Genomic DNA, 66,387 nt, shown 5'->3' with positions numbered 1-66,387 from the left:
AAGTAAGTCAAACCCTTATATATATATATATATATATATGCATGCTTTTGGCAAGTGTATAAATTTGGTAGGTGATACGCCAAAAATGTATTGACTACTTTTGGCAAATTAATCAATTAATTAGCCAAGTGAATTAATTAGATTCAATTACATGCAATAAACGTGGTAGTACAAATGAATCACCAACTAAATTAAATGCAGCGGAAAATAAATTTGATGTAGATGATTTGTTTACGAATGGGGGAAATCACCGAGGTAAAACCCCATCGGGTGAATTTAAGGTCACTACTCCCGAGAATTTACTATTATCAAAATAAGTGGTTACAAGTAAAAGGAATCTCAGTACCTAATACTAACCTACAGTTGAACTTTTACCCCAATACGCAATTGGATTTGTAATGTAGCAACAATCTCTCCTTTTAATGCACGGCTCCCAGTACGTGACTAACTAATGATGCACGGATTCTAGTACGTAACTAACACACCAACTTGAGGAAGATGTTGGTTGCAAAGTTCTTCAGTTCATCCAACAATGAGGATCAATAGATAATTTGTTGTAGATGATTTGTCCTATTCCCTCTTGATGTTTATCTTTATCAGTAGAATCATCTGGAGTGTTGCTCTTGATGACAGATCAAACTTTCTGTCATCTGCTCTGCTTAGCCGAGGAGGCATTTCTCCTTGGACTACCTTCCCCAACCTTCATGGCCAGAATCCTTCCATACTCTACTAATTTGTATGTCTTAGCTAATATCTAACTGTCCTCGGACTGCTGAACGTCCTCGGATAAGGCCCGTGGCCCAATATACACCCTTGGGCCTTCCATCCCCACATTGGTAATTGCATAACTATCATTAATTAAGTCGATTATTATATAGTTATGGATAATTTAATTTAGAAAATAATAACTCCTCCACTAATTTTATCTTTTTCTTTCACTTTCCTACATCTAAGATTTTTTTATTTTTTTATTTTTTTTTACCTTTTTAATTTGGCACTTTTAGCCTCACCATATTTTGTAATCTAAATTCTTACTTGTAATTTTTAACTTTTTAATGATAATTTTGTTTATAAATGAAAATATCAAACAATCAAATCATACTCCCTTTACATAACATATAAAACCAACATTTTCAATACATTTGTTATATAATTTTGTTTGTTTTGTGCAAAATGACTGGAAATATTTGAATTTTTAGTTAACGAAATCTATGGATAGAATTTTTTTTTTTTTTTTTTAACAAAATTTTGTGCAAATGACCGCAAATGACCAACATTTCCTTTTTTTTTTTTTTTAATTAACGAAATCTATGGACAGATTTGGGTATTATTAATATTTGAAATGACTAGATTTAAATATCAATTGAAATTCATCACATCACAATTGTTTTTATTTGAGCAAAATCTACAAATAAACGGAAAATTATTGTGTATTCTCGGAGTACCATAAAAGTGTATTTTCTCCTCTCACATGAATAATAGGTTTCACAAATTAAATTTATGATTGGATCTACTATTCATGTAAGAGGGAGAAATATACATTTATGATACTGCGAAAGTATCTAATAATTTTTCTAAATAAACTCACAAAATGTGTCGTTAAATTTATAACATAATAATGATTCTATAAAAATTTATTAATTTTAAAATCTCTTATCAAAAGGCGCGTATTCATACAAAATCTTTTCATGGCCTAGCTATAAGCAAGGACGAAGATTTAGAATAATTGTAACTCCTAGGCCCTAGCTACTAGCTAGTGTGAAAGAGAGGGTTTTTGGCATTGTCAAAGATATGGGTTTCATCGATATCACGCCAAATAATACCATTTGTTTCTAGCTACCTTCCCCCATTTGTAAGACAAATTATATATCAAAACAACTAGCTAGTTGGTGGCACAAGTTTCACGCAACACGTTCTTCTCAAAACAAACAAACAAAAAGTTTCACGCTACTCATGCAAAACTTGAAAAGAAAACATAAAAATGATAGGATTTTGACTTGGGAAAACTTGGAAAGAGACTTGAGATAGATATATTGAGTTGAGACAATAAGAAAAATACTGTGAGCGGCCATTTCTTCAAAGTCCATTTAACGAATTTTGTTTGCAATATCTACTAATAAGTCTCAGTTTTTATATCAAAAAAAGAGAAAGAGAAATTGGCTAGTAATTGTATTGATCAAAACATATATGCACCTAATACAAAGTATCACAACGAGGAAAAGAAAGAAATCAACGGAAGAAGAAGAATAGAAACTGAAAAAGCCAGGTGAAATCAAAAGTGAACCTCTTTTTTTAGGCTAAGAAAGAAAGAAAAGGAAGAAGATACAAAAGAGGCTTCCTCCATCACAATATTGTTTTTAACTTTAGCACTGAACTATAAGTCAATATATCCATAAATTAAGCAAAATTAGATACAAAACCGACTTACTAAACAATGGGCACCTCTGTTTGCTTGTCTGGGGGTCCCTTTTTTGAAAAAGACTGAATTATGAAAAGTGACTTTGTTTATTAACTCAATCATCAACTTGTCAACGATTGTAAAAAAAAATTCATCTCCCTAGTTTTACTTCATTGGAATATTGCATTTCTGATTGAAGTGAGTTTACTCATGACTTCAAGTCTTGTACCTACTAGTTCATTTTCAAGGTAGGGGGGGCTGGATCCTGAAAATTTATAAGTGTTGTACTTGTACAAGTCATTTTTTTTTATTTGAGAAACACACACACACGTATATAGGGGAAAAGAGATGAGATAAGAAAATACACTCACACGCCAACATAAAAACTGCTAACAAGTCATTTGATATCTCAGCACACAAAAATTTAAAAATGTTGTACATACGAGTCTTAGTGTTAATTAAGGGTAGCTTCCCACTAAGGCCATTCTACCCTACACGGGCGTCCCAAATACATTTAATTTTTCTCCCCAAAAATATGGCTCTTTCTTTTTTCCAAAATATTATTTTATTTTTTTATTACAATAAAAATACCTTAATATTACAAAATAATTCAATATATTCTAGAAGAGTATTTTATTCTAAAAATTAAGGCATCTATATATAAAAAATTAGTAGTATTCATAGTTTTATCATTCTCATGTCAGCTCACAACATGTTAAACTTTCATTCTTAATTAAATAGCATATTTTCTTTCTTTTTATTTAATTTCATCCTTTTTTGTACTAGGGAGTTTTTTTTTTTTTAACTGAATCACTTGTTTCCCTGAATAATAAGAATAATAATTACTATAATAATTTTTATTATTAAACTGTGGATTATTTATTGTTGATTTTTATTCATTACTTTTTAAACTTATTACTATATTCGATAAATTTGGTAATTTATAAAAATGAACAACTTAAATTTTTTAGTAAATAAATAAGAAAATAAAATTTAAGTAAAAAAAATAATAGAAAAATACACAAAGTCAAATCTTAGGTACACTTTTTGTACTACTACCTGAAATATAGGCGCATAATAAATTACTAACCTCATCACATACGCTGTGTATGTATGATGTGGCTCTTTTTTTATTTTGAGTTTAATGTAATTTTTCAATTTAAATTTATCTACTATTAGTGAGGATACACAGAAATTTTTTTTAAGAAACTAAAATTTAAGATTTAAAATGGAGTAAACTGTTGGGTTTAATGTGCGCTAGTTTTTAGGAAAAAAAAATGTATTAAATGTGAGTGAGATATATTAAAATAGAGAGTGTGCTAATTTTTAGGAAAAAAAATTTTCTGGTACTTTTTTTTTTTTTTTTTACTTTTGTTGAAATACAATTTTAACCCTATTTTTTTATTTTTTAAGAATAAGGATTATCTAATTAGATTAGATGTATTTTTGACATTTTTTGAAATCATAACTAATTTTCTGAATCCTCTTGATATATAGAGATAAATCAATAATAACTTCACAATAAATTATAAATTATTGTGAAATTTATTATGTTTGAAGCATTGCTTTTCTAAAATTAAAAATAAATAAATAAAAATTGCAAAGCTACAATGTTTTTTTTTTTTTTTTTCTTTACAAGATAGAAATTTTACTCTAACCTAATCTAATTGTATATGTATACGAAGTTCCCTCCTAGAGAGTTGAACCCTAGCCCTTAACCCCTACTCCTCACAGCACTTATACTTATGGAGTGACCACTGCACCAAGAGAGTGCAGTGCAAAGCTACAATGTATTAAATAACCTAAAAATAGACAGGAAAAGTCAATATCCCAAATGTCTACATCATTCAATTATAAGTATTAAGTAGTATTTGGTGGGAGATTATCGATAAGTTTTTAATAAAGTAATTAAAGCAGAAAAAGAATACTAGCATAATCTAATTGTATATGAGTGCAAGACTCCCTCCTGTTTTTAATAAAGTAATTAAAGCGAAAAAGAATACTAGCATAATCTAATTGTATATGTGTGCAAAACTCCCTCCTAGAGACTTGAACTCCAGCCCTTACCCCCCACACCTTATAGTACTTGTATTTATGGAGTGACCACCATACCAAGGGTGTGCAGTGCAAAGCTATAATGTATACGAAGCTCCCTCCTAGAGAGTTGAACCCTAGCCCTTAACCCCTACTCCTCACAGCATTTATACTTATGGAGTGACCACTGCACCAAGGGAGTGCAGTGCAAAGCTACAATGTATTAAATAACCTAAAAATAGACAGGAAAAGTCAATATCCCAAATGTCTACATCATTCAATTATAAGTATTAAGTAGTATTTGGTGGGAGATTATCGATAAGTTTTTAATAAAGTAATTAAAGCAGAAAAAGTATACTAGCATAATCTAATTGTATATGAGTGCAAAACTCCCTCCTGTTTTTAATAAAGTAATTAAAGCAGAAAAAGAATACTAGCATAATCTAATTGTATATGTGTGCAAAACTCACTCCTGGAGACTTGAACTCCAGCCCTTACCCCCCACACCTTATAGTACTTGTATTTATGGAGTGACCACCGTACTAAGGGTGTGTAGTGCAAAGCTATAATGTATTAAATAACCTAAAAATAGACAAAAAAAAGTCAATATCCTAAATGTTTACATCATTCAGTTATAAGTATTAAGTAGTATTTGGTGGGAGATTATCGATAAGTTTTTAATTAAGTAATTAAAGCAAAAGAAGAATTTTACCTTTTTTTCTTTTTTTTTTTAATAAGAATCCAAACCCAAAGGCCAAGCTTTATTTCATAATAACTCAAAAGGATTACAAAGAGTCTCGAGTTACTATTTTTTAGGTTATTTAATACATTATAGCTTTGCACCGCGCACCTTTGGTACGGTAGTCACTCCATAAGTATAAATATTGTAAGGTGTGGAGGGTAAGGGTTGAGATTCAAGTTTCCAGAAGGGAGTTTTGCACACATATACAATTAGATTATTCTAGAATTCTTTTTCTGCTTTAATTACTTTATTAAAAACTTATCGATAATCTCCCACCAAATACTACTTAATACTTATAATTGAATGATGTAGACATTTGAGATATTGACTTTTTCTATCTATTTTTAGGTTATTTAATAGATTGTAGCTTTGCACTGCGCTTCCTTGGTGCAGTGGTCACTCCATAAGTATAAGTACTGTGAAGAGTGAGGATTAAGGACTAGGGTTCAAGTCTCTAGAAGAGAGCTTCGTATACATATACAATTAGATTAGGTTAAAGTAGAATTTCTATCTTGTATAAAAATAAATAAACATTGTAGCTTTGCAATTTTTATTTATTTATTTTTAATTTTAGAAAAGCAATGCTACAAATATAATAAATTTCACAATAATTTATAATTTATTGTGAAGTTATTATTGATTTATCTTTATATATCAAGAGGATTCAGAAAATTAGTTATGATTTCAAAAAAAGTCAAAAATACATCTAATCTAATTAGATAATCCTTATTCTTAAAAAATAAAAAAAATAGGGTTAAAATTGTATTTCAACAAAAGTAAAAAAAAAAAAAGTACCCGAGAAACTTTTTTCCTAAAAATTAGCACACTCTCTATTTAAATATATCTCACGCACATTTAATACATTTTTTTTTCCTAAAATCTAGCACACGTTAAACCCAACAGTTTACTCCATTTCAAATCCTAAATTTTAGTTTCTTAAAAAAAAATTTTGTGTAACCTCACTAATAGTATAATTATTCAAATTGAAAAATTACATTAAACTCAAAATAAATAAATAAAAGAGCCACATAACACATACACAGCGTGTGTGATGAGGTTAGTAATTTATTATACGCCTATATTTCAGGTAATAGTACAAAAAGTGTACCTAAGATTTGACTTTGTGTATTTTTCTATTATTTTTTTTACTTAAATTTTAGTGTTTTTTTTTTTTTTTTTCAATTTGCAACTTACACATATGTATTTTTATATCATAGTTTTGATTAAATAAATTCATCTTACTTATTGTTATTTGTTTCTAAATTTGCATCTATGGATACTATGTCAAAGGAAGTTAAAGAAGTAAAAAAAGGGACACCCATTTAAGTTCTTGGTTTCTCTTAGAAAAGTTTTTTTATTTATTTATTTATTTTTATTCTCAACTTTTGTATATTTTTATGTGGTTTAGGTTTTGGTTATTCTGTATTTTTAGTTTGTAAGTGTTTTGATTTTTTCAATTAACTATCACTACTGTGGGGGTTAAAAACAAAATTGAACCAAGAAAACGAGCAACCAAATTGTCAATACATTTTACTTGACAAAAATCCAAACATTTTCTTCCTTGCTGTTGCTAATGAATTTGTTAATGATAAAGATATTCGTCAATAGCCAGCCTGCTAAGGTCTGAAGTGGCTGGCGCCATTTTCTCTTACTAAGATGGTGGGAATTCAATGCTCATTTATTATAAATTGAGTGTGCTATTATTGAATACAAGTTGTAGTTACCTATTTTTTATATTCATTGCATTGGTCAACTTAAAATTACAATAGTACCGAATTATATAGCACACTGCTTTGGATCTAGCAAAAAAAATCTACAAATTATATTCATGTCGAGTAAGTGTACGTTGAGTTATTCAAGCTTGACAAATGAGAAATTATGAATTATGGTTGGAGCATGAAGACCGCTAACTGAATCATGGACTTTCGCTTCATAATCAATTAATCCTACAACTTATTCAGCATCACAAAATGGAATATTTGTACTAAAAAATTCAATCATGCTCACAAAAGTAACTAGTGGAAATTAAGGTCTTTGATGATGCTGTTATATTCATGTTATTAATTTCTTTCCTAGATTTTTCTTCTTCTTCTTCTTCTTCTTTTTCTTTTTTTTTTTTTTTTTTTTGAGAAACATAAAATCCACAAGCTTTCGTATTTTTTCAATTAAATGTCACTTGAAGTTGCTATTCATCTCCATTATTCATCTACAGTATTTTGGGCAATAATAGAGTAGAGAAAAAAAAGGAAACTATTGATAAAACTTTGTGTTTCATGTACCTTTTTTTTTTTTTTTTTTTTTTTTTTTTTTTTTTTTTTTTTTTTTTTTTTTGAGAAAGACATATTTCATGTACCTAAGTATTCTATTTTGATTTTCTAGAATTCTTTTTTTCTTTTTTTTTTGGGAATATTTTTTTTTTGAAAAATAATTGCAACATGCTGCTAACCCCGTAACTCGAACCCTTTCCCCCCTTAGACCCCCAAGCACTTTGTGTATGGGGAGGTGCCAATTCAGTTATAAGGCCTTTGGCTTGGGAATACTCTATCAGTTAATCATTGTCTCACTATAAACAACGATTTCTTTTTTAACCCACTCTGTTTAGTGGTTTCCATATTGATTTATGAAATGATTTTCAAGTGAAATGCAGAATTTAGTCAATGGGTCTCTACTATTATCTGCTATATTACTTCACATAATAATGAAAATGAATAATGGAGATGGACAAAAGCTTTATAATGAAACAATTTCATAAATTTAGGACTTAAATTAACAAAATTTAAAATTTTTGACCTAATTTGAAACATGGTATTAACATTGGTCTTTTTTATGAAATTTACCTTGTTTATTCTTAAACATTGTCCATTTTTAGATAATATTAATTGAAAATTATGTTCCCTAAATTTTTTTAATTTAGGGAATAAAATGAAACTTTAAAAATTAATATTGGTAATTCTTTTTGTTATCCTTTTTTTTTTTTTAAATACATCAAAACATGCTTTACAAATCCTTTTGTTGTTTTTATAGAACATGGAAAATAATAATAATAATAAGTGCACTTTTCTTGCTTGTTAAATGTGTTTATGTACACTTTTCTTGCTGTTGAAAAATTGACTTCTTATGAAAACCAAAAGGAAATGGCCAAAAGGCTTGCATCTCAATTTGTTGGCACATCATGATATTTCCAAAGGAGACATCCATAGTTTAATCTCTCATTCCTCAACTATCAAAATTTATATGTATACTAATGAAAATCTCATGCGTTACACAGCTTTAGTCATAAATTTTCTTTATATATATATATATATATAGAGAGAGAGAGAGAGAGAGAGAGAGAGAGAGAGAGAGAGAGAGAGAGAGAGAGAGAGAGAGAGAGAGAGAGAGAGAGAGAGAGAGAGAGAGAGAGAAATAATAACTAAATGACTTATTATTACATAATTTTAGAACTCATTTCCAAGTAAATGAATTATTATTATATAAAATGCATAATTTTGTATATTTGTCCTTGTATATAACATCACTTATTACATAATTTTAGAACCCATTTCCAAGTAAATGAATTATTATTATATAAAATGCATAATTTTGTATATTTGTCCTTGTATATAACATCACTAATTAAAATGATCAAAAAAAAATTTTCTAATTTTTTTTTAATAAAAAAATCATTATTTATTAATGAAAAGGGTGATTTGAACTCAATCATTTAAATCTTTACTTATACTTGCATATAAAAAGTTATCCAAAAAAAAAAAAAAAATGATTCCAAACTTAAGATTAAAAAATCAATTGTATTTGTACACTTAAAAGAAATTTCATTTTTTAGTCTTATTTTAGAATTTAAATCATTGGTTTTAGTGTTGATTTTATTCAAATGGTTAACACCCTAACTTATACAACTTGAGTAATGTCTCCAATTGTATTGTGTTTTAGCCTTTAAGAACATAAATATTAGCAGAGCCCAAAATAATAATTACCCCCACATTAATTAGGTATTCCTACCTAATGTCAACCACACTAAATGATGAATAACTGGCCTAAACAATAGAGATACTCCAAAAATCTCTCTTCATGATCAAATGATGGCAGAAGAAGTGTCTAAAAGGACAAGCATCTTCTGTCATCTAGCTAGAAAATGCACAACTAGAAAGGAGGAAGGAGGGGGAGATAAAAGAAGGAGTTAGCCCATAAAGGAGAGGATCTAGAAAAAGAGAGAGGAGGAAAAAAAAAAAAAAAAAAAGAGAAAAATACACTTTGTAATAGTCTCAGTTTTATGCTTTGTGCCTCAGGACGATATTTCTTTTCAATTAGATTCAAATAGTATCTTTATCTCGCCCTTCAATTAACTGTCCAACTTTCCCGTTGTGGATTGTCCATACCTTCTTTACAAATATTTGTGTTGCTCAAGAATACTTTGGTTCAATTTTGTTTTTAACCCCCACAGTAGTGATAGTTAATTGAAAAAATCAAAACACTTACAAACTAAAAACATAGAATAACCAAAACCTAAACCACAAAAAAAAAAAAAAAAATACAAAAGTTGAGAATAAAAAAAAAAACTTATCTAAGAGAAACCAAGAACTTAAATGGGTGTCCCTTGTTTTACTTCTTTATAGTAAACTTCCTTTGACATAGTATCCATACATGCAAATTTAGAAACAAATAACAATAAGTAAGATGAATTTATTTAATCAAAACTATGATATAAAAATACATATGCGTAAGTTGCAACTTGAAAAAAAAAAAAAAAAAAAAAAAAAAAAACTAAAATGTGGGGTGCAAAATGGATTCTATGGAAAGAACATTAATGAATATATATATAAGTTTTGAAATTTTGATAATAGATTTTTAGTTGGAGTAAGATTTAAATTTTTCTAAAACTTAGATACATGTTGCATGTTTTGTTAAAACATTTACTATTGCTTTATCTAAAGAAACTGATAAGAACAAGTAAGTTGTTGTCTCTATCAACTGAAATTTAGATACATATTGCATGTTTTATTAAAATATTTATTGTTACTTTATCTAAAAAAATTGATAAGAACAAATAAGTTATTGTCTCTATCAACTGAAATTTAAATGCACGTTGCATGTTTTGTTAAATTTTTTTTTTTTTTTTTTATATAAAGTGCACGTTGAATTTTTTTTTTTTTTATCTAAAAAAAAAAATGATAAGAATAAATATGTTGTTGTCTCTATCTAAAAAAAATTATTCAAAATATTTTTGTAATTTGATAAAGCCACTTGGCACAATCACAGTTTAGAAAAAATTATTGTAATTTAGTGGAGGGTTTAAATATATAATAAAATTTTAAATTAAATAACAATGTACAATAGAATAATGAGATGGGAAATTATGAGAATTCCAAAATATACAATACTTTGATGAAGCTACTTGGTTTTATGCATCTCATTTGTATTTTTTTTTATATATTTTTTATTTTTTATAATTCAATAGTTGGGAGAGAAAGATTTAAACTTTAGATGTTTCCAAAATATTTTAAAAATGTCAACTAATTTAATTACAAGTCTCTTGGCCGCGTTTGTATAATTAACTTCTTTTTTTTTTTTTTTGGGTGAGAATCATCTACTAATTAACTACGTATTATTATTATTATTATTATTATTATTATTATTATTATTATTATTATTATTATTATTATTTGAACCAATCAATTTTCATTAATTTAGAATACTAGAATCCAAATAAAAAACATCCACCACAGTTAAGCTACGTATTATTTAAACTACTTGATGTTTGACAATGTTGGTGTTAGTTACCTAAAGTCTAAATCAACGCCCTTAATTTATATTTTCTGAATCATAGCCATAGCGCTCATCATGTTAAACTGTCAATGGAACTAAAATTGAACAATTATTGAATTGACTACCTTATTCGGGACTTATTCAATAATTTGATTTTACTTAGAAAGGAAAAGCTTTTCCACCTTATTATGGCAGAACATCATACTATTTTTCAACCAGGAAGTTGCATTGTTAGGGTAAACACTTATTTTTGTCTCTGAAAAATATAAGTTTCAACTTGGTCCTTAAAAGTTTAAAATGTTGCAATCAAATATATATATATATAATCTAACAAGTTGAAATTATGTAATATCTGCCGTCAATCTATTGGGACACTACCAACCAAAATAGTGCCAAAAAAATTCAAGTTCTTAATCAAGAAGATCACTTTAACATTTAGCATGACCCTTCTTATAAGATGGCTTTGACAAATTAAATGTGGAATATTTCATGTTGGACACAATTATTTTGTCAACTTACTGTCACATCTAACTATAACAGATGGTAATTTTATAAAATTATTAGGGGAATTGGTTAAAACTTAAAACCTGTTGAACTCCAAGAACCAAAATCATAATTATTATTTTTAATTATTACTTGTGGTGGGGCAGTCAACAATTGCTTTTGGTTTGTGAAACTGTGATGAGATCGAATCTGTGAATGTGTTTTGTCTTTGTAAGTGAATTACAACATTTCTCAAAAAATTCAGAAATGATAAGATCAGATAAGATATGTCTTTGAAGAGTTCCAACATTTGGTATCTTAATCTTAACCATGATGTATTTGACACAGTCCCAGATGAAATACTTAAAAAATAGAGGTAAGGGCGTTTTGGATCTGTGACCAGATCAAATATGGGGTATCATTTATTTAATGTTAAATAATTCGAAACCCTGTGAATTTTTGTTAAGATCCAACTTCCAAAGTTCCAACCATTGGTAAACAATACCAACTGGTAGAAGAATTCAAAATTGTTAAAGAAAGTGAAATATAAAAGAAAGGACATTGAAACCGCACCAAAATGACGAAATTTCGTGACTAGAAAGCATATTCCATTAAATTTCTTCCTTGGACTCCCAATTAATTTTTCTGGTGGATTAGAAAGAATGCCATGTACTTTATTGACTGCCCACTTTTCTATTTATTTTGCTACAACTTTGTGGCATTCAGCAGCCACAGAATGCCATGCGTTGTCTCCGCGCTTACTATTCTTTTTCTTTCTTTCTTTCTAAAGAAAAAATTATTTATTAGTATTTGTCAAAAAAAAATAAATAAATAAAGAAACATTTCTTAGAACAGCACAAGCACGTGTGCGTTTGGAAAGTAATGAAAATTATAAATTATTTTACTATTTAACTTATTTTTGTCACTATTCATAGACCTACTGTACTTTTTAATACTATTTATGAGTCTTACTGTACTATTTTAACTAACTTTTACCTTTATTTACGGTATTTTCAGCTAGGGATGGCAATAGGGCGAGGCGAGGCCGAAGGATGGGATCTTCGTCCCCGCCCCACATGGTTTTGTCTTGCTCCATCCCTGCCCCGCCCCGCCCCGCATGACGGGGAATACTTTCTCACCCCATCCCCGCTTCTTGGGGCCCCGCAAAGTCCCGCCCTGCCCTGCCCCATAAAACTCTACTTTTTGTTAATTTGCTCTACAACTAGTACAATTTTTTTAATAAAACTTATTTCATTAATAAAAATATACTTGAAATTACAAATTTATCCCATCAAATCAAATCAATTTTTAGAAAAAATTGAATAATATATCCAAATGTTTAACAAGACAATCATAAAAATAAAATAAAAATCTCATATTATAATACATAACAAAACAAAGACAGAGAATCGCATTGGGTAGAATAAAATATGCTAATATTAATATGTTTGTTTAAATAGTAGGGTTTTAGGGTATGAAAAATTTAAAATTATAACCCTTAGTAATGCAGGGCGGGGTGAGGCGGGTCTAAAAAGTCTAAACCCATCTCCGCCCCATCCCGTGGTGCGGGGCTAAAATCTTGCCCCATCCCCGCCCCACTACCTTTGCGGGATGGAGAAAACCCACGTGGGGCGAAGCGGGGAGGGGCGGGGAAAAATTGTCATCCCTACTTTTAGCAATAAGTTTTTAATTTCAACAAAATAAGCGATATCTAAACAGACTCTACAAGCATACAATTGGGCATGTCAAACTCAAAGAATGTTAATATTAAAGACCCTCCTTGAAATTAGAAATGTCTCACACCAAGCCTTTTCAAAGTTAGACAAAAATCACCATCGCGCATCCTTGGTGCAGTGGTCACTCTACAGGTATAAGTGTTTGTAGGGTGTGAAGAATAAGGGCTGAAGTTTAAGACTTCATGAGAGAGTTTCATACATATATACATTTTTAAGTTAGACTAGAATAGAATTTCTTTCTTGTAAATAAATAATTAAAAAACTAAACAAAAACCCAACCCCCCTGTTTAGAGCAACAAAGTTTAGGTAAGAGTTGCCAAGGCCAAGGCCAGCTCCTCTAGCCCATGTTATCTAAAACTATCTTAGCAACCTCCCAATGCACGGACCATCATTCTTTTTCCACTCCTTCATCCATTTTTTTTATTTTTTTATTTTTTATTTATTACATCTCCCTCCACAATACCTTGGTGATAATTGTTACTCAGCTTTACTTTTAGTTTAAGAGCCACAACTTCTGCTAACTCAGCAGATACCACCACCAAGTTTGAATTGGTTAACCATGATGGTTTCTCTCAATAACTGCAACACCACAAGTGTTGTCATTCTTCTAAACTACGTATATCAAAATTACTATATTTTATACTACTAAGAGGGAAAGGGATGGAGGGGCAGCCATGTTTCAAGTCTCGGCTTCTTAACATTGGGTCTTAAATGAAAGAAAAAGACGCTATTGAAGAAATAAAATAAAATAAAAACAAGGATAGCTGGAATTTTCCTTAATTAAGCTTTTGGAAAAATCTTTTAGTTTAGGGGATGTAAATGGTATGTTAATTGACTAGTTATATAGTAGTATTTTAACCCCTTTTTTTTTTCTAATATTTAATCATTGCAATGATAGGAATCTTAAGGTTCAACTGACTTGCTGAGGTTGCGAGCTATCAGGGAAGATGTAATGACAGTAAGAGCAAACTTGGTTACAATATCATTATCCTCTTTGCCATTTCTACCAATATGTAAAATCTCATTGCTGTTCCTAGCTTAGGAAAAATAGCCAACAAAAGAAAATTCATATTGGCTTATTCCAAACTTATTTAGGAAGTATTCTAGAGATGAAAAACTTTCAGAGGCAGACGATGAGAAAGAAGTGAGAACTTATTCAATTTATGCTATCAGAAAGTAACAAATTCCAGCCTTGGCATACACTACAGAGTTAATATATAACTGACTCATGGCTCGTGATCCAGTCACTTTAGACAAAATTTGTGGTTCAATGTTGGCGTATTGTGCATAATATAACACAATATATTATAAAAAAAATAAAAAATCATTGCATTATAATTGGACCTATACATGATTGGAACATATTGCTTAGAACTTGCTGAACTTCTCCCGAGCTATGCTCACTCCGCACAAGATCCACCAACAAAGGAAAGAATTGCGAAACGTGCCTCCTAAATGAATCCCTTTCCAAACCATTCAATACGCACAATGCTGATACTACTATAGAAGTCCTGGCCCCCAATTCCTCCTTTTTCGCTGAACCTAATGGAACAACACACTGTGGCACCGGCCGGTTTCCTGAGTTTTGCTGGGCTGATTGAGAATCAGTACAGTTCAGGTATATCTGCAATATTGTTTGACATACTGCCACAAGCTGTGCTTCAATGTTCATCTCCTCAGACAAAGATGGATCATCCATAAGTAGCCTTTGGAGGAAGTTGAGGTGATTCTGGTAAGACTCATTTTCAAAATGAACCAGGGGTGGTTCAGAAAGGTCCAGGATAGAGCACACTATTGGCAGTTTTTCCTGCAGGTTTTTTTCAGAGTTCAGTTGGTGGGCATGCGATGAAATAAAAGAAAAAACTTCAAGAAGGATCTTGATGTTGTCCGCTGACAAGTATTGTAGGTCTGTTTTGCAAAGATCATTCGCAACCTGAAATGAAAAGAGTAAAAAATAAATAAATAAATAATTTGTCACATTCTAATTTAGAGAAAAATGCACTGAAATTTAAACTTTGCAGTATAGTTCACAGGCAAAGCTTCTAGAACAATGTGTTCATCGTAATTCGACATTTGATGAAGATATTATCTACTAAACAAGAACACTTCTTGTGAATAACGAATGTTACTATCATGTTGGAATCACATCAGTTATGGCATGTGTATAAAGGATGCCATTCTACTAAGATAAATAGGAAATAACCATTTACACATACTTTGATCGAATTTTACAACAATTTAAACTATTCAATAGATTAAGGAATAAGTATATGAGAGGACATAACATGAAGACACAAAAAACACCCTCAATTCTTGTAAGAAAAGCAAAAAAAGCTAAGCTCAGTATCAGTATTTAATACTATATTTTAGATCATGACAATCACAAATTAGACATGTATGTTATCCACGTGTGTGTGTGTGTGTGTCTACATATAGAGATGAGGGAGGAACCTGTATGATGAGCAGCTGCATTGCGATATGACTCTTCATTCTTGAAATTACATATTGTGCAGTATGCAGATTGTCATCCTCAAGATCATCATGTGTCAACATATGATCAGATGACGTTTCCAGATCAGTATAAGATTGACCACTTCCAAGCACCTCGATGTTATCCATGGATCTCAAGACCTTCATAAATGCAGGCACTGTTGATGTGGCTGCTTCCTTCAAAGCCAGAAAAATATTTCTCCATTCATCTTGTGAAAGCTTGCTGCCCAAATCGCTGGCCAACCGCATCAAAGCTGCAACCCCTGTGCTAGCAGGACCTTGAATAGGACTTCTTATAAACCCTGTTAGTACTAATACCACACCTGGTAGTTGAGACCTCACTACATCAAAAAAGGTGACAAAAAGATCCACTAGACACTGTGCTGCCACTGCAGAAGTTTCAGAGTCCCATGTACTCCCTTCAGAATGCAAAGGTCTTGAAGTTGGTGTTGGATACTCTTCATCTTCAATTTCCATCTCTTTCTGGTCAGATACACAATTAAATATCGGGAAAACAACAGAATTGAAGACACCAGTCCAAAAAGGGAGTGAGAAAAGATGTCCGTGATCCTTCAGAATGTTAAATAGCACTTCTAAAGAACTCTTTCTGATGGCTGATCTGGGATCAGATGTTAGTTTTGACAACCCTGAAACAACATCAGAGTATGTTATATTTAAAATGGAGAAGTTGCTAGCTGCATTGGAACACAATCATTCCTGACCCCCCATCCCGAACGAAAAATTATCTTATGAGATGATCTTATAAGACATCCCTCTCACAATATATGCCGCTCCCACATGTGAGAGAGATGTCTCATAGGATACCTTCTCATCAAATCTGTCTTCATATAATAAAGGACTAAATATGTTGGATAAGACAATTGTAGGAGTTATTTACCTACTGCTCAAACTGCAATGAAATTACTATACCACTTCTTGCTTACAACTGAGAGAGTAAGGTAGGACTATGGTGGTAATTAAGCAAAGGAAAAGAAAAGGGAAAAAAAAGAACAAGGGATTGGGGGGGGGGGGGGGGGGGGAGGGGGTGTTGTGAAGCAAAAGGGGCCTTGCTTGAATAATAGCGCACACGCATAAGATAACACGCTCATCTATAGTTCATCAGCACATATAATATATATGCAGATGGAGACCAATGATGTTTGCAGGTAATGTGAAAGTCGATGCCATAATGGACTTGGTTTGTGTTATGACCCAGGTGTTGGATAAATTATTTGAAATTAGTTTAGTGATAGAATAAATCTTCCTAGATAGATTAGCATTGTTATTTATTTGTATTCAGTCGAATTCCTATGTTTTAGGATAGGATTAGTTCCTTTGTTTTAGGATTTGTTGATGAGGTTATCTCATCTTTGGCTATTTATGTACGTTAAATGCATTAATGAGAATTAAGCAGAAATTTAACCAAAAATGTCTATTTCCTCTCTCAAGTTCAGGATATTGGTCATCTCAAATTGACTACGTTATCTTTCAATTATCTCAGTTCACAACATTTCGTATCAAAGCCAACAAATCCATCCAGTTTCTTTTGGGAAAAAAAAAAAAAAAAAATTCAATCGTATTCTCATCCTTCACTATCACACTATCCTCCCATCTACAACCCAAGGCAAACAACAGCCACCATACTTCCAGGCAGCCACTGCAACACCCAACCAAAAAAAAAAAGTCACATATACCTATCAATAGTGTCAATCCCAGCAAACAAAGAATGGAGAACATGTCGGAGATTGTCAACCGAATGTTAGATATTACCAAGGACATGTCCAAAAGCATAGCAAGGATGGAAGCAAAGATGCAAGATACGTGGGATCAAATGATAGAGGTCTTAGATAAACAATCCAATGTAATTTTGGAAATCAAAGAACAATCAAAAGTTCAAGGATCACACGAAATTTCAAAGAATCAAAAGAGTAACATGTTGGAGGATGCACCTGCTATACAAATCGCCTTTAAAGATCAAAGGATTAATGCAGTGGAAAAGATAGATCAAAGGGATCTTGTGATTTCAAATAAGCCTAGTCTAATTTCACACATTGAATTTGTCATTCCCAATGAGTTCAAGGATGTGAAAATCAAAGTTATTCTATTCGCAAAAATGGTTAAAGAATTGGTGCAGGTATGCATGGTCCAAATTCTTATCCTTCAACTCTTTAGAATTTGAGGTCAAGTTCTCTCCAGTTGGAATGATATGATGTGAGCAAGTATTAGTTTCCATGTTTCGGAATCTTGAGGACAAGATTCATCTTGAAGGGGAAGGGAATGTTATGATCCAGGTGTTGGATAAATTATTTGAATTTAGTTTAGTGATAGAATAAATCTTCCTAAATAGATTAGTATTGTTATTTATTTGTATTCAATTGAATTCCTATGTTTTTAGATAGGATTAGTTCTTTTGTTTTAGGATTTGTTGATGAGGTTATCTCATTTTTGGCTATTTATGTACATTAAATGCATTAATAAGAATTAAGCAGAAAATTAACCAAAAATGTCTATTTCTTGACGCAGGACAACCAAAACAAAACTAAAACAACAATAAAATAAAGAATGATGTAGGAGATGCAAGAAAATTATTATTTAATATTATTTATGTTCACAAGTCAATTATATTTTTATGTTTTAGGTCCTAGTAGTTTATTGGGCTATTAGTATTTTAATTTGGGAAGCAAGGTCATTTTTGTAATAAGGCAATTAGGGTTTCCTAACCAATTAGAACTAGGGTTTAGCAATCCTTTATAAGCAACCTATCGTACTCCTTGAGGAATTAGTTGATATTTTGATTAATGAAAAAAAAATAGCCGTTTGGTCTTTCTTTTTCTTCCTTTTGATTTTTTTTTTTTTTTTTTTAATGTGAAATACAATAAAGTATAAAACTAAAATCTGCCAGTACACAGTACACAGTAGCACCAAAAAACTAACGACACTAGAAACAGAGGAAACAACTAAAAGAGAAAGAAACAGTAACAGTCACGATGCGGCGCTGGACTCATCAACTAAGAGGTGGCGTGGCTCATCGGCGTTCACTGTCAGCGGTGCTGTTGGTGATGATTTCGGCGGTGCGAAGACAGGGAGACTGCGGCGGCACAAAACATGGAGGAGTGGCAGCTGCTAGTCGCAGGTCTTGCATCGGTGGTGGTCGAAGTCCTCAGCGGCGGTGGTTGAGGGTGATAATGGGTTTCGGTGGCTGGTGGCTGATGGGTCTTGCAGTGGTGAGTGTTGATTTGTGGGTTTCGGTAGCCAGTGGCTAATGGGTCTTGCGTGATTTTTTTTCTTCTTTTTTTTGGGTTTTGGATTGACTTGCGATGATGCTTCAAACAGATCGGTGTTTGCTCTGTACCAAAAATGACGCAGGACAACCAGAACAAAACTAAAACAACAAAAAAATAAAAGATATAATCAAGGAGTCAGCATCTAGGCCTTGCTTTGAGTCAGCACCAAGCAGGGAAACTACTAGGAGTCAACACTTAGGGTATACCTGAAGTCAGCACCAGACCAAAGAAAGACCAAACGGCCATACTTTTTCATTCATCAAAATATCAACCAACTCCTCAAAGAGTACAATATGTTGCTTATAAAGGATTGCTAAACCCTAGTTCTAATTGGCTAGGAAACCCTAATTGCCTTATTACAAAAATAACCTTGCTTCCCAAATTAAAATACTAATAGTCCAATAAACTATTAGGACCTAAAACATAAAAAAACAATTGACTTGCGAACATAAATAATATTAAATAATAATTTTCTTGCATCTCCCGCATCATTTCCTCTCTCAAATTCAGGAGATTGGTCATCTCGAATTGACTATACTATCTTTCAATTATCTCAATTCACAATAGTTTGCTAATTGTAACTATAAAATCAGTGTCATTTCCCCTTCGGGATTAAAAGAAGAGCTGACTAATATATATAGACAGACAGAGACACAAATATAGACATATACAATGCACATTTATAAACGCACAAATCAAATTGATTTTATCAACTGGGTTGTGCCATCCATCATGCCTGATTTGCAGCAGCTGTAGTATTTATTGAGAATTTAGCTAGGAACACAAGTTACCTGTTAGCAAGGGGACCCAAAAGGATGAATGATCATCTTTCTCTATGGAAGTTTGTAAATCTGAAGCATCCACACCTGCAACTGGATTAGATGAACCATAAACCTTGCTCTTCTCATTGCAAGCAAGTCCTCCATCAGCAAGCTTCACAGCACAGAAGCGGAGAAATGCAATGGCATTGAGACTAACATCACTATTAAATCTGCTGTTTGTGAAGGTTATGAGGCACTTGACACAATCAGTGAAAGTCACTGTCTCCGTCTCAGTTATATAAGGGAAATATTCTCGCACTATCTTTTCCATGGTCTCAAAGGCCAACAAGACTATATTCTTCCGCTCATCAGCTGCAGCAGCTGTAAAAACCTGAGAAGCAAAAAGCACCACATGAGAAGCAAGACATTTAAAAGGCAGAGTTGCCCACTTGTCAAGCATTTTTGGAAGGATGAAAAATTTGCTTATTTGAATGTCCTTTCCCCTTTACAAAAAAAATGGGATATGTGGATAGACCAACGTATTTTCAATGTAATAGGTAGATTCAATGAGTCAACATATGACATGGCTAAGTCCGACCATCCTCATCATTACAGCAATATACAAGATGATTTCACAAGGATTACTAGGTGAAAATTTCTGGTGTAACAAAAATTTCAATGAATTTTTATGTATAAAAACAGGTTCAAACTATCTATAAAACCAGAAATTGAGAATCAAATTCTAACATACCATAAAAACACTCTTCCAGCCAGATTTCACATTATTGACACGGCTGAGGACCATTTGTGAAATGCACCGGACTATTAATTCCCTAATTTCTGCAGAGCTGCTTTTTCGCATAACAATCACAAATGGTCGAAGAAATTCATTCTGGAAGTTGTAATTTGCCAATTCCTCGCGCTCTAAGAATTTCATAGCAAGCTGCCTCAAGGAATCCATGACAAATATTGCAACTGATAGATTTTCTGACAGTCCAACTGAAACGAAGAAATCAGAGAGAACATTCCACATGCGAGACCATACTAATCTAATACGGTTCATGTTGTAATGCCTGCAAAAGAAACAATGCTTTGATCATAAAATTCATTCCCACTACATTTTTGTTCAAACAAAGTTACATCACTCCTAATCGGGAGATTTCAATATCAATGGATGAAAAGGACCCCACCCCTCTCCCTGAGAGTTTGGGATGAATGGGGAATTCCATAAACACACCAATGGGGAAAAAAATAGAGGCTTCCCTGGAACTCCTACAACAGGCCATCTGCAATTTAATTTTTTTTTTTTTTTTTTTTTTTTTTTTTTTTGCTGAGAGCAATTTGATTGATTCAAACTTAAATAGGTACATCAAAATTACATTTGAAACATGGATCTGTTATTATTATTTATTCATGCCACATTAAAGCCTCTAAAAAATTGACAAATTTGCAGAACAATTCTTAATGAAAAGGGGAGTATCTTACGCTATCTCAACTAGTTTTGTGAGGCTGAAGACACGAGGGTCTGTTGGAGACTGCAACTCAGACATAGAAACTTTGCATAGGGCCTTAACAAAAGCAACTATTGCTTCACTGTTCAGCCTTTGGCTATGAGCAAATACATGATTCAACCCAAAGTTCCCAATCTGGTCCAGCAAATTCAAGTTTAAAATGAAGTTATTAATCTGTTCTGGAGTTACCAGTCCAGCAGTATTGACTCCAACACTGGTGCTGTCATATGAGCCCCCACGAACAACGGCCACCACAGCTGGATTCTGTAAAGTTCCTTTCTTCTTTAAATTTGGAAAACCCATGGCTTTTGGAGTCCTTTCCTCTGTTTCAACATTAGATGCAGTCAAAAAGGATGCATCAGGCGGTGCACCCTCTCCCAATAGTTGCAGATGCTCAATTCGGGAAAGGCATGTCAATATGTGTTCCCACGCTTCCTGAAGATAATTACCATCTTCAATGGCAATTGATATTATTGCCTGTCCAAAGAAAATATGTTGGTAAAAGAGACAAAAGAACATTGCAGGGCAAACAAATGTAATAGATTATGATGCACTAATCTTCACTTCTACACGAAATGGAATCTGATTGGAATGATCATAATGCAATATTTCACTCTTTTTAACAACCTTATATATGGCTTAGGATTGGGAAAGAAAAAGCATAAAAATATGGTGCACAATGATCCAATCAGCTCCTCCATTACATGCAAACGTTTTAATGCATTTTGAATCTATTCCTGCAGTGAAGCATCTTTAAGAAATTGTAAAGAAAAATCTTTCAAAATTATTGCTTAGTTACCTTCACAGCATCAACATTCTTTTGTTTCATATCTGCAGCACAATGGAGATAAGTAAACTTAGCTACAGATGTCACAAAAGCATCCCTCTGAGTCTGCATGCCCATCACAGCAGTGACATGCACAGCATATCGAAAGCCCTGTACGCATTGAGAAGTAGCAAGCCTGTCATCACTTTGGTCAAGAGTCACACTGAATGCAGCCAACATAGGACCCCAGCAAACCTCAACCATAAACCTCAAGATTGCTACATCAGTGACAGCATGATAAACTGACCTGCAACAACAGACGATAAAGAATAGCTAATAAGAACAGGGCTCAAACTCAAGGACAATGAAACAGGCTTAAAAAATACAAAAGGTAAGTGTCACACATTCATCGGAGAAATGACCTCAATTATCAACCTAACATATCAAAATCTATCCAACTCTAATAGGTCATAAAATACCTAGGCAGAAACATTATATGCCCAAACCACTACCCTGTCCCATTTTCTGTGCCCCATCAATGCTCTAGTCATAGCAAGACCGTCCTCATGAATGACTTACAAGTTCCACAAATACAATCCAAAAAGAGTCACATCATTAATTGTATTGTATTTTAGCTTACTCTGATTTTCCAGATTTTGCCTTAAATTGCTCCTGGATGTGCCTTATAAGAAGTCCATTTGCACCCAATGCTTTTTCTTCAGTATGCTTCCAAGTGACTAGATTGAGTATACCATCAAAGCCCAATATATTAAAACTGTTAGCCTGTTTGCTCTGTGGTGCAGTAGACTCAGCACTCATCTTAATTTCATTTTTAACAATTTGATCATAAAGGGTGCCGAGAAACTCCTCAGGCAAATCCTTGCCATCATCTATTCCACGGTTGTTTCGAAAAAAATCAGCCTTCGTCATCTGGTTAGCCAAACAATCCAGAATGGAAATCAGATGAGAATCATAATTAGTTCTACATTGATAATCAATCAAAAGATACAACAACAATAACAACAAACAACTTTAGTCCCAAAATTTTGGAGTCTGATATGGTTCCTCAACACATTAGTTAGGGTCCACCCTCAAAAAAAAAAAAAAAAAAAAATTAGTTAGGATCGACTGCATGTAATTTTTTACTCCATTCTATTCTATCTAAAGTAGTAGGGGATGCCCCAATGAGTATCCGTAGTGTATCCATTCATAATAAAGTGACTAAATTTTATGTTGGCCTTCAACCTACCGCAACCCTCTGACTTTTCTCGAGCTTGGGACCACTTGTGAACAAAATATATGACACTAAACATAGACGCAGAACAAGTTATAATTAAACAAAAGATAATTTTCCAAAATTAGCTTATCTTACAAAATTGGGTTCAGAAATTTTTTTTCAAACTTTCTTCTTATATAGATGTTCATGTTCTAAAGTATTTTGACCCATACTTTACAATCTTCCAAAAAGATAACAAATGATATATTGAGAGATCTTTTACTATGCCTTTAACATAAGCCACTATTTTAAATTAGGGTTTTTTTTTTTTTTTTAATTCAGTTATTACAAGTGGGATAGGGGGGATTTGAACCTTGGTTCTTCTTATAAATGAGACCAGGTTATACTATTAAGCTACAAGGCTCTTGAGCCATTATTTATTAATTAAATACAGAGCTACATGCATATTAAGAGTAATGCTACAGACATAAACTATTTTACAACATTTTTACAAATTGCTGATGTTGTTTAAATATTTTTCAAATAATTATTGGTAAGTAAAAATGTGATGTTAAAGGTGGCCCATATTAGAACTAGCAAGTATTTGCCACATCAATAGTTTGTAAAAGTGTTATAAAATAGTTTGTGGCTATAGCTTTACTCACAAATTAATATTCATCCCAAAATTGACCTACATAAATCAGCAGCAAAGGCTAAAATATAGGTGGTCTGGAATAAGAAAAATCATTAAAGGTTGCAAACATACCTTATCTTTTACCATGCTATTATGGGCATCTGTGTTGAGCAATATCACGGAATAGGCAAGAACATAAGCAGTATCTGCGCTAGTAAATGAGTTCGGGTTGCATTTACAATATCGCTCAGCAAACTTCTCCATGATGCGGTCAATCTTCTGTGCTTCTCCAGGTAACCTGAAGCCCCGTAGGAAAAACCTTATTGCTTCGCCAAAATCCATCTCTTTGAAATTAAATGAATCTACATAAGCATGCATGACCTTTAGAGGAAATTCCTCCCTTTCACCCAAATAGTCACCAATGATGGTTTCATTTAGGCCAGAAGTTTTCTTCAGGAAAGAAGCCACATCTTCTGGAGAACCACCAATTTTCTGGGTGCCTATCAGAAACTCAATTCCCTTGGAAGGTTTTCTATTAAACAGAGTGATACCTTTCTGCATTTAACCAAGAAAAATGTCACTAAAGAATGAACCACAGTAATTCCTGCTAAAATAGATGACAGCATTAATTGATGTAGAAGGGAACAAGCGATAGAACAAAAATCAATCAAGACAAAGGATAAATCATAATAACAGGTGCATACTCGTGTATATTAAAAATGAAGTGCCATTAAAACATAATGGCAATACTCAACCTGGAGTTCAATTTTATAAGCTCGACGTTGTTCAAGGGTAGCAGCATCTGAATGTTCAGAATTTACTTCAGGATGTAGTTCATTGTCAGAAACAATTCCATCTTCTCCATTGAGAGTCAAATGATTCTCTGTAGTATCACTGTCAGTGCTCTTAGGCAGATATGAATCTCCTAGACTGAGCTGTTGGTCCATCCAAGCTCCCATTGACTTAATGATGCTAACCAAGCACTTAACTGATTCATGCCGAAAAGTGATATCTTGTATTGGAGACAAACTTGTGGTTGAACCAGAAGGAGGTCCTAGAGCAGTTTTCAAAAGGCCGTTGACAACCCTGAAAACATCTGATGGAATTATAAGGGTTTTAATATATTTTACTAAAACACAACATGAATTGTCAAATATAATAGATCTGCCATATTTATACATGAGAGAGAGAGAGAGACTCCACACCACTGATGAGTTCTAACCACGAGATATAACAAGAAATGATTAAATAGTGCCAATATAAAGAAACCAAATTTAGCCTAAACAATATGAACATTTCAAAACTCTCTTTGCACTAATGATGGATGAGCTCACTAGATCAATTCAATATGACATCTTAATGAGGTAATATTATCATAGGGAACTCGAAAGGTTGTTAACAAGCAGTCCACATTTATGAAATCTAAATAGTTATCTGCCACTACATTTATGAAACAAAAGAAACAGTTACAAAATTGACACCTCAATATATCACCTAAAGGTGAAGGCAGCAATAACTTCAAGAGAGTCAAAATGGAAGAGACCTGTGATAATGAATGCAGAATGTTTGTATACACTCCCTACAAAAACTACAGATATCATTTTCAAAATCTTAAAGAATTGACTACTGAGATCTTCTGCAAAGTACCTAATTTTAATTGCAATAGTAACAGCAAGGAGAGATGTAAGAGATGTGTAAATACCTTTCAAAAATGTTTGGAGCATCCACATCACAGTCATAGTTCACAAAAATGTCTACAATAATCTGTGGATCCTGAGAGATCTTCTCCAATAAGTTAAGGACAGTCATTTTCTGCAAGAAACTTGGCTGGAGCACGTTCTCCAGCACACGGAGGACAAGCATGGGAAAAAATATCCCAATTTCTGCTTTCAATCCTGATCTAAATTTTGATAACAAGCTCATAAAAATACAACATTGAAGCTGGAAAATGGCCATTACTGATAATGCACTGTTCTTTAACAAAGATAAGCAAAGATACTGCTTGATAGCACTGAGAAACCTGCACCAAGTAAAAAATATATAAATATTTCTTTTTCATAATAGGACAGAACAAATTCTCAGAAACACCTATAAAATGAACTACAAAGCAAGTACAAACATGAAGAATCCATAAGACTACAATGCGTTAAGTCATCGAAAATTATATTGCAAAAAAGAACAGTAACATGGTATATATCATAAATTTATAATTTACATTGCATGCATTGAAGATCTGATTTTGCACTAAAACACATGCTATATATATTATGTGAACACACTCCATCTCTTATTCATCATACTATGTATCAAATTGAAATTAGAGTCAAGAGCTTTCTCATGAGTAATCATTATACTTAATTGTATTTCTGCTCTAAATAAAATATTACATAACTATCTAAAACTTCCGGCTCATTTATAGCAACATATTATTCTGATTCTAACCTTGCATACTGAGGAAAAGTGAGATTAGCACAAGGATATTAATTGTATTATGCCAGAAACGATGATATCACACTTCCCAAAACATAATCTTGTGGAATAAATTGTAAAGTCGGTTCTATTGGAGCTCGTAGATGAGAACAGCAACATAGTATATATCATAAATTTATCATACACAATGTATGCGTTGAAAATCTGAGTCTGCACTAAAGACTAAAATACATGCTATATTATGTGAACACATTCAATATATTATGTATCACATTATGTACCAAAAATTGAAAATTAAAGTTAAAAAGGTTTCTCATGTGTAATCACCATACTTAATAGCAATTCTGCTCTAAATTCAAATCTTACATACAAACTCATAAAAAATGGGTTCATTTGGAGCTCAAAAATGAAACTTGCCTCTCATTGGTGCGCCACACCGGACCGGCATTTTCCATGACAACCTTGAGAAGCTCCAAGGACAAAACTTTACCCCTCATTAGGATTTGATCATCAGGATGGTCATGCGACGAAAACTTCATTGACAATTTACACAGATTCTTAAAAAGCAAAAACCCATCTTCCCTAATCTTACTATCAGCTTCACCACCATCATTCATTTCAGCCTCACCCTCCTCAACCTTATCGCCATTATCATCATTGTCATCGTCTCCTTTCTTAATTGAACCTACGCCATTGCCATTTTGCGAAGGCAATTGGTTACGAACACGAGCATGATCACCAGCTCCTTCACTAGCATCCATGACCTCGTTGATGAAATTCTGACAAAACTGAATAGAACTCCCTTCATTCAAATTCTTATCAGTGAATTCCAACAATTCAGCAACGGAGACTTTCGGCACAGCTCGATCCTCCAAATCCACAGAATCATGCTCGACGCGCGTGAAAACGATGACCATAATCTGAGCGAGAACAGACTTGGCACAGATCTGATTGGTGCCATTCAATCCACCGAGATAGACATTGTAGCAAGTCCGCACTACATGAATCAAACAATCACCACGGATCAACACGGTGGGAGATCGAACCGCGGAGAGAAGAACCCGAAGCACGGCGAGCTCGATTTGTTCCTCTCCGAGCCCCCCGGACTTACACACCAAATCGACAATCTTGTAAACAATATTGGAATTGGAATTGGAATTGGAATCGGAATTGGAGTTGGGATCGGGGCGATCGATCTCGGCCTTGACGAGGTTGAGGGAGAACAATTTGAAGACGCAATCGAGAGCGGGCTCGACGACTTTGGCGTAGCCGGATTCGAGAGCGAGAACGACAGGTTGGAGGACGGAATCGGCATCGGAGGAAGAGAGGCCGAAGAGAGGAGAGTGGTCGAGATTGGCGGAGTCGGAGATGGATTCGAGCTTGTCCAAGACGGATTTGCAGGCGGAGACGAGCTGAGAGTGCTTGCGCCACGCCGCGTTTTTGATGATCTTGTCTAACGACGGCCCTATCACACGGCCGCTGCGGGATGGACCGCCTAGGGTTTGGGAAGCTGACATTTTTTTATTTGTTTGTTTGGGATCTCAGACTCAGGAAATTTGAATGAACGAGACTGAGAATGAGAATGAGAATGTGAATGTGAATGTGAATGTGAATGTCATCACATTCTTGATGGTGATTCTGTCTTTCTGTCTGTACGTTTTATTTCTTCTTCTTCATCTACTTCTTCAACTCATTTTCCTTTCTTTGATTCTTCTTTCGTTTGCTTATATGTTTGGCGGTCTAGGACTAGCACTTAGAACCCGAAAATTGCGTTAATTTATTATCAGACCAGATATATATATGCAATGAAAATGAGGGATAATTTTGTTTATCAAAAAAAAAAAAATTGTTTATTTAGCAAATGAGTTTAAACTTTAAATATAATTATGTGTTTGTGAAATTGGGATTCAATTTATATAATATAATATTTTTATATTTATATTGTATAAAAAATATTCTTAATTATATAAACTTAGAATTGGATGGTATGAATGTGTAAATAAGTCCATTTCATTTTAAATTACTATTTATAGTTTATTGATAATATCAACCGACTATTTTTAATAAAAATATTCATATATTTAGATAGAGATAAAAAAATCTAATTATGATTTTATTATATATGAGAAAATAATAAATTAATTAACTCGTAAACAAGTTTAAGTTTATTTTTTTTTCCGAGCTTGTTCGAAAATAATCCGAGTGGAATGTCAAAAGACCAATGGTTAACACACCACATCATGAGTGTTGTAGAATCAAGACTCTCAAAATAAACGTACGGTCTGCGATGCAAAGCTAAGCTTGTATTCAAAAACACCCTCCAATCATGAATGTGATTGGATCCGGTGGACTGTCATCTATGCATCAAATCACCTCCCAATCTGACCAAAATGACTTGGTAACTATAGCATTTACCCCACTGGTGGTTAGCAGTTCAATGACAATGACATATAGCAGACTTAGACTATGCCATAAAAAACAACATCCATTCCAGAATGGTAGCTACTTTACTAAAGATGGCGACCATTCCCATCACGTCTTTCAAAAAAATACCATTTTGACACATTAAAAATCAATTTTATCATTTTAACACATTATTTTACAACATACCATTTATCAAATATTCTATACTTCAATTCTATACATTATTTTAATGTATTTTTTTTTTTTTTTTTTTTGGCTTCTCAAAAAAAAAAAAAAAATACATTAAAATAATATTTACTATATATTAAAATAATATATTACCTTCTCTCTATCCCTATCACTATCTTCATCATCATCACCAACGGCCACCACTAGCACAAACACCGACGGCCACCACCGGCAACAACGCCGACGGCCACCAACGCCACCTCAAAAAAAAAAAAAAAAAAAAAAAACACAACCAGAGAGACCAAACCAACACAAACCCACATCCCAAACCCATCACCGGCACAAACCCACATCCACCAACGCCACCTAAAAAAAAAAAAAAAAAAAACACAACCAAAGAGACCAAACCGGCACAAACCCACATCCATCACCAGCACAAACCCACACCACCACCGGACATCCACCACCGGCACAAACTCACATCCACCAATGCCACCTCAAAAAAAAAAAAAAAAAAAACACAACCAGAGAGACCAAACCAAACAAACCCACATCCATCACCGGCACAAACCCACATCCACCAAATCAATCAAACCCACATACCAAATCCATCGAATCAATTATAAAATTCAACAAACCGCATCCCATCCACCAAATCAAACAAACCCACATCCCAAACCGCCTCCGTCGCCGTCGCTGATGGAAGTTTCACTTCCGGCCACCATGTCCTTCACACTGGAGTTCCTCTTCATCGCAAAGTGGGTCGTGATCAGTGGCGAGCCGGGCGGTCTTTGTCTCTCGGCGTGACAAGATTGGCGATGGCGAGATCGACGTGGTGAGATTGGCGATGGCAAGAGGGCCAGAACAAAGAGAGCAAGAGATGTAGACGGAGAGAGAAAACAGTGAGAAGAGAGAGAAAACATTGAATTAAATATTGAGAGGAGAGAGAAAATGTTGAATAAAAAATTATTTTCTGGAAATGGCATTTGTGTACGTACCGTCTCATATTTGAGACGATACTGTAGCATGTTCTAAAATTATAGAACATTTAACACACCAAACATTAAAATAAACCCATTTATGAGATGTTCCAAATCTCATAATTTTTGCCACATATGAACAATACCGTTCCATTTTGGAACGGTTCGGACAAGAATGCTAAAAAAAAAAAAAAAAATTTATTTATTTCTCTCTCATCCTTTTTGACTTTCTCTCTTCTCTCTCTTTCTTGGTGTTTGGTGGGAGGAATTAATATATTATTTTAATGTGTAGTAAATATTATTTTAATGTATAGAATTGAATGATAAAACATCTGATAAATGGGATGTTATAAAATGATGTGGAAAAATAATAAAATAAGCTTTTGGTGTGTCAAAATGACATTTTTTATAAAACATCTGCTGAGGATACTAATGTCACAAACAAAACAACACACTAAACTACCATTTTTTTTTTCTTATAAAGACAAACTTGTATTTGTTCTTTTAACTCAAATCCAAAAGATACGGAATTGGAACTAAGAAAGGGCGTATGATATTGCGGCATAGGTATCAACATTTCACATTCCAATTCCTATCAAATCAAACTTATCTATTGCAGAAACATTAGATTCAACACCTAGTCCTCATATCTTTGTCATCACTTTCATTCTTACATACAGAATCGCCTAGAGCCATCTTTCATTGAGTGTTAAGGATGGATATTTTTTATTCAAATTCATAACCATTCCATGCGTTTAAATGACAGAAAATAGATGCTCTGTGACCAATCCAAGGAAGGGAGACTTACTTATTGCATTCATAACATTATAAAATGGTAGATAGTATACTAAAGATGGAACCTTCATAATCAAATCAACTGCTCTTGACAACAGAAAAAAACATTCTAAAAAAATATATGGATGAACTAATTTTTAGAAATAGCCGGTCAAAACTGCGAATTCTCAGTTTGATATAGCAGCAGCAGATTCCAAAGGAGACTGATCCTTTATTAATGCTTCCCAGTCAAGTTGCCTCAGCATTTTGAACCTCTCATCCAATGTCACAAACCCAGCTTCTGGAGCAAAAACACCACAGGTTTCAGCTCTATGGAGTAAAAGAACACTTGCACCCATATCCGGGCCATGGAGTTTTCCTGTTAGCAACACTCGCAGAGGCATGAAGAGTGATTTCCCCTGTGATAAGGATGAAAGTAGACAGATTTTCAGTTCATGGCCAGATACTGTAAGTAGAATAAATATATCACTCTCTAATTAAAGACCACCTTGCGCTTTAGCGATTTGCCAAAGTTCTTCACCCACTTCTGCCAGCCAGCATGCCCTTCTTCAAGAGCACCAAGGAGTTCACCACTGTCATAGGCAGCTATGAGGTCGGCTGAAAATTCAGAAAGCTTATCTTCTAAGACAGGTTTAGCTTCAGGACTGCAGAGAGCAAAAGAATTTGTAATTGGATATGGTTGTGTTCTTAGGGGCCAAACCTATTTTGAACCATTTTTTTTATTACAGTTAACATTCTCCCAAATGGTACTTATAGCAATAATTAAGTGAAATAAAATCCAGTAGAAAAGCATATTTATAGATGACAAAATGTGTATTCAACTAAGAAAATACGAAAGAGATTATCAGGCCGAAAAAAAGATGACATATGACAACAGAATTAAGTGCAAGGTATATAACCTGTTTAAAGTACCAAGTAAAGGATAAGATATCAAGTTTGAGAGTGCTTTGTCTGCATCTGTTATCAAGTCAATCCCATCCTTGAGCAGCTGAACCGCTTCCTATTATACAAAATTATATTTCAACTATTACAACATGCTTGCTTTGCTTGATTATAGAATATTAAGACATCATAAAACCAAAATGAAATAAATTATCTACAGTAACCTGTCTTTCTGCAGCAGACCACATAATCCCATAATTTAAATAACAGTATAATCCACAACAATGCCAAGGATTACAAGATCACCTTAAATCTAAACAGAAAAAAGAAATTCTCTAACTTGAAGTTTATAATTATAATTCAATGCAATCAAAAGATTTTAATACTAAAGAGTCTTACTAGGATAAATGTCCCCTCCGACTCTGTGAGGATACCAGTGCTTTTCCAGTGCTCACCAACAAGCTTGGTCAACTCCTCTGATGGTAGTGCTCCTAAATGCTGACCATTCATCCACCTTTAATTTGAACATATACGAGAACCTATTAGGCAGCTACTATACACAATAATAACTTGCATACTATTAGACAGTTAACCTCCAATACATCCACAATTTAGAAATAGTCTCGCTCATTCAAAAATATGATAAACCATCTTTTGTTTTTAGTGACAGGCAGCCCAAATTATTGAGAAACAATCAAAATCAAATCATGGAAATCAAAATTTGAAATTTGGAATATTACACAATATATGCAACCATCAGAAAATGTAAACAAACATGCCATTGAATAACTTTTTTTTTGATAAATCCATTGCATAACATTTTTTAAACTCTACATCTTCAAGTCAAAGGGACTGCTTGCTGGGTGTAACAAACAAATAGGTTTTCTCAGCATATGGTAACCGAAAAGCCATATTTACCTTAACTTAGTAGAATCAAAGATAGCACCACCTTTGTTGACACGACCAATTGAGAATTTTTCAACTGTAATTGCAAAAATATATTCAGGTAAGAAATTGATCAAAAGAAAAATAAATGCACACACAAATTTTATATTTTTTTTATCCACATGAGCCTATTAGCATGGTGAGAGAGAGAGAGAGAGAGAGAGAGAGAGAGAAAGAGGATTCAAAATCACTAACCAAGTTGCTCAAGGGTGAAAAATTCATTTTCAGTGCCATCTCCCCAACCTAAAAGTGCCAAGTAGTTCACCATTGCTTGGGGTAGATATCCCATCTCCCTGAACTGTTAGATGGTAGTAAAATTGGAAATGTTTATCCTTATAAAAATATAGGCTAACAAGAAAAGGCTAATGACCAAAAAGGAGAGCACAAGAACAACTCATAATCCAACTTCTGCATGAAGTACAAATTCAAGCAATAAAGATTAATTACCTGACCCACAGAAGTTGCACCATGCCGTTTTGACAGCTTACTCCGATCAGGTGCAAGAATTAAGGAAACATGTGCAAAAGAAGGCATTGAGAATCCCAAAGCCTGTAGTAGAATAATGAATAGAGACCAAAATCAGTTTCTCTCTGTTGCTAAAAAAAAAAAAGAAAAAAAAAAAAAGAAAAAAAAACAAGGAAAAGCAGGAAAAAGATTAAGATTTTTAACAGTACCTTATATATCAGTGCTTGCCTTAAAGTATTTGGTAAATGTTCCTCTGCCCTGAAAATGCAAGTTTTGAAAGAATAAGATGTCTTAACATAACATGGACCACAACCAGGGTAAAGAAAAATTAAAAATTAGAGATGGTAAACTTGCTACGTTTACAAACAGGTAAATAGCAAATTTCCCTTAATTTTAAGGAGGTTGGACATAATACCTTATAACATGTGATATAGCCATGGTAGCATCATCAACTGTGACACAAAAATTGTAAACCGGTTGCCCATTGCTCCTCATTATTACAAAATCTCCAAGTGTGTCCAAGTTCCAACTAACCTTCATTTCACTATCAAACAAAGTTAACATCCTACACAACTTGATTTAACATTATGTTATTAGCTACATCCACTAGATTATTTACTTAAAGTTGATGGTTGGCAAAGCAAAAGCCCATCTGATAATTTGAAAAGCCCCAAAGAAAATGAAAAATGAAAAATAAAATAAAATTGTAACATAAGAAGACTACAGGGAGCCCAAAAAATGTAAAGAACTAACTTCGCCTCGAATAAGGTCATTAATTTTCAAACTCCCATCCTTTGGCACACGAAACCGATATGTATAAGGGGTTCCCTTTGCCAGCTCCTCTTGTACTTCTTCATCAGTTGCAGTTGCCCACTTTCCAGTGTATACAGGAGGCAGCTGCTTTAGTTTTGCAATCTCCTTCATTTTTTCCAGTTCCTGATGAAAATAATGATAAGAACATATAAGTAGAAAATACATTTTCACAAAACCCCCTAAACTTTGACCAGAAAGATAAGCTGAGATAGAAGATGGAAACTACTAAAAACCGAAAAACATGCATTCCAAAACGCAAAAAGATTGTGCTAATGAGGCTTGTAGTCCAAATAAATGACTACCTGACAATTAAAACCAAAAGGTACTAGTTTTGCTGAAACAGCATGGTGAAGGGGGGAAAAAAAGATTTATGCTCTCAACCAATGTGAGTGAAGGAGAGAGAGAGCTAAGAATGAAAATAAAGATTTTAGCCATGCTATACATTATAGAAAATATGAGTAACTTATCAACAGTAAGTCTTTATTAAAGCCAATTACAAGTTCATTTTTTCATCAAAAACAACTTTTCATTACTCCATTGTCATAACTCGTAAGTAATACCAACACAAGCTTCAAAGTTTAATGCCGATTACCTCGTTGGAACAAAAGCAACGATAAACATAACCAGAGTCTAAAAGTTTCTCAGCATGTTGCTTGTACAGAGAGTTTCTTTCGGATTGTCGGTATGGACCATAGTCTCCACCAACACCAGGACCTACAAAGTATAAAACACAATATTACTAAGAGTTTATATCTTAATCAATTGATTCACCTTTTGCTCAGAAGTATAAGGACATCAATGTGCTACTACATATAATTTAATATAGGAAGCAGGCAAGTCAAAAACACAGATAGGATTGTATAAAAACCAAATGAAAACAAGCAATGCTAATTATGAGTAGACAAAGACAATTATCACTCAACTCCAACTCTATCTCAGTATCCAACTGTCTATCATAGCTAAGAATGTGTGCAAGATAAACAAATAAATACAATTAAGTCTTGTGATACAAAAAATTTCACCTTAGTTCATAATAAAAGTAGCATAGCATAGGTGAAACAAGCAAATAAGTGTTAAACAAGTTAACAAATTGATTGTATTGCTGCTACACAATATAAAAAGTAGCATAGAATTGGGAATGCTTAACAGTAACTGAAAATCGGATCCCAAAGTGAGAAGAAAAGAATAATAAAAGGGAAAAGGGAAAAGGGGAAGGGGGTGGGTACCTTCATCCCAGTGAAGACCTAGCCAAGAGAGATCTCGCAAGAGGGCATCCTCAGATTCTTTAGTGGACCTCTCCAGGTCAGTGTCTTCAATTCTCAACACAAATTTGCCACCTTTGGACCTTGCGAACAAATAATTGAAGAGCGCAGTTCGAGCTCCACCCACGTGGAGGTTCCCTGTTGGCGAAGGAGCGAAACGCACGCGGACTGCTTTATCCTCTGCAGTGGCCGAGATTGAGAAACTCCTGCTGCTACTGCGAAAGCGTTTGTTAAAAAAGAGACAGGATTGGCGGAAAATGGAAGGAGAAGCAACCTCAGGGATTATACTAATCCTCATCCTCATCCACGACGGCGTTGTTCCTATTAAGGTCGTTGCCATTCTTCTCAATCTCAAACCCAAATTCAATTCTGTGAATCTGTGTCTATAGTTTAGCGTTTTTGCCGTTAGCTTCACCCAACAGCGCTTTATCTTATTCTTATGTTACTCTCTCTCTCACTAACTCACGCTGTCTGTCACGTGCTACTTTAAAACACATCAATGGCAAAACAGAAGAAAGAGAAATAACAGTTGGTGTGTTAACTCTTAAAAAAAATCCATATCACATCCGATCTTCAGTCCAAACTGCCACAGTCCACCAAAGGATGAGGGCGGTGTTGTTGATCGGAGAAAGAGGCAGATAAGAGAGAGAAAAAGAGGAACACAGGGAGAGAGAAAACTTAATATGTCATGGACGTTTTTTAACCCTTGGATTTTATGTGTGATACGTGTCAGTCATCTAAACTAAAATAGGAGTAAACAAGTGCAATGCACATATCAGTTTATTAGAGCAGTTTGTAGACGTTGGCTTTCTAACTAATATTTCAAAACAAAAGAAGACTAGCTCCATTTGAAAGTAAAATAAATAAATAAAGGAATTTAAATATAAGAATGCCTTTACAGCAACAATCTCATATAGTATATAACAACACCCAGATTCAAAATCAATCTGGCCATGTATTTATTTAAAATCAATCTCTCCCATTTGGTTGCAAAACACTTTTTTTTTTTAATTGACATAAATAAAGTTTGTAGTGGTTTTAGGCTTTTAGAATTTTATAGAGCAAACACTATTTAGAAATCCAACTCAACCATTTTTTAAAAGTGAAATAATTATATTAAGAGTCTGTTTGAATACTGTTTATTGTTGAAAATTGAAAACTTATTATTGAAAACACTATAATAAAATAAGTTTAAATATATAAATAATACTGTGGACCAGTTTTAAAGTAAAGTTTATCTATCACTATATATTTACGAGTCTTATAAACAGTGCAATGAACCTAAGAAAAAAAAAGTCATACCCGGACGTGGGTTGTTTTCGGTGCAATCAAACTCAGCTTAAAAAGATAAGAATAAATAAATAGAGAGAGACAACAGAGTGGAGGGTATATGTCTCAAGCTAATTAGTTTATTCAGTTAATGGAATGAGGCACTTCCCATTACTCCCACTCGTAACTTGTTCCTGGTTTTATCATCTCACTCACTTCTGATCCTTTCCCCTTTCTCTCCAAACTCCAAACCCTACAGCTACAACCTCCATCACCAATGGCCTCTCAGTCTCACCCTCATCTCAATGGTGACTCCAATACCCACATCCCAAAAAAGCCAAAGCTTTCATCTTTATCCTCTTCTTTCATCACAGAAGCTGAAATCCAATCAGAATTCAGCCACCACGACTCCACCATAGCTCGCATCAACAATGGCTCCTTTGGCTGTTGCCCTTCCTCCATTTCCAACTCCCAGCAACACCTCCAACTCCACTTCCTTAGCCAACCCGATCACTTCTACTTCTCCCACCTCAAACCCGGCATTCTCCGCTCCCGCACCCTCCTCCAAAGCCTTATCAATGCCCAACACCTCGACGAAATCTCCATCGTCGATAATGCCACCACTGCAGCTGCTATCGTCCTCCAAAACATCGCCTGGAGCTTTGCCGAAGGAAAATTCAATCAAGGAGATGTTGCCATTATGCTTCACTATGCTTATGGTGCTGTAAAGAAGTCCATTGAGGCCTATCTCACCCGTGCCGGCGGGCATGTTATTGAGGTACATTTGCCTTTTCCTGTAAATTCTAATGAAGAGATTGTGTTTGAATTTAGGAAGGCTTTAGAGAAAGGAAAAGAGAATGGTAGGAAAGTGAGGTTAGCTGTGATTGATCATATAACTTCAATGCCTACTTTAGTTATACCTGTTAAGGAATTGGTTAGGATTTGTAGGGAGGAAGGTGTGGATCAAGTTTTTGTGGATGCAACTCATGGGATTGGGTGTACTGATGTTGATATGCAAGACATTGGTGCTGATTTTTACACTAGTAATTTGCATAAGTGGTTCTTTTGCCCGCCTTCCATTGCATTTTTGTATTGTAGGAAGTCGTCCCAGTGCTTAGACCTGCACCATCCGGTCGTGACTCATGAGTATGGAAATGGGTTGGCCGTGGAAAGTGCTTGGATTGGGGCTAGGGACTATAGTGCTCAGTTGGTGGTTCCCAAGGTGTTTGAGTTTGTTGATAGGTTCGAGGGTGGTATTGAGGGGATCAAGAAGAGGAATCATGAGAATGTTGTGAAGATGGGACAGATGTTGGCAAAAGTGTGGGGTACGAATCTTGGATGCCCTCCAGAGATGTGTGCCAGCATGATCATGGTTGGGTTGCCGGCTTGTTTAGGGATTTCAAGTGATTTGGATACTTTGAAGTTGAGAACACATTTGAGGGAGAAGTTTGGTGTGGAAGTGCCTATTTATTACAGGGCACCGAAAGATGGGGAGGTTGATTTGGTAACTGGCTATGCAAGGATTTCTTATCAAGTCTACAACAAAGTTGATGATTATCACAAGTTCCGGGATGCAATTAATGAGCTTGTTGGCGATGGGTTCACTTGCACTCTTCTTCGTGGTTGAAGAGGTATGTTTTCCTTTCATCTACTTTTAATGATTTTATAAGCTATTTGTCAGTCCTACAAGGTACAATTTCATTTCCTTGTGTCTAGTACTCTGTTTCATCTGCTCTTTTGTGAAGTAGTCTAGTTATTATTCTGCCGAATGAGTGTGATTTCAAAGTTGTATAATTTATTTGAAACTATGGAGATGATAAGGTTGTCTTGTCATTTAGAACTCTGACTCATCTATTAATCCTGTAAGTATCACTCTTCACCCTTTACTCTTCAGGTGTTTTCCAGAACTTATTGAAGTCTTCAACCTGAGTAAAAGGAAGCATTCATAATTTTTCCATAGAAACAATTTTTTTGGGTGTTTAAAAGTGGCAACATTAAAAGGTGATAACAGTAGTTTAGAGCCTTTAACTATGAAATGCAACTCGATGAAATAAGTAGCACAATGAACAACAAATTTCATTGTGTTGTTTAAACTTTAAATTGGAAATTGAGTCATTTTTATTTTTATCCCTGGGAAAAACCAAAGGGATTTTCTTTTTGCTTTTTGTCTCAACTTTTTTGCAAATAGTCTAACTTTTAGCCTTTTTTTTTTTTTTTTTTTAATTATAAATAAACTAACTTTTAGCTTTTTGTAATACATTTAACATAAAAGTTACCAAAAAACATATCTATGATAAACACTATCCAAAAAGACTACCAAAAATAGGCAAAAGCCAAACGCTCAGTGATTATTTATCCTTAAATCACTTTATTCATAACTTGCATCTTTTCGGTCTCCTTATCTTTAAAATCTTTCATGGGCTTTTTTAAATTTGTGAACAATCCGCTTGTTCTGTATCATGTCTCTTACTTGATATTAGTGGTTGGCTTAGTGGTTCCTAAGGTCTCATGATATCCATAATCTAATATCTTTCCTTTAGCACTACTAATATCTTTCCAACTTGATGTTAGATTATGGTGTCACCAAATATTGTAAGTCTTTATTTATAGGTAACATAAAATATTATTTTAAATCATAGCCAACCCAAGTACATTGGGAATTTACTGTAGGGGCAAAAATCAGGAACCAAATTACTATGATCAAGTAAACAAGAAGGGAAAAAGATTACAAATGAGACAAACCCAAACTCCATTCAAGGAGAGTATGAAAGAAAAAAAAGACTTAAGCTCTAGCATAGACTATTTGCATCCCTCGATTCTAGCATTCTTTTCTCGCCAAGTACACCACATCAAGCATTGTCGCACAAGCCTCCAAATAACTATATTGCAATGTCACCTGAACTTACCCTGCCAAGACTTGAACAACTCAATAGCCTTATTCCAAACAAACAAAACACCAAATACCACAGTTCATATTCTATGGAGTAATGAAGAAGAAGATGATCCACCGACTCCCCACAATCAAGAACAATAATACAACTTTTCCAAAGGTTATCCATTGTTAAAATCTTACCTAAAGAAGCAGATCATGAAAAGAAAGCTACCCTTGGAGGAACCCTCGATTGCCATACCATTTTCGAAGGGAAAGATATGTTAGTAGGAGGGTATAAAGAAAGATAAAATCCTCAAACCTCAAAACCTCTATTCATTGCTAGCTTCCAACAAACTTTGTCAGGACCAAGACCCCGCACAAATGAAGAGTAGACAATGTAAAGTCCATAAACAAAACCAACGATTCCAGCTCCCAATCATGCACTGAACGACAAAATTGAACATCCCAATGAATCCTCCCAACAGAAAAGCACATAACCTCTGCAAGTCTGCAACACCAAATATTGAAAGTCTGAAAACTCATAACCAATTCCTTCTTTATTATCTTATTTTGGTTGGTGTTTTTAAATTTCTTAATTAATTTTAAACTTAGTATCAGTTTTGCTGTTCTTATTTTAAAAAGCTACCATCAGTTTCTTGGTTCAGTTTAAGAAATCGTGTTTTGTCATTCCTGTCAGCTGAATTTAAAACTTTTTCAATGTTGTGATGAAAAAAAAAAAAGGATCAATTTAATTGACAGCGGTTCAAGTTTATTTCATATTTTCATGTGCTAATAGTAAAAGTGTTTGTCTTATATTTCTGGTAACTGATAGTATGACTTGGAATATTTCATGCGTGTTTGTATCTGTGAACAGAGGTAGTTCTATTAGTACCTGTTATTATTCATGGGTATGAAACCAATGAATAATTGAATCATAGAACTCTTGTTAGCCACTTCAAACATGAGGCATAGTAGTGATATTAATGCCTTTATGAGATAAGTGGTTTTCCCTAGAAATGTCGTGTGTTGGCATGGAGCTACTGAGATGAAAGGAGGAAGCCTTCTTTTGGTTCTTCAATCCCTCTTGCAAATGTAAATAGGTGAGCAGTATGTTTATCAGACTCTTGGTGAATTCCGTATAGCTATTGCAAATTTGTGCAATAACTTGAAAGTCATTACTGCTCATTTGTGTTGTGTTGTGTTGTGTTGTGTTGTTGTCTATTTATCTTACTTCAACGAGGCACTAAATGTGGTTTTTTTTTTTTTTTTTTTTAAATTTATATAACAGATGTGTGGCTTGCGTGCTTGGCTACTTTTCATGGTTTTGCTACCATGAACTCCCAAAATAAGAGGAGAAACAAACTGCTGAGATGGCAAGTAGCAGGGCAGAACAGTTAGCTTTCGTGATTTGAGAAATGTTTTTCAATCTGTTGGGCTCCATGAAAGCTATTCTCCCGGCCATTTGGCGTTTATAAGCATTTAAATTTTTAGCTGCCAATTGAACTTTAAGTTTACATTAGTTGCTTGTGCTATCCTCTCTATGCAATGATGTAAATTTCTTTGTTGATTTTACTTTTCAACAAAGGCTAATGGAAGAGGTCGTGCTCTCATCCAAATCCTTCAAATGGTTTGCTACATTTAAGTAGATAGTATATATAACTGATGATATCAGAGATTTGACTTTATGCCAATAAGCTTGGACTGCAGAAACATTGGAATGTATGCTAATGCTCAACAGGGCACAGTATTGTTTGATGGTTGATCCTTTCCATATCACTTGTCAATGTTGACTTCCTGAACTCGTTTCTCCAAAAATAGATAAGGTACAAATAAAACATTGCTATGCAAAAGTACTTGTCACATTTTTCTCCATATTATGGTATATTTCAAGTTTACAGGTGCAGTTTTACTTATTTTTCTTGGCTTTAAAAACCTTCTTTCACAAATATAGATAAATCCACTATCCCAAGGCAGCAAAACACGGTATGTTTGCAATGGAAGGGAGAGAAAAGTAAAAGGTTCTCCCCCCTCCTCTCACTTAAACATTGGGCAAATTTTTGACTTCCTTCTTAAAATATGAGAGATACTAAATGACCACAAAGATGGATGATAAATATTAAGGTGTTGTTAATAAAGAAGGCAGGAGTAATAGTTTGCAAGGCAAGGCTATGAAGTTGTAAATGTACAATCCAATTACATATAGTATAGGTGGGCTAATAGGCTAATGGAGAAAATCCCCCCGTCCCCCCTTTTTTGAGGGGTTTAATTTGGGTGTCAAGAATTCATTGAGTATTTGAGGTGTGTGTAATTTTCTAGTTCCACACATATCAAATCATTAAAAGAATGATTTATTGGAGGTGGCACATAATTTGTCATGCCATTCACAATAGTTTGTCTAGTAACTAGTACAATAGGTCGAATCAATCACAATCACATTAATTACATCCAACTACCCAGTTAGCATTTAATGCAATATGGCTTGTCCATTTGATGAGAGTCCCAAGCTTTTTTTGAAAAGCATATTTAGACCGATAAAGTGGACAAGAGCTTGTCACATATTCACATCCATTTAAAGTAATGAGGAAGGCAATGATAGATTTCTTAAGTTGATTATATACCAATCAAGGGTATAAATACCCTCTTTATAGAATCTTTGCAGGTATGCAATTCCTTATTCAAAAATTCATGACTAATTAATAATTTTCTTTAATGCTAACTTGATTTTTGAAGTGCTCATCATCACTCCAATTAGGGTTGCTATACTTAGTATGTGCCGGTATCGATCTCTCGTCACTTGAATTCCTACCTACAATATCTAAATTACTCTATGAGGAAAAAAAAAGTGTGCAAAATTGTATTATTCGAATATTTAATAAATTCCTCACATCTTTCGACCAAGGTATCCTATCTCAAGTTTTAAAACAAAACAAAGGGGAAAAAAAACTAAATTATCAAGCACCAATATATGAATTAGGAGGCCCATTGGCATATGGACTCAAACTCTTGAAAGCAGAAGTCCAAAAGATAGTATTTGATCCAACATCCAAATTCGAACCTGACCCGTTGCCATTTATCCTCACATGCTCCCTATAATGAGAAGTGAAAACAAAGTACAAAGTACAAACTAAACATTAAACAGACTACAACAGAGAGAGCGGAGTCGAGATTGAAGCATGAGCTTGTCTGCAATTCGTGCACCATTCTTTTCCCTCCTCCTCAAAACCACTGAACTAAATGGAACAACAAGGTGGTCGCTTCAACCTGCCACTGCCACTACACCTTCAAGGCGCTGTGTCATAGTGGGCACCAGCGTTAGAAGCAAGAACCGGAGGCCATTGCAGAAGGGTAGGAACCCCAGCATCGAAGCAATTCAAACTGTGCAAGCCTTGAAGCGAGCCAATATTAAGAAAGACAAACGTTTATTGGACCAAGTCTGGGACTCCAAGCTCAGCCGCCTTCTCAAGCTCGATTTGATTGCTGTTCTTCGTGAACTCCTCCGCCAGAATGAATGCGAGTTGGCTCTCAAGGTTCATACTTTAAATCATAACTTTTTTCATTCCTATCTGCAATTGCTAAATCCTACAAAAATTTATGTTATGGGAATTATGATACAATATGAGGGAGACCCACTTAAGTTTTCTTCTTTGCAAACTATATTTTGTGAATTAATTCAAATTGCATCTCTGGATTAGTATACAATGTCTAAAGGCTTAATTATTTGTTAACAACCATTATGTCAAATGGGTTCTTGGTCTTATTTTTTTTATGCCAGTTTTTTTTTCCCCCAAAAAAATATATTCTTGATTTCTAAACTTTAGCCCACTGGCAATTTAGTCCCTGGAATTTAAAATGATCACTTTAAGTTACTTGGATGACATGATCACATGACCACACTAAAACTAAAAGATGATGTTATCACTCCATTAGATACTTTAGGGACATAAAAAAGTGATCACTTTAAGTATGTTAAGGACTAAAAAGGATCACTTTAAGTTCTTCAGAATTAAAAGCGATCATTTTAAGTTATTAGGGAATAAAAGCAATGACCTTCAACTCCAAGGACTAAAATGCTCATGAGTTAAAGTTTAGAGATTTTGCACTTTTTTTCCCCTTTAAATATACACCTGTTTATTATTTATTTATTTTACTGAGAAAACGGAGTAACATCAGCTTTTCAAGCATCCCATACTAAAGGGGGGATGGAAATATTATTACAGGTAAAACAGCATTTAAAATTAAAAAGAGAACTTAGCTAAATTATAGCTACAGAGTTTTTCACCCTCCTAATCCATTCAAAACTAGATTTGGTGAAGAATCTAACAGTATTTACTGCATCATAAATGAGAGGCTCACTTTGCCAAAGGGTATCATCCATATTACCAAAGCGTATCCCCTCCCTCCTATTTCTTGCATTGCTAGGAATTGAGCTCTTGAATGAACCGCATACACCCTTTTATAACATGTCACATTCATGCTCTCTAATATCTTATCCATGAAAACTGACTTGTATTTGTCTAATGAATTATGGAACATTATTTGCCTTTTAAAATTCTTTTACATTTCTGGTCATTTTGCAATTAATAGTTTTTTTTTTCCTTGTTATGAAGTTATTATTATTTTTGGTAACAAGTAGAATGGACTCCAATACTAGTATTTGTTGGCTTAATTTCATTGCCTTAACTACTTTTTGTTTTGGCTAAATCTAGGTGTTTGAAGATGTTCGGAAGGAATACTGGTATAAGCCTCGAGTGTCACTGTATGCTGAGATGATCACAGCATTGGCTAGCAATGGATTGTTTGAAGATGTTGAATTACTTCACTCATATTTGAAAGCAGAACATGGTTTAAATCCTGAAATTGAAGGTTTTAATGCTCTCTTCAAAACTTTGATTAGCTTTAACCGCACTGAACTTGCAATGGAATGTTACTACCTGATGAAAGAAGTTGGATGTGAACCAGACAAGTCATCCTTTAAGATAATTATAACTGGCTTAGAATCAAATGGAGAAACAAAATTTTCAGCTATGGTAAGGCAAGACGCTCAAATGTATTATGGTGAATGTCTCGAGTTTCTTGAGGAGGAAGAGATTATGGTGAGCAATAATTGACTTTGTAGGATAAAGTGTATGGTTATGTCCTGGTAAGAGGATGTGCTAAAACCGCAACTTTTACATGCTGGAAAAGTACTGCCTACATTTATGGCGAAACCAACTGAAATATAGTTCTCATCTGTAAAACCCTTTGGAGATGCATTGAAGTTTCACAAAAAGGACCGGCCAGATTGGCATTAATCACTCTTTATTTTTGACTAAAAGAATCGATCACTTAATACATGCTTAACAACTATATGCTAGAATAAGGAGAAGCTGTTATCTTACTTACATTAAAACAATACAAATTATGAGTTTTTATTTTATTTAATATCCATTTTGATCATGGTTCTTGCTATTTACATGTATCATTTATGGCTATCCCCTGTTGTCATGACCAATAAGAGAGATGAAAATTTCTTAAATAGTTTGCCTTGTATAAAATGGCTTGTGTATTGGAGGTGGTGATAATTAAAAAATTGAGCATCTAGCTGGGAGCTTATGCTGCCTATATGTCCATGTTAATTCCATTGCTGTTTCAACAAGAGGCAAACAGACATTGACGTCCACCTTTTCATTTATACTTGAATTTCTTCCAAGAATGCATAATTTGGATGGCAAAAATGGAACAACATTTGTTACCTTGTTTCCATTTCTTGTGTCTGCAATTATTTAGTTACATAAATACCATGTTTGAGCACTCTCTTGTAGGTGAGAACTGAGAAGTGAGAACTTTTGCTTGTCATTTGAGTTTTGCAATTATATTTGATTGTCTTCCTTCCTTTTTGTTTTCTTAATTTTTATTTTCTTTGGTTATCTTTCTTGTAGAAGCAAATACTGTGTGAATTATCTCCAAAAAGAACATAATTTATAAAGCAAGGATTGTCTGTATAAGCCAGGATAAAGAGAAGGAAAACAAGGTACATGAACTGTTACTTTTAATAATTACAGATTCCATCTACTGTAATACTTTCTAATCAAGATATCATGAAGAGACAAAACCGGGACCTTGAATTCCTATTTTTTTAACTTTCTTCTACAACCTTCTCATCAATTTGTTGACCATAATCTCAACTTTGTGGATGGCTGGAAGTTTTGAGTGACTAGATGTAAGTGTAAAGATGAGGTTAATTCCCTCAATACAGACTGAAACCATGATTAAGACTTCAAAAGTTTCCAGTTGCAACTTGCAAGCCATATTCCAGAATTGCAGCAAAAGCTTTTATAACTAGAATTGTTTCCCTTCAAATGTCTGGCCGAACTGCCAGTTTGCTGGAGCAACATTGTAAGATGCAAGCGTTCTTCTACTGCTGGTGGTCACCTCAAAAGATATAGGCTGTCCTTTAATATCAATATTGCAGTGCCAGAGTTGTCCCCAATTTCTCGCCATAGGATTCCACCCTGTTCTTGATCCCTTCACTTTCACAGCAACCACTTCACCATCCAAACCTACATTGGTAATTAACACTTGAAAGAAGTGAGAATTTCCACTCAAACTGAATCTCATCCCGCCACTTCTCGCACACTTCACCCTGCACAAAATTTGACATAAACAATGTTTCCCTCAATTGCAAGATACTAGAAAACAGAAATCATAGGATAGGAAAGAACTCCAATAAAATTTCTATTTCTGTGTTTGATTTGTTACCTCCTGTACTGCACTGGCACATTATCAGCACTTCTCTCTGCAATTTCAGTAAATGCAGCCTCCGACATCTCAAAATGCTCCTTGGGAAAATTACACCAGCCACCATAATCAGCTGAAAGCCCATAATTTGGAGGACAGAAATCTGTGGCAGTGAGAACAATAGAGGGGCTTCCCTGCCGGCACCATAATATATGGTCAACACATCTGAGCTCATAGCAAGCCCCACAAGTACTCCCTTTGTTGAACAAAATGGTGCTTAGTCCAGCACTGTATTTCCCATAGCTAGTCTTGTGGAGGTCTCCATAACCACAAGCCCCTTCTGCAACATTAATAAACAGTAGCCCTTGCTCACTTGCCAGTAAAGTTTATATCTTGTAAACTTGCAGCATCATTTTGTAGTAAAAGACAGTAAAGTTACAAACTTTGAAACTATAGAAGCAAGAAAAGTACCTGTAATGATTGACCCATTTGTTTCTTTGGAGTATGTTGCAGTTGCAGTCTTCCAGTCTTCATTCTGGGCATTAATCTCACATGCTTTCAGTAGAAACAGGAAGAAAACTGTGGCCTGAAGAGCACCCATTTGAGATAAGATAACGAGGCTTAAGTGAACAATGTTTTCTTTCTTCCTATTTGGGACTCTTAGCGGGACTGAAGGTTGAATAAAGCCTTAACTTTTTTTTTTTTTTGGGTAGAAATCTTGAAAAAGAAGAAACTTTGACAGAGAGCCACCAACTTGGGACTCCTTTGGTTCACATTGTGGGATCTTTGCCTCTTTCAGCAGGGAAAGACTGAAGCGCGTGTTGGTGTATAGAAAAACAAACTAGGGATACGCTTTCTTTTGTTTCTTTGTATTTTTTTTTGTTTTCTTCTTTTCAGCTGGGATTGGGGACTGGTAAAAGGAAATGTGTTGCCTGCTGCATTTGGCTATATTCGAGAGAGAAAAAGGGTTTTTGGCTTTGTGTTGGTGGCAGACAGAGAGCGGAAAGCCATTATAAAATTCAAAATCTAAATTATATTTTCATTGGCGAGCTCGGCCGCTTGGATACATTTCTATTTATTTGCATAAATCATGGTTTTCGTTTGGGCTCTTCTTTTGAGAAGAAAAACCAAAGGAAAGACCCCACGTGGAATGAAAATTCTAAGACCAAGACTATAATGTTGCGGGGGGACCCCCCCCCCCCCCACAGGGGAGTGGAAATTGGAAATTCTTACATTCTTAGTTGATACCAAAGATTATAATGTTTGTTAACTAGGTTTTATCTTTTAGACTGTGTCCAAAGAGTCATCTTGACATGCCTAAAATTATAATAATTTAATTACAGCCCATGCAATATGACAAGTTGACCCTACACTCTTACTTACTGGTAGAAAAGAGCCGAAATAAGCTCAAAAAGCCAAAAAAAAAACTGGTGCTTTGGGTTTGCCACGCGCACTTGAAGTATTAAACATAGACTTTGACAGATCCATTAATTGATGCTCAATGCGGTGCCACTAAAGATCTCACCATAGACCACTAAAGATTTCACCATAGCCTAGTTCACCAGACAAATTACACTTTGTATTTTGGCTAGGTGTCCAGGCATTACAAGAGGAGAGGTGCTGGAATCCCTAGAATCCTAATACACAAATTAAGTTCAGCTACTACAGGAAGGTCCATTTGCATTTTGCAGCCTTGCTGGTGTGTTCATTAGGCCCAGCTTCTCCTGGAATCACTATTTACATTACATCAAACAAGTTATCAATCATGCCAGATCCTAGTCATACAGCCTCGTAAAGCCTAAAAAGAGATACAGCAGAAAAGGCCCAATGAGCTTAATGGTTTATAACCCCAAAGAATATAAACAAAGGGACCAGATCCATGTCTAAAATTTGAAACGAAGAAAACAATGATATCTCCTAGACCAAGAAAACAAAACTTTCTCGTTTTTTACATAAAAAATCCAATGAAGAATCCAAAAAAGGGTTTATCAGAGAAATTTATGTATGAATGTCAACCTTCTTGATGATCATACTAAATTACTATGACATCTTTTAAAGAGACAACGCTGCTAACTGGAGCATTGTTGACCTTATTCCGAATGATGGCGTTGCATCCATTACCATTACCACTGTTATTAGTGCTGATGTTCTTGTCAAAGTGATACAAATTGTATGTGGCTTGATCCAGTGTTCCTTCTCTGTAAACAAAGATACTTTCATCTTCTTCCATGCGACGCCACTTCCTATTTCGGTCATGTACTCGATGGAGTGGCATTCCCCTATTCAAAAATAAGTAAATAAAAAAAATGAAGAAGGCATATAGTATCTGAGATAGCTTAATAAAAAATGATCCCACGTCTATAAACATGTCAGTAAAGATGCTTAAAGGTTTTGGATACATTATTTTAGCATTTGTCAAGATTAAACTATCAAAAACTTGAGAGATAACAGCTGCTTCTTCCATACTCGGTAACTGGATGTGTATAAATATATAAAGTTACAAGGATAACTAATTCAAACAAAGAAATTTAGTGTTTTTTTTTTAAAGCCCTACCCTATTAGCAAGATGTTTAAATATAAATAAGAATGGCACACATAACAAAATAAAAAACAACACGCATAGAAGATTGGACTGAAGGAGCTCATTGCTATTGGAGCTCAAGGAATTAACACAATGAAAACAGAAGAGTAATACCATGACAACATATTTTTCACAAGATTATTTACTTTTAAGATTCATTATTCACACTAATTTTATTACGCATAATTGTGAAACTTATTATCGCACTTATTGCAAACAGAATGAAGAAACAGTAAAGTGAAATACAAGTGCATGTGTCCCCCTCATCTTCTTACTCTGCCTCCACAAATATAAAATTATCAGTAACAACAGCGTTGAGTAATGAGCCATAGCTGACCCGGAAGCAGGTTCGAGTGCGAGTTTCTATGACCCATCAAAAAATCTATTCTTTTTTTATCGGACCACAAGGCAGAAGAACACAGTCAGACCATTATTATTTTTTATTTATGGTGGCATTTAATTTAAAGGCAAAAAGAGGAACCCTCTAGAAAAACTGGGCCAATCGTTTAAATCCGAGGCCTGGTCCAGAGAAAATAAATTTATGCATATAAGCTTTAAAAAAAAAAAAACTATACTTTTATAAAAACAGAAATCAAAAAATAAAGTGAATTAATCATTTTCAGGGCCAGGGGTGGTAACCTGCTTTGCATCCATTAACCCCAAAATAAAAAAGTGAAATAGGCAAATAGCTCTCCTATTCATTGAGTCAACTTTACATATATATCCCACTCCATGGATATGCAGCGTAACAAATAAATGAGAAAGGCATAGCAAGTGGAAGAGATTGTGTTATTGTCCTATCAACCAAAAAAAATAATAACAATTGTGTTATTGTATAATTTATTGGACAAAACTTAAAAGAATTATTTATTAGGTATTGTATTTTAATTTTTCCAATTAAATTCAACCATATTAACATAGTACACAATATGATTGAATATAATAGTTAAGTGTTTTGTTAGAGTCTTGTGATTGGACTCAAAATCCACCATTTGTTGCAAGCAAAAATTTGTCCCTCGAGAACATAACACTAATTATGTTACATCGATAAATACATATATGTGGTTAACTTTTAAGCCTAAATTACACATCTAAATAATTGCAACTAAATTTTATCATTATTCATAAGTAAATAAATTTTTAGGAACTCTTTTTTTTTTTTTTTTTTGACAGAAAATTTTTTGGAACTCTTTAAGTCTTAATAGAGAGAGAAAAGCTCTCAATGCACATTAGCACCTTTGTGCATGTATTCTATTTTTTTTTTTCTCTAGAGTTTGGCCTCTTTCAACATGTACTCTTGTAATTATTTTTATTTAGAAATAAAATTGCCGCTTTACCTCCAAAAAAAAAAAACATTACCTTAGTTTAATCCTTATTTCTTTCTTTCTTTCTTGTGCAAGTAGTTCTCATTGTTATTTATTTTATACTTATTTATGCTCTTTTGAGTATATAATTTATTCCTTAGCATTAAACCTAATAAAAACAACTATTAATGGAAAAAGTAATTTCTTAGCCAGGAAAACGACCTAAAAAAAATAAAAGAGTTGTTGGGAAAAAGCACATAAAAATAAAAAAACTGTTGGGAACTTAGAAGTATTGCACAAGAAATGTGGTGAAAAGTGATGAATATGGACATAAAATAAACATGGGAAGGGCAAAAGTCAAGAATAATATGTAGTAGCGACAACTACCAATATTTATTTTTGTACAGAGATTGCATATGAAACCCAATTAATTTTGCACCATTAATTTTGTTGCATTTCACATCAATCAGTCCACAATTAGTCAATGAAGTATCCAAGGAAAAAAATAAAAAAGATAATTAAGCAAAAAATCCAATTAAAAAATATATAATAAAAAAATATCCAACAAAAATTTTTTTCCCAATATTTCTGCGAGAAGTTTGACTAAACCTACATTCAAACTAATGCTTTTCTGTCAATAACTTCTGCACCTACCTCCTTCGTCTTTACTTCAAGCAAGTTCTTTTGTTTTTTTTTTTTTTTTGTTAATAAAAATTACTGCTAATTTTTTTATTAAAATAAAAGAAAAACAAGAATACAACTATACTTAACAAGTTTTTCTGACACACAATTCAAGAAAGAAGAATACCACTCATAAATTGTGTCGTATATCTAACAAACACAATGATAAGAAAAGAAAAATACGTAATAATAACAAATACTACTCTGTATTGGAAAAGCAGCAATCTTTTTTTCTTTTTTTTCTCTTTAATTTAAAAATTCAGATAAGAATGGGAAAACCAAACCTGATATGGAAAAGATCGGAGATTTCGGACATGTCGAGGTAGAAGTTAACAGCGTCGATGAAAGCTCTGTAGGTGTAGATATGAAGTCCATCGATCCTCGGGTAAGGCAGTCTCGGCCTAGGCGGTGTTGTCTCCACCGAGAGCCGTGAACCTCCGGCGGAGTACACGTACTCCTTCCATGCCACGGGGGAGCCGTTGGAAGGCAACGGAGGAGGAGTTGGAGGAAGACCCACGAAGCCCAAAGTGGCCATCATTGGCTCCAGCTCGTCGTGGGTCATGATGGGTTTGAATGTGTTGGTGAACCACAAGGCTAGCTTTTTCATACACTCTCTCATGCATTCTTCCATTGGGATTGAGGGTTTGAGAGTTTGAGACTCTCTCTCTCTCTCTCTTTCTGTGGGATTGGTTTTTGGGTTCTGGGTTTAAGTTCAATGTTTTGGTTTTTATTATTTATTGTATATACGGTAATATTATATTATATATAGTAAAATACAACTAGTACCGATGATGAAGAGGGAACGTTCTGTTTTGGTGAGTAGTTAGTGAGAGTGAGGAGTCAGGAGAGAGAGAGAGAGAGAGAGAGAGGCCATGAATGTAGGGATTCTATTCGAGTTGGGATTCTTGGAGGGCAGATTTTGAAAGGTCTAAGCTACCTCACTTTTACCTCCAACTTACTCTATTTTACTAAAATATCATTACTAAATAAATCGAGTTATTCATAGACAGCTCGTGCTTAATTTGATAAATCTTATTATGTTCGTTCATTTGGCAAATGACAAAGGTTACGACTAAATTTAGATTTGTTCAACCATTCAAATTTGATTCAAAAAAAAAAAATTCAACTATTCAAATTTAAATATAATAATTTATTGTTTCTATCATTAAAAAAATAATAATAATATATTCATTAACAACTCATAAGTGATGAATATAAAAGTAAAACAAAAGAATCCGAATTTGGTAATGATGGAGTATAAAACATGTTTTACACCGTCTATTAAGAGATTGTCACATCAGTTTTTTACTTAAAATTTAATATATATTACCACACTTAATAACATCTCACAATAAATTCCAAGTTAAATTGGATTCTCAAATGGATATTACAATTGATTGAGTGTGGTTATGTCTATTCTTTAATATGTAATATAATGATGTGGCATGTTGGGATTGAAGAGGTAAAACTTGGGTTTTACTCAACATTTTTATTGAATTTAATCTCAAAACAAAATAATAGGGAAAGAACTTGGTTTATACAACAACACAAACTTAGTCCCACAAACTTTGGGTCAGCTATGGGTCATCGATAGATTAAATTGAGTCAGCTACATGAATTATTTTCTTCATTCTATTTTATATTAAGTCATTCTCTATGTTACCTCCCTAATTGACATGTATTTTTTTAATTACTTCTACTAACATTATTTTTTTGCATTTTTCTACCATTTTTTTTTTCATTTCCTCAACTTGGATCAACTTATTATTTCTTATTGGTTCATTATTCAGTCTCTTATGAACATGAAAAACCCATCTCAAAACCTAGGAAATATACTATAAAAATAAACATCATAAAACCTTCCTACCCTTAAAATAAAATAAACATTTTTAAGCTTGACCACATCAAGAATTATTCACCTTTCCGTCTTCCTTCTATTTGGATGCTTAGTTGTCTTATTTATTTATTTATTTATTAAACTTAGGGTCCGTTTGGATACCGCTTATTTTGCTGAAAATTGAAAACACTGTAACAAATAAGTGAAAAACGCGTGCTAATTATTTTTGGGTCTATTTACTATAGCTCAGCTGAATCTATTTAAGGGTCCCCTTTTTACTCTTTTTTTTTTCCTTCTATTCACTCCTCACCCACCCTAGCTAACGCATGTGTCTTCAAGAAGAGAGTTCCACGCCCACCAAAGAAATCCACGAGGAAGACCTACATTGGTTTGATGTCGGCGAAGAGCTCAGACGAGAAATCCACGAGGAAGACAACCCAGTCTGACGCCGGCGAAGATCAGGTTTCCTCTAGTGTACTCTTCCTTCCAAAAACCCATTTCACCCTCTTCCCCAATTTCACTCCTTTCCCACCCATGACACCTCTCTTCCCATAAACCCATTTCACGCCTCTTCCAATTTCACTTACGGACCCATTTGTTTAATTTATGGGTAAATGGGTTTTTAAGTTTGTGAATTGTGATGGTGTTTGATATTTAACTGAATATGTTTAGTTATTAAATTATGTGTTTGTGTTTGTGTTTGTGTTTGTGTTTCTGTGGCAGGGTCGTTGGTTTTAGCTGCAAAGGTCGTTGGTTTGTGATGGTGTCTCTCTCTCTCTCACACAAATAAGCACAATGCATTTTCATTTTGTATGTAGTCTGTAAAAGCCTCTCGATATCTTTCATTGTGACTCACTCATTTTTGTAGGTAATGAGATCTGAAAGTTTTGTTTTTTATATTTTTTTTTTGTTCACTTCGTTTTGTTTTTGTTTACTGGTTACAATGACGAAGTGGGTTTTGTTTGGTTTGGTTTCGTGGGTTTTATTAGATTGAGTTTTGATTAGGGTTTTTTTTTTTTTTTTTTTTTTTTTTTCCATTTTATTAAGCTAAAATTTTCGCTAAAGATTGGACCTAGTAGGAAGTAAATGTTAGAGATTTCGATTTAAGTTCCTGGATTTGATGGTAGTGAAGTTTGATTTGCAAGGCTGAATGACATAATATTGTGTTTTGGACATGCCGAAGAATGATAAAAAATAAAAAATTGTTTTATTGATCTGTATGTTCAATGGAAAAACTTAAGGTTCATGAATCATGAAGTCTCCCCCCCCCCCTTTTAGTATAGTTTGGTTGCTGTGAGAACTGTGGAGCCAATGGTGTTTTTGTTTTTTAACATAAACCACAGAAAGTTCTCTGGGTTTTTTTTTTTTTTTTTTTGCTTGTGTGGATCTTTCATGTTCTAAATCACAGGTACATATTACTTTCACAATATTCTCATTAATGTGACTTGTGTGTGTGTTTTCTCTTTGTTTCTTTCTATTTTGAGAATTGGATTTCAATACTTTGATTGTTGTTTGAAACGCGTGATGATCAAAGCTATAAATGGAGATGTGGATCTACTGGGTTTGTTTTTTTTGTTAGTTTTGCTTAAGATTCAGACTTTGCTTTATGATCAGCTCTGTTTTTTGTTTAGCAATGAGATTGGTTAATGTATCTACATATTTATGGACCTACATTGTGTAGATTGAGATTGGAAAATATCTGATTCTCTCTATCTATAATTAATTTGTCTTTTTGATTTGTAAGCATAAATGTACTATGTAATGTATCTCTATCGATGAATGGCAATTACAATAACCTGTGCTTATGATTGCTATTGTTATTCGGTTAACAATAGGACTATAATTAATTTGTATCTTATGATAATGGGAGTTCACTACTATACTAGCATTCAGAGAAAATGAAAATTAAGTTAAGGACAAAGCTGGGATTATGCATTAATTTTTTTTATTATTGATTACTTATGTAAGAAGGATATGCTTATGTTTGAAGAAATATACTAGAATTATAAGAAGGAAGTTGAGTAAATACATCAATAATGGTATGTGTTCATGTGCTACATTGATATGTTAGGGTTCTATCTACATGATTTTGATTCAGTATTTCTCTATTGATGGGGTATGAGGGTATCTATCTTATTAAACTAATTTGTGTTTTGGATTAGTACTTACTCATGGGCTTGATTTGGTTTGCTTGATTGTTCCTTTTGTAGTTGTGGCAATTGCTGCAGCAAACTAGTAGTTCAACTTGTTACCAATGAGATTGCTTATTAGGTTGATGTTATTTAGCTCTCTTATTTCTTCCATTATATTGATTACTTACATATGCACCTTATCCTCTATTTTTCTTTTTCAAGCCCAAGATATGCCAATGTCGAAAACGAGTAACTATCTCTCTAGTTATGATGACCATTTTTGTGACGTTGACAACTGCATCATTAGGACTTCTCTAAAACTTCATACATTTGGTAGGAGGTTTTAATCTTGTCGCTATTGGTCACCAGTAAGTACCATATGCAAGTATTGAAAAATATTTGTATTGTGCATTAAAGAATCAATTCGTTATATTTCTGTTTATGTGTTGTATTGTATTGTGCAGGATGATGATCGTGCATGCAAGTTCTTCAAGTGGTTAGATACCAACATTTGTTGTACGCGTGGCACAGCCACAGCACCTATAGCTATAGCCAAGTTCAAGTGATTGGAGCATGCAGTGAAAGTTGCCAATGAAGAGTTGAAACAAGCACACACCCTGACAGAAGCAGCATTGGAAAGGGAGCGAGTTGCAAAACAAAAGGCTAAAAGAGCCAAGGCTGCACGCATGATTTCTGAAGAGAAAGCAAAGAAGTTGACAATAGCTCTAGTAGTCTCCTGGGTCATGTTTCCAGTATTGCTTATCTTGTTTACTATGTTTGAGGAAGTCAAAATCAAGCAGATTTGTTTGCCATAATGGGATGTGTATGTATGTAATAATACAAACTTGTATTATTACATTTGTTTTGTATATTAATCGTACTATTGCAAGTAACAATTTATGATATGTATGTAGTTGTACTTCTTAAAACAATGTGGAGACGTTTGATGGAGATAATGTTAATGGCTAAGTTGATGGAGATTTTAAGTTCTATTGTTGTATATGTGTGTCTATATATATATATATATATATATACATACTTTGCCAGCAATTGATAGTTAGGGTTCTTGGTGTCTTTAAAACAAATTAAGGATAGATTTTGTTTTCTTTATTTTATTTTAAAAAAATTTCTGGCAGATTATTGTTACAATCTTAAAATCCATTGAGTTTATTTATTGTTCAGATAAGATTGGAGTCTATTCGGAAGTCCCTTGTAAGCTTGAAATCTATTGTTGCAATACCCATGAGTTTCACATGTAATGATATATACAAATTCATAAATCAAAGGTATTACAATCAAGTTTTGTGAGCCATCAATTCTGCTTACCAACAATAAATCACCATAAAACAATTTGTTATTACATTGAAGTTTGTGAATCATCAGTTATAGTCTCCACAAAAAAATTACCATAATGTTAATGGTATTTTCACCCATACTAATTTTTATTGTGACAAAAATGAAAACAAAGACTCATTCACGATCTAGATTGTAATAAATTTACTTCAAACTATGGGGTAGACATTGATGCAATTAGAACTATGGTTTAATTAGTAACCAGTCTTACTTATAAATGATAATTATAAACACTAGCAGAAGAAAAAGGAATAGGTAAGCATATACTAGATGACAATTAATTAGTAACCATTGTCTTACATACACACCCATGGTAAGCATAGTTTCTGCCAATTAAAAAAAAAAAAAAAAGTGCAACAAGTACATAAACAAAATCTGATTACTACAACACCAAGTCTAAGCAAACCTATCAAGACAATCCATTTTCCTTCGAGAAAAATGATATTGAGGGTTCATTTGGTACTGCATCTCTAGCCAATTCAGCTAGACCTCCTTTTGATGAACAAGTGCTGCAAACATGATCCTACCCTCTGGGTTTCCCATGAAGAAGCAAGTGCTGAATAGATGAAGGCGATCACCCGATTGCACCCCAGGAAGACTCAACACCATGTCCAAAATTGCTTGAACCTCAGTAGTTGCTGTGGAAGCAAATGATGTATGAGTACTTACACTTCTACTTTTAACAATAACATCTGAGATGTTCTTTAAAGAGTCAAACATCTTTTACACAACTGAACGCTTTTTTCTTGGTTTCTTGCAAATTCCCCTGAAAAGGTGGACACCGCTTGCCAAGCCTTTTCTTTTATTCACTGCCGGTCCTGCCCTTGACGATGATGGGCCTTTAACCTCCATTGGGTCAACATTCGCAGAGGGTTGACATTGGAGGTCAACAAATTCTTTGCTATTAGCAAAGTCCCCAGACCCTTCGATGCTTTCCTTTGGTATTTCATTACTCATGCAGAATGCATTTTTTCCCATTGCAACCGTGCCTTCAAACATGTTTTCCATAAAGTTAACATTCGGCAAACCTTTTTTTTAAAAGGTTATTGCCTTGGGACATGCCTACATATATACAACCAGTAGTTAGAACACAATATAGTTGTAAACAGTTGAGTTTTTCACAATTATGTAAAGTGAACTAACCTCAAGCTTTTGGGTTCACCACTCATCACTGGCCTCAAGTTTCCCAGTTACAGAATCATAACCCAACCCAGTCTCACGCTCAAAACACTCCTTCCAAGCCTTCCACTGTTTTCTCAGATGATCCCATTTGTTTTTAAACTGTATGTGAGTCACCACTTTTCCCAATTCACCCAATTGCTTAATCACTGCATCAACCCCTTCCCTTCTCAAAAATCCTCCATTCCTCTTGCCATCAAGGACTTGAGCAGCATAGAAATCACAATAAGCTTTTAGTTCCACTAATTCTTTCCACCTAGTTCTCGCATCATTACCAAAGCTCATAAATCAAATGAGGATCATTATCAAATCTTAGATAAAGAAAGTCTCTAGCAAAAGCATATAAGCCCACCAAAAAGATTAGAAATTTTTACCTCAAATAAAAAGGATGAAGATGCTTAGAAGTTCTTAAGGATTTTTCGATGATCTTACTGGTAAAATGATGGTGAAGGAGGTACACCAGTAGGAGAGGATGAGAGGGTGAAAGAGGAGTGTTTGTATTTGTGAGAAAATGAAAAAGAAAACAAATGGGTCCTTTTTGACTGGCCAAGAGAGTGAGAGTGTGAGATGATAATGTGTGGTAGGGAAATAAAAGGGGTAGGTGGGTCATGTGTGTGTCTCAAAAAAAGTCTAACCATATCTTTTTTTTTTTAGTGTTGTGATGTTATATTGTATGCTCTGAACTCAATGGTGGATCAAAAACCAGAAAAAGAAAGAAAGAAAGACTATCAAAGGTGACCATGGTGGAACCGGCCAAGGTCCCTCTGACAGTTAAGTTAGTATTTCTCTCAAGGACTCAAGTATGAGAAGTGGATGAATAGTTATGCATACCTTGGCTTGATTAGGCTTGGTCCCTTTTATAGAGAGTTTGGAGTGGGTCTACTTGTTAGGTGCCACTATCATCGTGAGAGATGTGTGGACTTAGTGAGGAGAGTGGAGCGAATTTCGGAAAACTCAACCCATGTCTTAGAATAGTGAATTACGGTGCAACTGTTCTTGGGTTGCAGAGAACACCTTAGAATTTACCAAGTGTTCATTAGTCGTCTATAGTCTCTTGTTGTTAGACGATCTTTCTCCTTAGACAACCTTTCTCCTTGGTGTTACTATTTTCCTTCTTCCTTCCAAATCATTATTTTGGACGAACCTTGTTCTTGTGGATGACTCATATAGACAATAAACATTTTTTTAATTACTTATCAATATATAGGGTGCAGTATGGTGCAATTGCACCATTTTGTAGGTAGTCTTGGTCGATTTAGGAGGGATAATACAATTTGCAGTTTAAGCGGTTTACTGAACACCCCTATTTGATCGTGATAGATTACCATAAATTGGTTCCAACTACCTAAATTACTCTGCTTTTGCTATGAAAGTGAATGCTTATTTTCAAGAACCTACAACATGCATAACATGGACTCGTAAAAAGAACTCTTCTCATGCCTTGATCACTCTTTGAAGATAAATTTTATTAGGGAAAATTCTATTAGTGTGTGAGCTTCTCATTGACTTGAAATTAGTCTTGATCATCAGTATGAAAGAACAAATTTATACAGAAAATTCGTTAGGGGAGAGAGAACATTGATTATACATAAATTGCACCATATCGATCATAGTCATAGGGAAACCGAAATTACCCAAAATTAAAATAAATGGGCCAGATGGCTAGTGAGCAAACAACAACATTAAAAATTACCCAAAATTAAATTAAAATAAATATATGGGATTGGATAGTGAGACATAAACAAGGAAACGGAAACTGACATGTACATGTCGGTGGAACTGATGCATAAAAAAAAAAAACATATTGCTCGAGTTTTTTTATCTTACTCCCAACAAATATTTGCGATTCTGCTTTTGTTGTTGCCACGGTGATGATGGTTTCGCATCTCAAATGAAGAAAAGAAGAAGGTTCAGGTTTAGTGGTGTCTCTATTTCCATTTCACAAAACATTAGCATTGACATCAATACAACAACTTTCTGATGATATGTTGTTCGAGATCTTTTGTCGACTGCCTTGCGAATCAGCTGCAAAATGCAAGTCCGTCTCAATCAAAGCACTGGCTTTCTCTTATTTCTCATCTTTACTTTATTCCCGGCTATATTCACCACCACCACCAAACCAATGGTAATGCAACACAACCCTTTACTCTTCTCTTAGAGCATTTTGGTAATATCGTGGTTGTTCCATCTAAGTTGGATAAGAAAATCGGTGTCAAAGTAGTGAATCTTTTCAAATTTCTTCCCCATACGTCTGAACTACATATTGAGGCAGCTTTCAACGACTTATTGCTGGTATGCAGCAATGATTCACAGTTTTGGTTAAAGAACACAAGCATCTTTGACTACTACATCTACAATCCATATACCAAACATTGGCTTACACTTCCTCGGCTTCCGCCCATGACCTTTGCCTCGACTCCATTGGTCGGCTTTATATGCGATGCCAATTTTAGTTATAAGGTGGTACGCATTCATTGTCCATCTAAATCTTCATCAGCCAATAATAATACTACTATGTTACGGGTGGAGATATTTTCTTCTGAGACAGGTGAATGGTGCACCTCATTTGTTGCGTCACCACCAAAATTGAATTGCTTCTATACTCATTGAGGCATTTCAACAAACAGTTCATATGCATATCATAATCGGTTACGCATGCCCCACGTGAAAAATGCAAAGTAAACTCACACAATCCAAAAACAACATAGGCAGGAAGAGAAACACTCAAAATTACATTAGCAAATCCAACTAGTATTGATGATGAAGAGGGAATGTTCTATTTTAGTGAGTAGTTAGTGAGAGTGAGAAGTTAGGAGAGAGAGAGAGAGAGGAAAAAAGGCCATGAATGTAGGGATTCGATTCGAGTTAGGATTTTTGGAGGGCAGATTTTGAAAGGTCTCAGCTTCCTCACTTTCACCTCCAACTTCCTCTATTTTACTAAAATATCATTACTAAATAAACCGAGTTATTCATAAACAGCTTGTGCTTAATTTGATAAAAAAAAATAAAAAATCTTATTATGTTCGTTCATTTGGCAAATGACCAAGGTTACAACTAAATTTAGGTTCGTTCAACTATTCAAATTTGATTCTAAAAAAAAAAAAAAAAAAAAATCAACTATTCAAATTTAAATATAATAATATATTCGTTGACAACTCATAAGTGACGAATATAAAAGTAAAACAAAAGAATCTGAATTTGGTACCAATGGAGTATAAAACATGTTTTACACCATCCATTAAGGGATTGCTACATCAGTTTTTTACTTAAAATTTAATACTTCTTACCACACGTAATAACATCTCACAATAAATTCACAATTAAATTGGATTCTCAAATAGATATTACAATTGATTGAGTGTGGTTATTATTTTACTATATATTTTGAAACCATAACTAAAATGTTTTACCTCTTTACAAGTCTATGAATTTTTATTACAAATAGACTATTTATATCATCGATAATTTATAAATAATAATTTAATATTATATGAACCTATTAACAAAACTTATACAATCAAATTTCAAGTCTATATAAATATATTTTTAAACAAGTATACATATAAAAATATAATACTATATAGAGTTAAATCAAGTCCTTATGTTCACAAGTTTGTTCATGAACACATTATTATGTCTGAGTTTTGTTCGTTTAATAATTGAGCTAAAAAAGTTAAGACTTGAACTTGGCTTGCTTTATAAACAAATAAACATAAACAAGATTTTTCCTAAGTCAAGCTCGAGTTGTTCACAAATAGCTTGATTCATTTACAATCCTACGTATGATTAACATTGATCACACTCATGATTGATAATGACTTATTTTTATAGGGAAATAATTGTTAATTGATAATTACTTTAATGTTATTTAAGTGTTTTGTTTGTTGGTACTAAGTCTAATAAATAAATAAGAGGGCTAATCATCCAAATAGAAGGAAGACAGAAAGGTGAATAATTCTTGATGTGGTCAAGCTTTTAAATGTTTATTTTATTTTAAGAGACCTAGGAAATATACTATAAAAATAAACATCATAAAACCTTCCTACTCTTAAAATAAAATAAACATTTTAAAGCTTGACCACGTCAAGAATTATTCACCTTTCTGTCTTCCTTCTATTTGGATGATTAGCCCTCTTATTTATTTATTAGACTTAGTACCAACAAACAAAACACTTAAATAACATTAAAGTAATTATCAATTAACAATTATTTCCCTATAAAAATAAGTCATTATCAATCATGAGTGTGATCAATGTTAATCATACGTAGGATTGTAAATGAATCAAGCTATTTGTGAACAACTTGAGCTTGACTTAGGAAAAATCTTGTTTATGTTTATTTGTTTATAAAGCAAGCCAAGTTCAAGTCTTTAACTTTTTTAGCTCAATTATTAAACGAACAAAACTCAGACATAATAATGTGTTCATGAACAAACTTGTGAACATAAGGACTCGATTTAACTCTATATAGTATTATATTTTTATATGTATACTTGTCTAAAAATATATTTATATAGACTTGAAATTTGATTGTATAAGTTTTGTCAATAGGTTCATATGATATTAAATTATTATTTATAAATTATCGATGATATAAATAGTCTATTTGTAATAAAAATTCATAGACTTGTGAAGAGGTAAAACATTTTAGTTATGGTTTCAAAATATAACGTAAAATAATAAGTTAATCGAGTGGCTTGTGAACAAGCTCGAGCTTGCTTGACAAGAAAATGAGCCAAGCTTGAACATAAAATCTTGTTTGATGATGAGCTCGAGCTTGAGCTCAAGCTCGGTTTGTATTTGAAAAAAAGTTAAATGAACAAGCTTTAATTTTTAATACTCAACTCGACTTTGCTTGTTTACAGCCCTAATCATGCTGTTATATGAGAGCTGGGGTGTGAATTTAACTCACTAACCCAACTCATCCACTAGACCCAACTTGATGGGCCAGTTTATTTTTCATGGGTTGGGTTGAACTTCTTTTTTTATTCAATAAAATTATTTAAAGATTAGGTTGGGTCAAATTGGTAAAATGTTAAATCCAAGCAACCCAACACACGCTATCACTATATATATACATATATATAAAAGAAAGTAGTATCTCAACATTTTGACCAAATTATTCTACTCTATATCCATTAAAAATTGCGAAAATCACATGAGTTAATAGTGTGGTAAATAAAATTTAGGACTTTTATATTTACAATACATCTTTCATGTCTATTATGGCCTCCACTCAGGTGTGTGGTGTGCTTTTATATTAAAACTTCTTTCCCTTTCATTTTGTGTGTTTTTTTTTTTTTTTTTTTTAATTAAAAAAAAAAATACCTGGTAAGTTTTAACCTTAAGAGTACATGGATTGGGTTGAACCGATTTAAAGAAGTGATATCATGGGCTGCTAGATTGGGTTGATCCAAAGATGAAAAATATCGCAAGCCTAAACCCAAACCACAAACCCCTACATAGGGTTTAGACATCTCTCTCTTACCGCCACTCACAGTCTCTCTAGTATCTTCTACCATGGCGATTCTCTCTCGCTCTCTCCCCAAAACCCTATCTTTCCTCTCCCGCTCTCTCTCCTCCACCACCACCACCACCACAACCTTCGCCACTGCCACCTCCTCTCGCTCTACCCTCTCTCTCCTCCGCCCTCTCGCCGCAGCTGGCGTCGCTCTCCGCCGTATACCCCCGGCTTCTTCTGCGCTTCGAGGCTTGGCGACTCGTGCGACTTCTTCATCGCTCAATGACCCAAACCCCAACTGGTCGAACCGGCCACCCAAGGAGACGATCTTGCTCGATGGCTGCGATTTCGAGCACTGGCTCGTCGTCGTGGAGAAGCCTGAGGGTGACCCCACCAGAGACGAGATCATTGATAGCTATATCAAAACCCTAGCCAAGGTCGTTGGAAGGTAATCTCCCTTTTCCCATTTCCTAGGGTTTAATATTTTTACTGATTTAGGGGTTTCGAAAAACAAAAAAAAAAAGAAGAAGATAATTTTGAGCTCTGTTTGGTACAGAAATGTGGATTTACATTGAAAAAAAAAAAAATCCTAGAAATGATTGTTTGATTGATTCTTAGAAGAAAAAAAAAAAGATTTTTAGGTTGTGTCTAGAAGTGGCTGTATGATTGTTAGTCAGACATAAGTTGATTCTTGGTGTTGTGAACAATGAGAATACTATGTATCTAGTTTTTGAAGTAAGTCTCTACATTTTATATTATGTGACAGTTTGGCTTTGTGGTAGGAAGTAGAGCCTTTATGATATACTAACAGGCTTTTTAGTGTTTTGAGTGTTTGACAAATTACAGTGAGTAGTGCTTTAAAGCATGAACAGTGGACTGTGGAGTTATAAATTATAGCGAATTGTGCTTCAAAAGTTCCAAATTTAAACTAGCTTTAGTGTTATTTTTTAGTGGGTTTCTATACACCTTTTTTCTCCAAAAAAGAGTTTTTAAAGTTTGCGTACAAACAGGCAGGTTCTATGTAAGCATTCATTGGAGGGCTTTATTTTTTTTGGTTGAGTTGGTACATGGTAGAAAATGTTGATAATTTCTTAAGTAATATTAGGCCAATGAGCTCTAGCTCAAATAACATTTTATCCTCATCCAAGAATGGGTGGAGGGTGAGGTCATAGAATCATAGAATCAAAACCCTACTTAAAAATGAAAAGAAAATAAAAAAAATATGAAATAACTTAAGTGGGACATTGTTTTAAATTTAAGACACCTAAATGAATGGATATTATTCATTGTCATGTGTTGTATATGTCTTACAGTGAGGAAGAAGCAAGGATGAAGATATACTCCGTTTCGACACGATGCTACTATGCATTTGGTGCTCTTGTATCTGAAGAACTTTCGTACAAGATCAAAGGTTGATCATCTTCAAAATTGCTCTGCTTCTGCTGTTGCTTAAGAATTTTTAATGTTCATGATTATGTTTGGTAGCTGGAAATTCTCATGTGTTTTCTTTTTGAATGTTTCAGAATTGCCAGGAGTCAGATGGGTTCTTCCTGATTCATATTTGGATGTTAAGAACAAAGATTATGGAGGTCAGGGAGTGCATTTTTTTATCATTTGGCATTATCAAAATTTCAAAAGGAACTCATATTATTGTCTGTAGTGAAATATTTGAACGATAACTTCCTTGCCCATTGAATTTGATTGAATCAACTTGCTGTTATTGCAAGTTTTTTTTTTCCCCTAATTTTAAGAAGCAAACTTACTTCATTGGCCTGGTTCTCATGATTTAAAAATCTTGTCCATTTCTTCTGTCTATGTGACTAGGTCTTTCTTTTCTTTTCTTTTTTTTTTCCCTGGACAAGTGACTAGAACAGTGTCTTTTGAATTCTATCCATGTTTTATTGAAGGACACATCTAATGATGTAAAATATTTTGTTGGTTGTTGACTACCATCTCTATTAGGACCATGAGAAAGAGTAAAATGCAAAGTAGGTTTTGCATAAATTTTCAGTTGAGCTTTACATAAAACATGATTTCTAACTGGTCTTTGCTTTGGTTTTTGCAGGTGAACCTTTCATCAACGGGCAAGCACTTCCTTACGACCCTAAGTACCACGAGGAATGGATACGAAACAATGCTCGAGCAAATGAGAGAAATAGGCGCAATGATAGACCTCGTAACTTTGATAGATCAAGAAATTTTGACAGGAGGAGGGAAAACGTGCAGAACCGAGATTTTCAAAATAGGCCTCCTATGCAGAATCCAGGGCCTGCTGTGGCTGGAGCGCCTGATTTTCAAAACAGGCCTCCTATGTCTAATCAGACTATGCAGAATCCAGGGCCCAATATGGCTGGAGGGCCTCCCAACAACATGGGAATGCCTCCCCATAACAACATGGGAATGCCTCCCCCCAACATGTCTGGAATACCCCCAAACAACAATATGAGTGGAGTCCCTCACAACAACTTCAGCAATATCCCACCTAACAACAATATGGGCGGCAATAACTATAATGGGATGCCACCCAACATGTCGCCCAACAACTATAATGGGATGCCACCCGGCTACAATGGGATGCCACCAAACAACATGGGAGGAGTGCCGCCAAATAACATGGGAGGAGTGCCACCAAACATGGGAGGAGGACCCCCAAACAACATGGGAGGAGGACCCCCTAATCCAGGATGGTCTAATAACATGCCTAACAGAGAATACCAGAATAGCTACCCTCCAAACATGGGGCCTGGTGGAAACCCTTACTCATCTTGAAATTTGCCCAGAAGAGAGATATGCCCAAGCCCCCAAGCTGAGTCTTGTTGGCATGCTGTAGATAAGTAAGAAGGCTTCCGATGTTGTCTAGGGTTTTGCTATTATGTTCATGGTTTGGAAGATACTAGAGTATGTCACTTAAATGTCATTTCCTTGGCACGGTGCTGCTTAGAGACCATGTCTGTTCAATTGAATATTATTACAAGTTCAAAGGTAGATCTGATGAGTTACATCTTGTTTTGATAACCTGCTCTTTCTATTTCTTTTGGCATTGCCTTTGTTTCCTTTGGATTATAAGTTACTCATATTTTATAGTGTATGGGGTCGTGCTAATTGGTTTTTCAGTCTGTTTTTTCTTTGTTTTGGGATTACTTAGTTCCATCGATAGATTCTACAGTATTCTGAATGTTGAGAACATTGTAAATTAGAAGGGGTCTGTGTGGTGCACTCTTAGCAAGTTTGTTTACTCTCTTATAAGAAATATAGATGTTGAAGATGGCTGGACCCTTGCAGCTTTGATTTTAAAAAATCTCATTCCCCTGGCAATGATGTTGCTTTCTCTAACTGTGAAAAATGTTTTTGAAATTTTTTGTCGAGAGGCGCTCAGTTTAGTGGTTGTTGATAAATATACAGTCTTATATTGCATTTTTGGCAGATAAAGGTGTTGAATTGAAAGTTTCAACTTTCAACTACCTAAAGGTTAGAAAGATTACAAATATTTGCTTAAAATTCCCTTTGCCCAAGAGAGATATGGCTGTAAACCGCATAAATTTATAGATGATAAAATGTACGTGGTGGTGTGCAGGATTTTAATCGAGTTGAGCCAAGTTGAATGGTGAATGAGAGTTTGGCTTGAGAAAAATAATAAATGTTTCGTAGTTGAGCTTGCCAAAAATATGAGTAGCTTGAGCTGGCATGGGGTTGATTTATTTAGTCAAGCCACGCTCCAGTTGAATCTCAAATCCAAGTTTTTGAGATTGAGCTCATGCCAAGAACCAACATATACCAAGTTTTAAAGATAAATATATCAAGCACATAGTCAAAAAAACATTAGCAATTGAGATTTAGTACCCGTTTGGATTCAACGTCCCACGTCCACGTTTTGTTGAAATCCGCGTTTTCTCTTTTTTTTTTGTAAGCTCTCATTTGTTGACTTTTCCATAGTGAACAGTGCATTCATGCACTATTTATGGACCAGTGCATTCATGCACTGTTTACAGACCTACAAATTACACTTTTCAGCAATTTTTT

The 66,387-nt window shown here is 34.2% G+C and overlaps 8 protein-coding genes across 11 annotated transcripts; 3 read left to right on the top strand and 5 right to left on the bottom strand.

Annotated features, from left to right (window-relative positions):
* Nucleotides 1-14,290: 14,290 nt before the first annotated feature.
* LOC126706398 (brefeldin A-inhibited guanine nucleotide-exchange protein 1) lies at nucleotides 14,291-28,021 on the bottom strand. Of its 2 annotated transcripts, XM_050405815.1 has the most exons (11): nucleotides 26,666-28,021; nucleotides 25,521-25,838; nucleotides 24,574-24,904; nucleotides 23,951-24,373; nucleotides 22,609-22,898; nucleotides 22,002-22,275; nucleotides 21,177-21,679; nucleotides 20,443-20,764; nucleotides 19,722-20,082; nucleotides 15,608-16,293; nucleotides 14,291-15,089 (listed from the first exon to the last, which is right to left on the bottom strand). In XM_050405815.1, exons 1-11 carry the CDS (start codon nucleotides 27,763-27,765, stop codon nucleotides 14,481-14,483), a joined length of 5,217 nt encoding a protein of 1,738 aa, XP_050261772.1. In that variant the 5' UTR covers nucleotides 27,766-28,021; the 3' UTR covers nucleotides 14,291-14,480. The 2 variants fall into 2 exon arrangements, with proteins under 2 accessions (XP_050261772.1, XP_050261773.1); XM_050405816.1 differs by lacking the exon at nucleotides 26,666-28,021 and having other exon boundaries at nucleotides 24,574-24,914; nucleotides 25,521-25,739.
* A 2,580-nt stretch (nucleotides 28,022-30,601) lies between these two features.
* LOC126705321 (glutamate--tRNA ligase, chloroplastic/mitochondrial) lies at nucleotides 30,602-35,647 on the bottom strand. The gene is made up of 12 exons (XM_050404219.1): nucleotides 34,947-35,647; nucleotides 34,313-34,434; nucleotides 33,661-33,843; nucleotides 33,323-33,441; nucleotides 33,117-33,165; nucleotides 32,890-32,991; nucleotides 32,638-32,740; nucleotides 32,416-32,479; nucleotides 31,897-32,011; nucleotides 31,515-31,615; nucleotides 31,103-31,259; nucleotides 30,602-31,013 (listed from the first exon to the last, which is right to left on the bottom strand). The coding sequence occupies exons 1-12, from the start codon at nucleotides 35,320-35,322 to the stop codon at nucleotides 30,783-30,785; spliced, it is 1,722 nt and encodes a 573-aa protein (XP_050260176.1). The 5' UTR covers nucleotides 35,323-35,647; the 3' UTR covers nucleotides 30,602-30,782.
* A 706-nt stretch (nucleotides 35,648-36,353) lies between these two features.
* LOC126705322 (probable L-cysteine desulfhydrase, chloroplastic) lies at nucleotides 36,354-40,892 on the top strand. Its single transcript, XM_050404220.1, has 2 exons — nucleotides 36,354-37,882; nucleotides 40,412-40,892. The coding sequence occupies exon 1, from the start codon at nucleotides 36,529-36,531 to the stop codon at nucleotides 37,876-37,878; it is 1,350 nt and encodes a 449-aa protein (XP_050260177.1). The 5' UTR covers nucleotides 36,354-36,528; the 3' UTR covers nucleotides 37,879-37,882; nucleotides 40,412-40,892.
* Nucleotides 40,893-42,222: 1,330 nt separating this feature from the next.
* LOC126705655 (protein THYLAKOID ASSEMBLY 8-like, chloroplastic) lies at nucleotides 42,223-46,882 on the top strand. Of its 3 annotated transcripts, none has more exons than XM_050404763.1 (4): nucleotides 42,223-42,650; nucleotides 43,830-43,986; nucleotides 45,042-45,133; nucleotides 46,354-46,882. In XM_050404763.1, exons 1-3 carry the CDS (start codon nucleotides 42,297-42,299, stop codon nucleotides 45,056-45,058), a joined length of 528 nt encoding a protein of 175 aa, XP_050260720.1. In that variant the 5' UTR covers nucleotides 42,223-42,296; the 3' UTR covers nucleotides 45,059-45,133; nucleotides 46,354-46,882. The 3 variants fall into 3 exon arrangements, with proteins under 3 accessions (XP_050260720.1, XP_050260719.1, XP_050260718.1); XM_050404762.1 differs by having other exon boundaries at nucleotides 43,830-44,216; XM_050404761.1 differs by having other exon boundaries at nucleotides 43,830-44,216; nucleotides 45,911-46,882.
* On the bottom strand, nucleotides 45,060-46,453 carry LOC126705656 (expansin-A20). Its single transcript, XM_050404765.1, has 3 exons — nucleotides 46,312-46,453; nucleotides 45,862-46,180; nucleotides 45,060-45,745 (listed from the first exon to the last, which is right to left on the bottom strand). The coding sequence occupies exons 1-3, from the start codon at nucleotides 46,439-46,441 to the stop codon at nucleotides 45,442-45,444; spliced, it is 753 nt and encodes a 250-aa protein (XP_050260722.1). The 5' UTR covers nucleotides 46,442-46,453; the 3' UTR covers nucleotides 45,060-45,441.
* Nucleotides 46,883-47,649: 767 nt separating the features above from the next.
* LOC126705657 (uncharacterized) lies at nucleotides 47,650-51,327 on the bottom strand. Its single transcript, XM_050404766.1, has 2 exons — nucleotides 50,691-51,327; nucleotides 47,650-48,119 (listed from the first exon to the last, which is right to left on the bottom strand). The coding sequence occupies exons 1-2, from the start codon at nucleotides 51,035-51,037 to the stop codon at nucleotides 47,873-47,875; spliced, it is 594 nt and encodes a 197-aa protein (XP_050260723.1). The 5' UTR covers nucleotides 51,038-51,327; the 3' UTR covers nucleotides 47,650-47,872.
* Nucleotides 51,328-56,211: 4,884 nt separating this feature from the next.
* On the bottom strand, nucleotides 56,212-57,192 carry LOC126705286 (uncharacterized). The gene is made up of 3 exons (XM_050404174.1): nucleotides 56,901-57,192; nucleotides 56,518-56,717; nucleotides 56,212-56,430 (listed from the first exon to the last, which is right to left on the bottom strand). The coding sequence occupies exons 1-3, from the start codon at nucleotides 57,190-57,192 to the stop codon at nucleotides 56,212-56,214; spliced, it is 711 nt and encodes a 236-aa protein (XP_050260131.1).
* A 5,164-nt stretch (nucleotides 57,193-62,356) lies between these two features.
* Nucleotides 62,357-65,382, top strand: LOC126705370 (multiple organellar RNA editing factor 8, chloroplastic/mitochondrial). Its single transcript, XM_050404339.1, has 4 exons — nucleotides 62,357-62,815; nucleotides 63,681-63,778; nucleotides 63,891-63,956; nucleotides 64,433-65,382. The coding sequence occupies exons 1-4, from the start codon at nucleotides 62,427-62,429 to the stop codon at nucleotides 65,134-65,136; spliced, it is 1,257 nt and encodes a 418-aa protein (XP_050260296.1). The 5' UTR covers nucleotides 62,357-62,426; the 3' UTR covers nucleotides 65,137-65,382.
* Nucleotides 65,383-66,387: the final 1,005 nt, after the last annotated feature.

Source organism: Quercus robur, chromosome 11 (genome assembly GCF_932294415.1).
Source record: "Quercus robur chromosome 11, dhQueRobu3.1, whole genome shotgun sequence".
Classification (NCBI taxonomy): Eukaryota; Viridiplantae; Streptophyta; class Magnoliopsida; order Fagales; family Fagaceae; genus Quercus; species Quercus robur.
This window is presented reverse-complemented; position numbering and strand designations above follow the sequence as displayed.

Bases quoted from the DNA above. Each gene is read 5' to 3' on its own strand.
- LOC126706398 (XM_050405815.1), bottom strand. From the start codon at position 27,765: ATGTCAGCTTCCCAAACCCTAGGCGGTCCATCCCGCAGCGGCCGTGTG. The intron at 20,083-20,442 runs GTATGTTAGAAT...TTTGCTTCTCAG, and splicing joins GCTGGAAGAGTGTTTTTATG to GTTTTTACAGCTGCTGCAGC. The intron at 15,090-15,607 runs GTTCCTCCCTCA...TTTTCATTTCAG, and splicing joins TGCAGCTGCTCATCATACAG to GTTGCGAATGATCTTTGCAA.
- LOC126705321 (XM_050404219.1), bottom strand. From the start codon at position 35,322: ATGGCAACGACCTTAATAGGAACAACGCCGTCGTGGATGAGGATGAGG. The intron at 33,844-34,312 runs GTAATCGGCATT...TATTTTCATCAG, and splicing joins GTTGCTTTTGTTCCAACGAG to GAACTGGAAAAAATGAAGGA. The intron at 32,992-33,116 runs GTACTGTTAAAA...ATTCTACTACAG, and splicing joins GGCAAGCACTGATATATAAG to GCTTTGGGATTCTCAATGCC.
- LOC126705322 (XM_050404220.1), top strand. From the start codon at position 36,529: ATGGCCTCTCAGTCTCACCCTCATCTCAATGGTGACTCCAATACCCAC.
- LOC126705655 (XM_050404762.1), top strand. From the start codon at position 42,297: ATGAGCTTGTCTGCAATTCGTGCACCATTCTTTTCCCTCCTCCTCAAA. The intron at 42,651-43,829 runs GTTCATACTTTA...GGCTAAATCTAG, and splicing joins AATGCGAGTTGGCTCTCAAG to GTGTTTGAAGATGTTCGGAA. The intron at 44,217-45,041 runs GTGAGCAATAAT...TCTTTCTTGTAG, and splicing joins TTGAGGAGGAAGAGATTATG to AAGCAAATACTGTGTGAATT.
- LOC126705656 (XM_050404765.1), bottom strand. From the start codon at position 46,441: ATGGGTGCTCTTCAGGCCACAGTTTTCTTCCTGTTTCTACTGAAAGCA. The intron at 46,181-46,311 runs GTACTTTTCTTG...TTAATGTTGCAG, and splicing joins AAATGGGTCAATCATTACAG to AAGGGGCTTGTGGTTATGGA. The intron at 45,746-45,861 runs GTAACAAATCAA...AATTTTGTGCAG, and splicing joins GTGCCAGTGCAGTACAGGAG to GGTGAAGTGTGCGAGAAGTG.
- LOC126705657 (XM_050404766.1), bottom strand. From the start codon at position 51,037: ATGGAAGAATGCATGAGAGAGTGTATGAAAAAGCTAGCCTTGTGGTTC. The intron at 48,120-50,690 runs GTTTGGTTTTCC...ATTTTTGAATAG, and splicing joins TCCGATCTTTTCCATATCAG to GGGAATGCCACTCCATCGAG.
- LOC126705286 (XM_050404174.1), bottom strand. From the start codon at position 57,192: ATGAGCTTTGGTAATGATGCGAGAACTAGGTGGAAAGAATTAGTGGAA. The intron at 56,718-56,900 runs GTGATGAGTGGT...ACATGTTTGAAG, and splicing joins AACTGGGAAACTTGAGGCCA to GCACGGTTGCAATGGGAAAA. The intron at 56,431-56,517 runs GCAAGCGGTGTC...GACTCTTTAAAG, and splicing joins TGAATAAAAGAAAAGGCTTG to AACATCTCAGATGTTATTGT.
- LOC126705370 (XM_050404339.1), top strand. From the start codon at position 62,427: ATGGCGATTCTCTCTCGCTCTCTCCCCAAAACCCTATCTTTCCTCTCC. The intron at 62,816-63,680 runs GTAATCTCCCTT...TATGTCTTACAG, and splicing joins CTAGCCAAGGTCGTTGGAAG to TGAGGAAGAAGCAAGGATGA. The intron at 63,957-64,432 runs GTCAGGGAGTGC...TGGTTTTTGCAG, and splicing joins TAAGAACAAAGATTATGGAG to GTGAACCTTTCATCAACGGG.